At 41.0% G+C, this 72,089-nt stretch overlaps 1 protein-coding gene and 1 pseudogene across 1 annotated transcript; one reads left to right on the top strand and one right to left on the bottom strand.

Moving 5' to 3' along the window:
• Positions 1–23,303: 23,303 nt before the first annotated feature.
• On the bottom strand, positions 23,304–49,296 carry LOC110496400 (delta-type opioid receptor-like). Its single transcript, XM_021572277.2, has 5 exons — positions 48,707–49,296; positions 25,836–26,068; positions 25,445–25,567; positions 24,737–25,031; positions 23,304–24,574 (listed from the first exon to the last, which is right to left on the bottom strand). The coding sequence occupies exons 1-5, from the start codon at positions 48,949–48,951 to the stop codon at positions 24,334–24,336; spliced, it is 1,137 nt and encodes a 378-aa protein (XP_021427952.2). The 5' UTR covers positions 48,952–49,296; the 3' UTR covers positions 23,304–24,333.
• Positions 41,748–43,030, top strand: LOC110496399 (annotated as a pseudogene).
• Positions 49,297–72,089: the final 22,793 nt, after the last annotated feature.

The following is a 72,089-nucleotide window of genomic DNA, read 5'->3' as shown; positions in this document are numbered from 1 at the left end:
CAGCCAACAGGGAGAAGGTGATGTCCCTGGAAGTGAAGTGCCAGGAAAACAGCGCCTCTTCAACGTCGGGAGGCTGAAGAAATTTGGCTTGAGACTGAAAAACAGCTTCTAACATAAGAATATTCAATTATTTTAAATAGCCATCACTAGCACATTAAAGGTTGCTGCCCTATGTACTGTACATAGACTTGGAATCACTGGCTACTTTAATAATGGAACATTAGTCACTTTAATAATGTTTACATGTCTTGCATTACTCATCTCATATCTATATACTGTATTCTATCCAATTCTACTGTATCAAAGTGCCGCTCTGACATTGCCCAATATTTTTATATTCTGAATTCCATTCCTTTACTTTAGATGTGTGTGTATTATTGTGAAATTGTTAAATATCACTGTTAGATATTACTGCACTGTTAGAGCTAGAAACACAAGCATTTCCTTACACCCGCAATAACATCTGCTAAACACGTACAGTATGTGACCAATAACATTTGATTTGAGCAAATGTCAAATTGGCTTTTTATCAAATGACTGTACGACAGACTGTGTATTCACCCTGCACACCCTAATTGACAATCAAACAAACCAAAAGAAAGGCAAAGTCTTCTCATGCTTTGTTAATTTCAAAAAAGCTTTCAACTCAATTTGGCATGAGGGCCTGCTATACAAATTGATGGGAAGTGGTGTTGGTGGAAAAACACATGACATTATAAAATCCATGTACACAAACAACAAGTGTGCAGTTAAAAATGGCAAAAAATACACACATTTCTTTCCACAGGACCAGGGGTGAGACAGGGACGCAGCTTAAGCCCCACCCGCTTCAACATATATATCAACGAATTGGCAAGGGACCTAGAACAATCTGCAGCACCCGGCCTCACCCTACTAGAATCTGAAGTCAAATGTCTGCTGTTTGCTGATGATCTGGTGCTTCTGTCACCAACCAAGGAGGGCCTACAGCAGTACATAGATCTTCCGCACAGATTCTGTCAGACCTGGGCCCTGACAGTAAATCTCAGTAAAACAAAAATATTGGTTTTCCAAAAAATGTCCAGTTCCCAGGACCATGAATACACATTCCATCTAGACACTGTTGCCCTAGAGCACACAAAAAAATATACATACCTCGGCCTAAACTTCAGCGCCACAGTTGACTTCCACAAAGCTGTGAACGATCTGAGAGACAAGGCAAGAGGGGCATTCTATGCCATCAAAAGGAACATACAATTTAACATACCAGTTAGGATTTGGCTAAAAATAGTTGAACCAGTTATAGAACCGATTGACCTGCATGGGTGTGAGGTATGGGGTCCACTCACCAACCAAGAATTCACAAAATTGGATAAACACCAAATTGAGACGACACTGCATGCAGAATTCTGGAAAAATATCCTCCCACTATTTATCAAAACACAGAAAAGTGCTGCTAAATTCTGCAACCACCTAAAATGTAGCAATTCCCAAACCTTCCATAAAAAGCCTTCACCTACAGAGAAGAGCCCCCTAAGCAAGCTGGTCCTGAGGCTCTGTTCACAAACACAAATTGACCCCAAATAGCCCCAGGAAAGCAAAACAGACCCAACAAAATCATGAGAAAACAAAAAGACAATTACTTGACACATTGGAAAGAATTTACAAAACAACTAAGCAACTTAGAATGTTATTTGTCCCTAAACAGAGAGTATACAGTGGCAGAATACCTGACCACTGAAATTGATCCAAAATGAAGGAAATCTTTGACAATGTACAGACTCAGTGAGCATAGCCTTGCTATTGAGAAAGGCCGCCAAAGGCAGGCCTGGCTCTCAAGAGAAGACAGGCTATGTGCACACTGCCCAAAAAATGTGGAAACTGAGCTGCACTTCCTAACCTTCTGCCAAATGTATGACCATATTAGAGACACATATTTCCCCCAGATTACACAGACACACATTTGGATAAAATCCCATATCTACTGGGTGAAATACCACAGTGTGTCATCACAGCAGCAAGATTTGTGACCTGTTGCCGCAAAAAAAGGGCAACCAGTCAAGAACAAACACCATTATAAATTCAATTTATATCTATGTTTATTTTCCCTTTTGTACCTTAACTATTTGAACATCATTACAACACTATATATATATACATAATTACATTTTAAATGTCTTTATTATTTTGGAACTTTTGTAAGTGTAATGTTTACTGTTGATTTTGTATTGTTAATTTCACTTTTGTTTGTTATCTATTTCACAATAAAGCCCTTAAATTGAATTGAGAGAGAGAGAGAGAGAAATATCTAATAGTACTGTTATCTAAAGGGCTGCACTCTTTAGTCTGGGTCTACGGTTGAGTTCGTCTCATATAACAAAGGCCTCTTTCATGTTTCCCTAATCTTGGCCTGTGTCCCAAATGGCACCCCATCCTTTATAGTACACAAAATAGTTCACTGTAAAAGGGAATAGTGTGGAACAGATGGTTTTGTGCTAAACTGTCACTACACTGACAGCTGTCAATTAGTGAGAGTGGACACCCTCAAAGAGAGACGTGTGAAAATGAGGTGAGTAAAACACCAGACACATTTCATCATTCTGTATACATCTGGCCCTTCTTTGGACTCTGTGTTAACAACCCTCCAGACGAGCTTCCGTGGCCTCCAATTGCTCTTAATTACAAGCAAAACTAAATGCATGCTCTTCAACCGATCGCTGCCTGCACCCGCCCGCCCGTCCAACATCACTTCTCTGGACGGTTCTGACTTAGAATATGTGGACAGCTACAAATACCTAGGTGTCTGGCTAGACTGTAAACTCTCCTTCCAGACTCACATCAAACATCTCCAATCCAAAGTTAAATCTAGAATTGGCTTCCTATTTCGCAACAAAGCCTCCTTCACTCATGCTGCCAAACTTACCCATGTAAAACTGACCATCCTACCGATCCTCGACTTCGGCGACGTCATTTACAAAATAGCCTCCAATACCCTACTCAATAAATTGGATGCAGTCTATCACAGTGCAATCCGTTTTGTCACCAAAGCCCCATATTCTACCCACCACTGCGACCTGTACGCTCTCTTGGCTGGCCCTCACTTCATACTCGTCGCCAAACCCACTGGCTCCAGGTCATCTACAAGACCCTGCTAAGTAAAGTCCACCCTTATCTCAACTCGCTGGTCACCATAGCAGCACCCACCTGTAGCACGCGCTCCAGCAGGTATATCTCTCTGGTCACCCCCAAAGATTAAAGAGATTAAACAGCCATAAAAGTGATTCAGGAGAACAAATAGGGACATTTCTCTTTTATATCAGGACAAAGAGAGCTGTCTTGTTGCTGTTGTTTATTGTTTTCTACTTTGGAGTCACAATCATTCAACCTAGATAGAGTTAGTCACAATCATTCAACCAAGACAGAGATAGTCACAATCCTAAAACGGCATTCAAACACTTGAACACACACAGGGAGAAATGGATTACGTACAGTACCAGTCAAAAGTTGACACACCTACTCATTGAAGGACTTCTCTTTATTTGGACTATTTTCTACATTGTAGAAAACAAGTGAAGACATGAGTTTTACTATTTGATCATTTGTAGAATAATAGTGAAGACATCAAAACAATGAAATAACACATATGGAATCATGTAGTAACCAAAAAAGTGTTAAACAATCCAAATATATTTTATATTTCGGATTCTTCAAAGTAGCCACCCTTTACCTTGACAGCTTTGCACACGCTTGGCATTCTCTCAACCAGCTTCATGAAATAGTTACCTGGAATGCATTTCAAGGAACAGGTGTGCCTTGTTGAAAGTTAATTCATAGAATTTCTTTGCTTCTTAATGCGTTTGAGCCCATCAGTTGTGTTGTGACAAGGCAGGGGGGGTATACAGAAGATAGCCTTATTTGGTAAAATACAAAGTCCATATTATGGCAAGAACAGTTCAAATAAGCAAAGAGAAATGACAATCCATCATTACTTTGATACATTAAGGTCAGTCAATAGGAAAAATGTCAAGAACTTTCAAAGTTTCTTCAAGTGCAGTCACAAAAACCATCAAGTGCTATGATGAAACTGGCTCTCATGAGGACTGCCACAGGAATGGAAGACCCAGAGTTACCTCTGCTGCTGAAGTTCATTACAGTTACCAGCCTCCGAAATTGCAGCCAAAATAAATGTTAAAGTAACAGACACATCTACACATCAACTGTTCAGAGGAGACTGTGTGAATCAGGCCTTCATGGTCGAATTGCTGCATAGAAACTATTACGAAAGGACACCAATAAGAAGAAGAGACTTGCTTGGGCCATTAAACACAAGCAATGGACATTAGACTAGTGAAAATCTGTCCTTTGGTCTGATGAGTCCAAATGTTAGATCTTTGGTTCCAACTGGCGTGTCTTTGTGAGACGCAGAATAGGTGAACGGATGATCTCTGCATGTGTAGTTCCCACCTACAAGCATGTAGGAGGAGGTGTGGGGGTGCGTTGATGGTGACACTGTCAGTGATTCATTTAGAATTCAAGGCACACTTAACCAGCATGGCTACCGCAGCATTCTGCAGCGATACGCCATCCCATCTAGTTTGTGCTTTGTGGGACTATCATTTGTTTTTCAACAGGACAATGGCCCAACACACCTCCTGGCTGTGAAGGGGCTATTTGACCAAGAAGGAGAGTGATGGAGTGCTGCATCAGATTGCCTGACCTCCACAATCACCCAACCTCAACCCAATTGAGATGGTTTGGGATGAGTTGGACCGCAGAGTGAAGGAAAAGAAGCCAACAAGTGCTCAGCATATGTGGGAACTCCTTCAAGACTGTTGGAAAAGCAATCAAGGTGAAGCTGGTTGAGAAAGAGCCAAGAGTGTTAAAAGCTGTCATCAAGGCAAAGATTGGCTACTCTGAAGAATCTCAAATATAAAATATATTTTGATTTGTTCAACACTTTTTTGGATACTACATGATCCCATATGTGTTATTTCATAGTTTTGATACCTACACTATTATTCTACAATGTAGAAAATAGTAAAGAAAAAAAACTTGAATGAGTAGGTGTGTCCAAACATTTGACTGGTACTGTGTGATGTTGACATGACACGAACATGAACCTGACAATCTAGCTAGAGACATTTGAAACGTTTACAGTGTACCAGTATACATGTTCCCTTTCCATTTCTCTCCATTGAGAAGAAGGATTGAGATGTAGTAGAAATGAAAGGAAAGCAAGTCTTGTGTGAATTCCCAAAATCCTTTTATTGTAGCTATAATGAATCAGAACCTGCATGACTGTTTCTGTTGTATGTATTTTGAATGACCTTAAAACTGGTGGCAAAGGAGACAATAGGGAATAGCCACAGACTAAGTCCTCATCTTGAAAATCTCATTCCATGGCTCTGGTCCACAGTTAAAGACAAACAACTCTGTAAGTCCTGCCAGCTCCAGACTATTCACATTCATTGAAGGTGTGAGAAAAAGTGGAAAGATGCTGAAAATCAAATGTTGTTGTTCGTTGTATCCCCAATGCTGTGTGTGTGTGCGTGTGTATGTGCGTGTGTTTGTGCGTGTGTTTGCGGGTGTGTTTGCGCGTGTGTGAGAGTGGTGGGCGTTTGCACATAGGGATGCAGGGAGGTATTCATTGCCTTTCCATGCCTACACACACACCATCTCCCCTAGGCCTCCCTCAACTAACCACACACACGCGCGCACGCTCTCTCTCTCTCTTTCTGTCTGAGGCTGATAACAACACATCCAGTCTGCCTGAGTGAGACCCATATCTCCATCCCACATCCATCCTTCCTTTCTGGATAATTGTCAAAGTCACATAGGGTACAATCAAAATGGCACCCTAATGCCTATATACAGATGTCAGATCTTAATTTGATCATGCCTTTTTTTTGCTGAGAATTTTCCTGCAACCCAAGAAATGCAGTTGAGCTTCGTGATTCACTGAAAGCCCACACTAAGACATGATTATACTAACAGTATTGCACTTTTCATGTAGCCTACTTTTGGTCAGTAATAACCACCGATCAAGCAACATTCTGGTCTAAACGTTCAAATCGTGTTGCTGCTTTGGGTGTCACTTTAGACTCAGCCACAGCCTTATCTCTGACCTCACTGTGACTCCTCTTGCTTCAGACCGTTCCATATCATCTGGAGGATTGTTGTGAACACATCATTCGTTCCTCTCAGTCAGCTCAGCTCCAGTCTGAAGATCAGATCAATATGATCATTCATTATTGTCATTGGAGGGTTTGTGATCTGAAGCTCTTTCTCGTCCAACCATTTTGCATAAGATCATGCTACTGAAGATGTTCCTCACCAGAGCCTGAATCAGTCATGGTAATCGGGTTAGACTGGTGCTGCGGCTGCGGTTGAAATGGCATCCTATTCCCTCCTACAGTGCACTGCTTTCGACCATAGCCTAGTCAAAAGTAGTGCAGCATACATAGGGGAAAGGTTAGCATTTTGGACGCAGACAGTCTAACCCGATTACCAAGACATATTATGGTCTGGTGATGAATATCTTAAGTAGCATGATCTTATGTAAAATGGTTGGATGAGAAAGAGCAGAAGAATAATGGAGGAAGAATAATGCATCCTTTCTCAAAACTCACTGGTTTTCCAGAAAACCTGGTCGGAAGATTCAGGATATCCTGATGATTCCCTCCTGATTATAGGGTTCTTACAACTAGGATTCATGGAAAAACTGGGATTTTTTGTTTTATTACCATAGTTTTCCAACCCTAGTACCTGTTAAAAACCTGTATCCTTTCCTACCGTATCTGAAACTATATTTTCCCTAACATTATCATTCTATGAAGTCCAGAGTTAAGATAGCCTTTAGGGAAAGTTTTACGAGCTTTAAACATTTGATGATTTATTTTACGATGAATATGAGGCAAATAACCTTCAACCTTAAGATAAACTACATCCTTCTGTGGAATGGTTTTAGCATTCAGGGAGCCTACTACAGTAAAGCCTATTGTACCTGATAACAAAAGTATGCGAGAGGAACTATAACCTTGGGAGCACAGCTCTCGGAACAAAAAAATGGCTAATGGAGCATGGTTGCGTCCCAAACAGGACCCTATTCCCTATATAGTGCACTACAATGCTCTGATCGAATAAAAAAGTGAAACACAGAGGCTGGTTTGGTCTCTGCATAATTTATTTTTCCTTTAGGGCTGACATACAGTCAGCCTCTGGAATTAACCGAGGGATAAAATACATGTGCTTTTTCATTATTGAATTGAGCATGATAACACAGTGACGCTGTATGCTATAGGTCAAATGTCCAAATGGCTGCCTCTTTTGCAAGGGAAAAACAATATGGTTTTTGTGCATTCATTTACCACACAAGCCAATTAGCCAATGATGGACATTCTAGGTCTTCTTCCATCTAATCAAATATTCTCAGAATCTATAGAATGTTGATAGATTCTATAGCTGGTGGCATGTCCCCATTGGTTCTTTAGCCATGTGAAATTGTGAGCTATAAGGCTATATCCAGCCCATGGGAGTTGTTGAACCCCTTTGTATTCCTCATATGAATAATTATCTTTCTCCTTGTTTTGATCTTTCATCCTTAAAGCTACAAATGTCACTTTTGGGGGGACTGACCAAATTCACATAGAAATGTGAGTTATAAATCTTTCATTCTCATTGAAGGCAAGCCTAAGAAGTGGTAGATCTCTTCTATGTGCTCTATTTCTATGCTTCCCGTTCTTAACTTTTGTTTTTGTCATTTACTTTCAGTTTTGTACACTAGCTCTGAACATCTGAAAATGCAATATTTCTGGTTATGGAAAATATATTTCACAGTGGTTTAGATGGTACAATGATTCTCTACACAATAATATATTTCACAGTGGTTTAGATGGTACAATGATTCCCTACACGACTGCTTGTGTTGCCACATAAACTGAAATTAGGTGAACTCTAAGGGTAATCAATATGAGGCTGGTAGAAAGAAAACTCCCCTTAATTAACCATAAACACTTCAGATGCTTCAGTGAAGCGAATGCTCTGCATCTCTGAGGGCAGTGTTGTTTCTACCCTTGTCTCCATGGTAACTGCAGTGAATGATGTTGCTTGCTGGATCTGCAGAGGATGCAAACAGAGTAGGAACTTTCATTTTCTGACAGCGAATGGCTCGATGCAATGGCACTAGCACGCTAGAGCTCACTGACAGAGGCCTTCGGGCCATCTTTGTGACGCATTCATATTGAAGGCGGCTAATTGGAAATGCCTTTACGATTTGATTTTGTGATTTACTTTTATTGAAACAGACTTCGGAAGCACTTTAAAATGTATTATTTTAAAGGGGCAATGATTTCTGTGACATTGGAAATGCCAGTAGATAGTGTTGTGTGGTGGAAATGATCCAATCGTTATGTCGAAATAATTTTGAATATAATAATACATTCATCAATCTGACAATATTATGTGAATAAATGCAACAAGCCCTGTACGTCTCTGGAGGAATCTAGTCAAGGTATCAAGCCTTACATCACCTTTCAGTATGACTACAATGAACGTGTCTAACCTGCACAGCAATTAAGAGATTAGATACAAATAGCTAATCCTGGTGACCAGCGTTCTATTATTCATTTCCTAAGGCAAGCACTATACTGAGTAGTGTAATTAACAATTACCAATAGACCTACTAAATTATAAGCTTATAAGTGACTCTGTCAAATGAGGAATGCATTTACCCAATGCAACTAATATAATTGATTAGTCATGAAATAATTAACACCCAAACAATTACAGTATACATGAGATACATGATAGAACAACACAGAGTAAGTGACTATCACCAATAGGCTACCACTTAACATGGTTACACGTGTCTTCAGTTCAGAATAATCTAAGAGAAAAAACTCTGTGATACACACAGGAGCTTGGTAACAAGTTCTCAAAGTATGATCAAATTCACTGTCCTTTTAACCAAATTCAAACAGAATCCTACCCCAACCTAGTATTTCTTTGCATTTTGCTAGTAAAAAGAAAAGACTGGAAAACACACCCCGATTGTAATCAATAAAAGGATAGGAGCACACCCCTGTGTCGCTCCCCTTCGAACTATCCGCCATGAGCCGAACAAAATAACACATTATCCCTGCAACAATAAATCCATAGCACTTACAGGACAATAAAACATAAAAAATTGTTTGGCTCTTTATGAACTCTGGAAATAATCCTAACATAAAAATGTATTTCACAGAGTAACATTCATTTAGTTGATTCAAGTCTCAGTCTTCACACCTCTCCTGGCATCAGTGACCCCAGGATTCTGAAGGAACATCTCTTCCTCGACATTGCCACAGAGAAGGTGTGTTTTTATTTAACCTTTATTTAACCAGAAAGGGCCCATTGAGATTTAAAATCTCTTTTTCAAGAGCGTTATGTCCGTTGTTAGGAGACCAAGTTGCAGCGTGGTAGGCGTACATTATACTTTTATTTTAAATGACACCAAAAAACAACAAAATACAAAATGAACCTAAAGCTATATGCAGTGCAGAAAGCAACTACACACAAACAAGATCACACAACTGGAGGTGGGAAAAAGGGCTGACTAAGTATGATCCCCAATCAGAGACAACGATAGACAGCTAGCTGCCTCTGATTGGGAAATAGACTAACTAGAATGCCCACCCAAATCACACCCTGACCTAACCAAATAGAGAAATAAAAAGGCTCTCTAAGGTCAGGGCATGACACTGGCCAAGATAGGCAGCACCAAGTCATTACGAAAATTACAGACAAACAACATGAAAAACTGCAAGTAATCTAGTAAAATCCATAGAATTCACAAGAGTATAACAAAATCAAAAACAGAAAATGAAAAACATTGACAGGTCAGGGAATCAGTCTCAAGATCATTCATCAGTGATTTAAAAATACCAATCGGGACAAGTTCTTCCAGTTTAAAAGTATTTGTAAGGCGTTCCAAGACTATGGCGCAGAATACATAAAAGCCCTTTTACCAAATTCAGTTCGGACATTTGGAACAGGTAGCAGGATAAAGTCCAGCGAACGAAGAGAGTACCCACCACATTTCTGAACAATAAAAATGCCCAAATAAAAAGGTAGTAAACCCAAAATGGCTTTGTAAATTAAAGTATACCAGTGACTGAGCCTACGGGTGACTAGAGAAGGCCAGCCAACCCTGGTATACAAAGTGCAGTGGTGCGTAAGGGTTTTGCAGTTTAAAATAAATCTCAAAGTGCCATGGTAAAGGGTGCCAATTGATCTCAAACACTGAGCGGAAGCATTCATCTATAAAATATCCTCATAGTCTAGTAAAGGCATAAATGTAGCTGATACTAGCCTCCTTCTGGCTTCAAAAGAAAAACAGGCCTTATTCCTAAAATAAACTCCCAATTTCAGCTTCAATTTTTTTGTAAATTGTTGAATATGCAATTTCAAAGAGAGGCCGTCATCAATTAAAATTCCAAGATATTTAAATGAGGTTACAACCTCAATCTCCTTGCCCTGACAGGTAGTAATAGGTGAAAGGTTCAGGGGTCTATTTCTTGCTTTAGAAAACACCATTAATTTAGTTTGTGTGTTTGACCCCTGTGATAGCCCACAATGGTCTTCCATCCAAGCAATTATATATATTGTGATTGAGTTGTCACGCTGTGCTCTCACACCAGCCAATAGAGAGTATCACTTTCTCTCATTCTTCCACTACAATAGTTTCTCAGATGTTGTTTACATTTTTGAAGATGAAGAAAGCTTACATTAAGCTTGCTTGCATTAAAGCCACAACACTTTTTAATGCCATTTTGAAATCATCACTGGTATGTCTAATAAATGACTGTGTGTATTTACTTCTGGTCGTACGAGCATATTGTTCTGCCATACTGGTTGTTCCTACTTGGCTACCTACCAAACTTTTTTGCTTTTTAATCTCAACTATTTTTACGGTCTTAGTTTTGTCCTCACACAACTTTTATTATTCAACTTTTTCAACCCAGACGCTTTACCTGGACAAAGACCTGCAGAACCTCCTCCGGCCCCCCAAAAAGATAACTAAGTAACATTATGCCTTCTCAATGCAGTTGCTCTACTCTTAATATATAGGATAACTATCTCCTTACGGTGAGGATAGCCTAGTTGCAAGCTCAGCTTCTCAGACACAATCGTTAGACAAGGGAATTTTAAAAGTAGGAAAGGATGATACAGCGTCTGTGCCACCAGTAAATAAATGTAGAAGCTTTAATCGCTCTGCCCAGTCCACGCAGCCGGAACATTTTATCATGACTTCTGGAATGATATACTTTCGCTCAATCGGTGTCGCTCATTAAACCGATAGAAACTTCTAACCAGTTTTTCCCCATGAAGCAACAAGTCAGAGACAGAACTTTAGCCTTCTCTGGTCTCTCCTCCTCTGGTTACGGGGACTGAGCTGCTGAAGCCTCCCACCATTAGCTCTGACAAAATGAAAACCCTAGTCATTGGCGACTCCATTCCCCGCAATGTTAGACTTAAAAATAATCCTCCAGCGATTAAAGGCTACCGACGTAAAGGCTAATCTGAAGATGGTGCTGGCTCAGTGTCACAACTTTGGAAATGAGAAGACCAAGGCGCAGCGTGAATTGAGTTCCACATCTTTAATTACAAAGTGAAACTAGAAACAAAATAACAACACTTACAAAGACCGTGACGACGTAGTGCTCAAACACACTAACACAAACAATATCCCACAAATGCAGGTGGGGAAAAATCCTACCTAAATATGGTCCCCAATTAGAGGCAACGATTACCAGCTGCCTCTAATTGGGAACCACACAAACCACCAAACTAGAAATCTATAAACTAGATACCCCCCCAGTCACCCAGTCACGCTCTGACCTAAACACCATAGAGAACCGAGGGCTCTCGATGGTCAGGGCGAGCCGGACTGGGGAGGCGCACTGGAGGCCTAGTGCGGGGAGAAGGCACAGGACGTACCAGACTGGGGAGACGCACTGGAGGCCTGATGCGTGAATCCGGCACTGGTGGCACCAGACTGGTGACACGCACTTCAGGGCGAATGCTTGAAGCTGACACAAGACGTACCGGATTGGGAAGGCGCACTGGAGGCCAGATGCGTGAAACCGGTGCAGATGGCACCGGACTGGTGTCATGCTCTTAAGCACGCCTGTATGGCAGCATTCTCATCGTACCACCTCTCTCCGGAATCTTTCATCAAATTCCTCCTCCGACTCCCAAACAGGCTCTGACAGTCTCCGCTGTGGACCAAAGCGCAGCGTGAATTGAGTTCCACATCTTTAATTACAAAGTGTCTGAGCCGTTGAATTGCGACTCCACTTTGTCTCTATACTGACGCTTAGATTGTTTGATTGCCTTGCGGAGGGAATAGCTACCCTGTTTGTATTCGGTCATGTTTCCGGTAACCTTGCCCTGATTAAAAGCAATAGTTTGCACTTTCAGTTTTGCGCGAATGCTGCCATCAATTGGGGAATGTTTCAGCATACGCTGTGGGTACAACATCACCGATGCACTTGCTAATTTACTCGCTCACCGGGTCAGCGTATTCGTCAATTTTGTTATTGTACGTTATGCGGAACATATCCCAGTCCATGAGATCGAAGCAATCTTGAAGCCTGGAATCCAATTGGTCGGACCAGCGTTGAACAGACCTGAGCGCGAGGGCTTCCTGTTTTAGTTTCTGTCTATAGGCTGGGAGCAACAAAATGGAGTCGTGGTCAGGTTTTCCGAAGGGAGGGCAGGGGAGGGCCTTATATACATTGCGGATGTTAGAATAACAGTGATCTAGGGTTTTGCCAGCCCTGATAGCACAATAGATATGCTGATCCCCAGCTACAATAAATGCAGACTCAGGATATGTCTTTTCCAGTTTACATAGAGTCGAATGAAGATCTTTCAGGGCCGTCGATGTGTCTGCTTGGGGGGGAATATACACGACTGTGATTATGAACGAAGAGAATTCTCTTGGTAGATAATGCGGTCCGGCATTTAATTGTGAGGAATTCTAAGTCAGGTGAACAAAAGGACTTGAGTTCCTGTATGTTGTTATGATCACACCACGTCTCGTTAATCATAAGGCATACACTCCCGCCCTTCTTCTTACCATAGAGATGCTTGTTTCTGTCGGCGCGATGTGTGAAGAAACCAGGTGGCTGTACCGACTCAGATAGCGTGTCTCGAGTGAGCCATGTTTCCGTGAAACAAATGACGTTACAGTCTCTTATGTCTCTCTGGAAGGCAACTCTTGCTCAGATTTCGTCTACCTTGTTGTCAAGAGACTGGACATTGGCGAGTTGTATGCTCGGGAGCGGTGCGCGATGTGCCTGTCTATGGAGCCTGACCAGAAGACCGCTCCGTCTGCCCCTTCTACAGCGTTGTTGTTTTGGGTCACCGGCAGGGAACCGATCCATTGTCCTGGGTGGTAGGCCAAACAGAGGATCTGCTTCGGGAAAGTCGTATTCCTGGTCGTAATGTTGGTGAGTTGATGTTGCTCTTATATCCAATAGTTCCTCCCGACTGTATGTAATAAAACCTAAGATTTTCTGGGGTAGCATTGTAAGAAATAACACACAAAAAAACAAAATACTGCTAGGAATGCGAAGCGAGGCGGTGGAAGTCACATACACTACAGTTGAGGAACAATGGCAAAATAATTCTGCTTTGAAAGTTACTAATCTTGAAACTTCACTTTTGAGAAAATGGCCTTTAAAAATGTTGTGGAACACCTACTGGAGAGCACTTCTTTGTCTACACCCATTCAGCATCGTTCAGCTCTTAAGCTTTAGCCCCACCCATCTCTTTATGTGTTGATCCAAGCATTCTGTCTCATCCTGGCAGAGCTGGTTAGACTGTATGTTATCCAGAGCATTGGTGAATGCATCTGTGCTGCTGGTAACAATTTATGCTTTTTTTCCAGCGTTGACTGACACCGGCCATTTTTTTTACCTAACTAGGCAAGTCAGTTAAGAACAAATTCTTATTTTCAGTGGGTTAACTGCCTTGTTCAGGGGCAGAATGACAGATGTTTACCTTGTCAGCTCGGGGATTTGATCTTGCAACCTATCGGTTACTAGTCCAACGCTCTAACCACTAGGCTACCTGCCGCCCCAATTCAACAGGTGTTGAGAGTTATTCTGCTCTCTGGCACACTCAGACTAGAATGCTCTGAAATCAGAGTAGATAAGCCAAAGTAAATTTACCAGGTACGTCTACCAACAGCTCGCAGTGACATCATGAACATTCTATTAAAATAGATACTTGCATAGTGGAGTATTTTGTTAAACATGGAGCTAGCTAACTAAATAACGAACCATAATCCTAACTCATAACGTTACTACCCAGCATGAATCTGCAGGTAGCTAACCAACCAGGTTCAATATTAGCTAGCTAACATTAGGCTATAACTAGCAAAGCAAATGGCTCTGAGATATGAATAATACTACTACACAGATCATACACATAATTTTAGCTAGTGAACCAGCCAGGTAACGTTAGCTAGCTAGCTAACAGTACACTTTAACTTGAAATGAAAACGAGTTTATGACAAAATTAGAAATGCGTAATATCTGAAAACTTAGTTAGCTAGACTATCTTACCTGTATACATTGAATGACACTTCTCCCTCTGTCACGGATGCCATGATTGCCCTTAGTTTGAAGATGTAATCCAGAGACAGGCATTTTCTCCATCTCCTTAGCTGTCATACACTAAGCCTGGCCTGCTGAGGAGTGACAGACTCCATCCTAGCTGGATGGGTGCTCTCATCTTATCTACGAACATAGACAGGGCTCTAACTCCTCTAGCTCCACAATGAGATAGGTTGCAGGCCAGGCAGCAGACGGTTAGCCAGCCTGCCAGATTAGTGGAGTCTGCCACCAGCACAGTCAGTGTACTCAGCTCAGCTTTCCCATTGAGACCGTGTCTGTGCCTCAATCTAGGTCAGGCAAAACTAAACATGGTGGTGTTCGCCTTAACAATCTCACTGGAATAAAGCCTCATCTAATCCTGTCATTATTGACAGAGATTGTGATAATACCTCTCATCTCAAAATAGGACTACATAATGTTAGATCCCTCAATTCCACTCACTAGTCAATGATCTAATCACTGATCATAACCTTGATGTGATTGACCGCCCAAGCCTGATGAATTTACTGTGTTAAATGAGGCCTCTCCTCCTTGTTACACCATATCCCCTGCGCATCCCACAAAATTTACGACAGCAAATTTCAATGTACAAAATAAGACTGTTTTTTTGTCTTTTGAGCTTCTAGTCATGAAATCTATGCAGCTTACTCAATCACTTTTTATAGCTACTGTTTACAGGCCTCCTGGGCTGTATACAGCGTTCTTCACTGAGAACCCTGAATTCCTATCGGAAAAGTCCACAGACACTTTTGATTATGAGTTTATTTGTGCTTCTAACGGTGTTCTTTTTCCAGAGGAAAGGAATCTGAACAGGTTGGAAGAGCCAGTGCACAGTAAGGGCGCTCAACGGAGCACGCCACAAACATTTTAAACATAACGATAAAATAAATCACTTACCTTTGAAGATCTTCCTCTGTTTGCAATCCCAAGGTTCGTAACATTGCAAAAAATCTGATTTTTTTGGTCCAAAATATGCAGAAAAACAAATCCATGATTTTGTCACTTCTAGATTAAACTACTACAATATTCTACTCTCTGGCTACCCGATAAAGCACTAAATAAACTTCAGTTAGTGCTAAAATCTTGACTAGAAACAAAACATTTGATCATTTACTACTAACCTACAAAGCATTACATGGACTTGTTACTACTTATCTCTCTAGTTCTGCCATACATACCTACACGTACGCTACAGTCACAAGATGCAGGCCTCCTTCTTGACCCTAGAATTTCTTAGCAAACAGCTGGAGGCAGGGATTTCTCCTATAGAGCTCCATTTCTTTGGAATGGTCTGCCTATCCATGTGAGAGACGCAGACTTGGTCTCAACCTTTAATAAGTCTTTACTGAAGACTCATCTCTTCAGTAGGTCCTATGATTGAGTGTAGTCAGTCCCAGGGGTGTGAAGGTGAACAGCAAGGCACTGGAGTGACAAACCACCCTTGCTGTATCTCCCTGTATCTCCCCTCTCTCCATTGTGATTATCTGCCTCTGACCCTATTATGGGGCTGCCACTGACTTCCTAATATTCTTCAATGCCGTCCCTAGGAGTGGTGCGTCACGTTGCGCCAGGCTTTTTTAAGCTATACTCGACTTGAGTGGGATGAGTCACTGACGTGACCTTCTTGTATGGTTTTGCTCCCACTCATGCATTGGAGGATAACTTTGTGGGCTATACCCTGCCTTGTTTCAGGGTAGTAAGTTAGTGGTCTTTTGATATCCCTCTAGTAGTGTAGGAGTGTGCTTTGACAAAGTGGGTGGTGTTATATCCTGCCTGGTTGGCCCTGTCCAGGGATATTGTCGGACAGGGCCACAGTGTTCCCCGATCCCTCCTGTCTCAGCCTCCAGTATCTATTCTGCAATAGTCTATCTGCTGGGGGGCTAGGCTCAGTCTGTCCTATCTGGTCAAATTCTCCTGTTTTATTTGGTGTCCTGTGTGAACTTAAGTATGCTGCCTCTAATTCTCCCATCTCTCCCTCTCTCTCGAAGGACCTGAGCCCTGGGACCTTGCCTCAGGACTACCTGGCTTGATAACTTGTTGCTGACCCCAGTCCACCTGGTCGTGCTGCTGATCCAGTTTCTGCTGTTTTGCCTGCGGCTATGGAAACCTGACCTGTTCAACGGACTTGCTACCTTGTCTTGAATCTGCTGTTTTTGACCCTATCTCTCTCTCTCTCTCTTTCGCTCTCTCTCTTTCTCCCTCCCTCTCTCTCTCTCTCTACTGCACCTGCTGTCTCGACCTCTGAATGCTTGGTTACAAAAGCCAACTGGCATTTACTCCTGAGGTGTTGAGGTGCTGACCTGTTGCACCCTCTACAACCACTGTGATTAATATTTTACCTTGCTGGTCATCTCTGAACATTTGAACATCTTGAAGAACAATCTGGCCTTAATGGCCATATGCTTTTTAAATCTCCACCGGCACAGCCAGAAGAGGACTGGCCACCCCTCAGAGCCTATGTTTCTGCCTTTCTAGGGAGTTTTTCCTAGCCAACGTGCTTCTACATCTACATTGCTTGCTGTTTGGGGTTTTAGGCTGGGTTTCAGTATAAACACTTTGTGACATCTTATAAATAGATGTGATTTGATTAGATGTGTGATTTGAAATTTCAATATATTTACATACACAGCTCTGATTGGCGAACAGGATTGTCTACACTCTAGCCTACCCCTTCAAAGTGGGAAGATACATTTGCAAATAAAACTGACTGGTCAGAATAATTGTTCAGAATAATCAGATCAGGTTGTGATGTCATGCGGTGAACCACAAACTCCATCTCATCTGAACAGGGCTTAAAAAAAAAAAGCTCTTACAATAAAATTATATTTTTCATAAAGTGTTATTTCAACCTCACAGTGTGGAAATATGTATATATATATAAAGGAAAATAATTTTGACTTCACTGCCAATTTAAGTGAATTCCATAGACTTATTGGTTCATAATGAATTATGTAGGGAAGGTCTTTATTATCCATTTGCTCTGCTACCAACATACTACCAACAAATGATCTGTTGATAAGCAACTGCTTGCTAAAGTTAGGGTTATGGTTAGGTTTAGAATAAGGTTTAGGGTTAGGATTAGGGTTAAGGTTAGAAGTAAGGGTTAAGGTTAGGGTTAGGGATAGTAGATAGTTAGTTGAAATGCTCCTGATAGTTGTAGAGCATCTACAGATGGACTATCCAAATAAAGTGCTTTCGGTCTTTGTTCTTCTGTTTTCGGCTTTTGACTGTTACAGTGTACTGTGAGAACAGCAACTAACAGTTTAGCTATCCATCCACAGTTCCTCAAACTAGACATAGTACACCCCTGACCCTAACCACTTACCTAGCTAATGCTAGCCACAAACGCTAACGCAACAAGACGTATGATACTGTACTACCGACATTCCTCCACCAGACCATTCGTAACATATCATATAAAATGGAGGGACACAAGAAAAAACATAATATAATGTGAATGGGTGTGAGACACCATTGGCTCTACAAATCATCCCATGGTTTTTACAAATTGGGACACATCATTTGCTACCATGTTAATTTTTATTGATTTGTGTTGTTTTAATCAATAATCCTAGACAGGCTTCTTGTAAAACATCTTGGCTTGCTGTTCGTTCATCAATGCATTTTTACAATAGATGCTCATCTATCTTAAACTATAAACTATAATGATTACTGCATGACCACTGCAAGGTTAACCATGATGGACCACAAATACCTTACAGTCTCTGGCAATACATTGAATACAAGCAAACATACATCTTTTTTAAAATTAATGTTACAGAAATGTTCCAATATTTTATCGTTTGTAAAGGAGTTCCATATCAATTTATATTAATTCATGAAAAAATGATCTAACTGCAATATCCAAAGCACGGCAGAAGAGTGATAGAAAGAATATAGGAAACACTTTGTTTGGATGAGATAGTCAATCTGTAGGCTAAAGACAAGCTGTTGAAATGCTGCTGATTGCCTATTGATAGTTTGTTGAGCATCTGTAGATGAACTCTTATATAAAGTGTTACCAAAATATAAGTATAAAAAACAGGAACGACAGATTGTGAACAAAGAAGATAGGAGATTCAACACAAAGAGTGATTCACATAAAGAGAGTACGGAAAGGTACAATGCTGCAGCTATTGACAGCGGGTTTCGAGAAAAATTATGCAGGAGTTAGCCTTAATCTAAATAACATCCATTATTCTATAGCAGACACTCAGAGGCAAGAAGGCTATTAGCAACTGTTCCTGTTGATGTGGCCATTTTCTAATTTGTGACATTAGCACTTTTTTTCCAGTGTGATGTACTGTTACCTTCATGGTCCCACTGTGTATTAAAGGGTGTTAAAACCATACTTAGATGGCCATTATATTGCCATGTACAGTTCATTTACGGAAGGTGTGAACATTGTTACAGGGTAGAAAAGTACTTAAATATCTCTACCCGGTAGATTTGTGCTTGTTTGCAAAGCTAATGCATGTCATTATGTCAATATCATATCTGTAATACATAAGGATGTGTAGGCTGTTCACATTTTAATACACTATCTTCCTTTGTTGCTACCACGTAAATACATGACTTTAGAAATCACATATAAGGTGGGTCTCAGGAATACTGACAAAAGCGATGAGAACATAAACCAGAAATTGATTCAGCTGTAAATAATTCAGTAGTCTGTGTTCTTAGTGCAGAAGCATTTTTACTCACTGCCATGAAATATACTGCAAATAAGACTAGGTATAAAATAGTCTCAGTCTATAATTACATTTTTACAATTTAAGTCGGACTGAATCAGTTCCTTTCTTATTTTTTTTTTTAGCATTTAGGGCTAGCCTCAGCAGTAGACTATGTGATCAATTATCACTATGAAAATATCATAAAGTTATCATAAAGAAAGCATACAGAATCACATACACCAGTTGTTTCACCTATAACTGAAAAAGTCAGCGAACTTTGACCTCAGAACAGCCTCAATTTGTCTCTACAAGGTGTCAAAAGTGTTCCACTGGGATGCTGGCACAATTTGACTCCAATGCTTCCCACAGTTGTCACGTTGGCTGGATGTCCTTTGAGTGGTGGAACATTCTTGATGCACACGGGAAACTGTTGAGCGTGAAAAACTCAGCAGCGTTGCAGTACTTGACATACTCAAACCGGTGCGCCTGGCACCTACCATACCTTGTTCAAAGGCACTTAAATCTTTTGTCTTGCCCATTCACTTTCTGAATGGCACACATACACAATCCATGTCTCAATTGTCTCAAGGCTTAAAATCCTTCTTTAACCTGTCTCCTCCCCTTCATTTACACTGATTGAAGTGGATTTAACAAGTGACAACAATAAGGGATCATAGCATTCACCTGGGCAGTCTATGTCATGGAAAGAGCAGGCGTTCTTAATGTTTTGTATACTACAAAGTCATGTTAAGTGATTTTAGTTTTGAACTGACTTTTGTTTTGGCAGCTGTTGTATCCTTCTGACTTCAGTATGTCCACAGACATACAGATACACATCATTAGAAATATCTAACCATAGTAGTTACATGTAATCTACAGATGGAGGATCTTAATTTGAGCCAGTTGGCTACAACAGGAAAATAATCATGCAGCAATAGGAAAGGGAAATGATTATGTGGCTTATAATTTATGGTAATTCTTGTAAGAGGTGATACATTTTTCTTAAGTTAAGTTTGACATTTCAAATAGGAAATTACAAACTTCGGGAAGCCTTTTTCAAAACTCAAATACTGTACAAGTTTCCATTTCCTACTGTGCAGGAAAATTCACAGCAGCAATTAAGATCCTACACCTGTAAGAATGAAGTCGACATAATCAGTAATTATATTATATTTGATTTCTTAGTCTGTGCTACCTAGTATCATTTGGCTAAATGATTCACAAAACTTTCGTCATCATTTTGGAGTTTGTCACAGTGGTTTGTGACATAGCATCATGTCCAAGGTCATTCAAAACTATAACTGCGTCTGAAATGGTACCCTAATCCCTGCATAGTGCACCACTTGGTCAAATCTAGTGCACTATATAGGGAATAAGGTGCCATGTGGGGTGCAATCTATGGCAGGATTTACAGGCTGGATATTTCATCAGCATTGATTTTTTGCAAGGTTACCGGGAGAATGTATACCCTATAATAAACTCAAATTATAGCCTATGAAATACGAAGGTTGATTTTCAACTTAATGGCTATCATCGATTGATGCCCTCAAAGTATAATTGAGCGCTACGATAATCTATTTTAGGAATCTTATCATGACTTAATGCCATAGTTAAGTCTCTCTAATCTGCCATAGATTTATTTAGACAGATGACACAATGTTTCTCTCCAACTGCACAGTTTCATAGAGCCTGCGTGCCACATTTCTCCCTATTCCCTATAGTGCACTACATTCTTATAAAAAAAAGGTTCCAAAAGGGTTCTTTGGCTGTCCAAAAAACGTAGAACCCTTTTGGGTTCCATATGTAGAACCCTCTATGGAAAGGGTTCGACGTGGTACCGAAAATGGTTATTTAAAGGGTTCTACTTTGGGGACAGCCAAAGAACCCTTCGTAGGTTTTAGATATCACCTTTTTTTCCTAAGAGTGTACTTTTGACCAGAGCAGAATGGACCTACTGTGTGTTCAAAAGTAGTGCACTATATAGAGAATAGGATGCCTTTTCAATGCATCCTTATTTAAACATAGTTTAATCTGCTATAGATTTTATTTGACAGATGACACAATGTTTTTCTCCAATTACACAGTGACACAGATAGTGAGTCCTATTCAAATCTCACTTGGTTCAGCTATATAAATGCTCAGTGATTCTCAAGAGGTTTGTGGTTTCGGTTTCACAAGCCGCCATACTCTTCCAGTTTAAAGTTGTTGTGCTGTACACAGTGAGTGTTCTGCAGTTGTTGTTCAATTTTCACATTCATCAGAGTAGTAATGCATTCACAAAGAGTGTAGATCATGATTGGACTATGCAGCCCCAGCGTCTTCCGTCTGCTCCTCCAACCTCAATCAGTGGTCTATAACTATTTAGTTATTCCTCTCAGTGGTCCCTTCCATCTCTCTGCTCCTCTCTGCTCCAACCGATAAAACCTACCCGTGAAAGTAGGATTGGAGCCGACAGCCAAGGTGTCGTTGGAAAGGAAATGCAATGGTACAGTAGATTGAACCCTCCTGGATTCTCAGCTACAGGGCACAAGCAGGTACAGAGCTCTGTGGTAGATTTTAATGTAGAAATGTTCCATGTTGCAAATGTCAAAAATATAAAATATTCAATTCATATCAGGAGTGTTGTAATATTATCTCACTTTGACAACAACGGCGGTGTCGGAGCGTATTGTCAATCAGTAGGGAATTCTCTACGCAATGTTATTATTTACAGTATATAGTATAAAAAAATTATGTTGGCTACAGAATCACATAGCTATCAGCCCCATTTTCCCATTTTGATTCTGTGTCTCGTGCCCAGTGCTTTGCACTAAAGTATGCTTTCATCCATCATCCAACCTGTCAAAAATAATCTGTAGTTTCTTCTTCTACATGTGAAATGTCACTGTTTTTCCTTTTGTTTTGAAGTAGATGAGAAAGTGGAAAATAATGTTCTGTTTTTCCCATGAGATCTTAATTTGACTCCATGGAAGTAGAGTTAAGTGTGATGCTTAGAATATGCCTCAGCAATCTTTAAAGTTCCTCATCAATGTAAGTTTACAGGTGCTTGCTTCCCAGGGAATAGAAAGAAGATCAACCAAGGCAATGCATTCGGAAAGTATTCAGACCCCTTGACTTTTCCACATTTTGTTAAAGCCTTTTTCTAAAATGTGTAAAAATATTTTTTTGGTCCTCATCAATCTACACACAATACCCTATAATGACAAAGTGAAAACAGGTTTTTTGATATTTTTGCAAATGTATTAAAATTAAAAAACAGAAAAACATTATTTACTTAAGTATTCAGACCCTTTGTACTCAGACCCTTTCCAGTGATCATCATTGAGATGTTTTTACAACTTTATTGGAGTCCACTTGTGGTAAATTCAGTTGATTGGACATGATTTGGAAAGGAACACACCTGTCTGTAAGGTGACACAGTTGACAGTGCATGTCAGAGAGTCCAAGCCATGAGGTCAAAGGAATTGTCCGTAGAGCTCCGAGACAGGATTGTGTTGAGGCAAAGATCTGGGGAAGGGTACCAACATTTTTTTGCAGCATTGGAGGTCCCCAAGAACAGAGTGACCTCCATCATTCTTAAATGGAATATGTTTGGAATAATCAAGACTATTCTTAGAGCTGGCTGGCCGCCCGGCCGAACTGAACAATTGGGGGAGAAGGGCCTTGGTCAGGGAGGTCAACAAGAACCCGATGGTCACTCTGGCAGAGGTCCAGACATCCTCAGTGGAGATGGGAGAACCTTCCAGAAGGACAACCATCTCTGTAGCACTCCACCAATCAGGCCTTTATGGTAGAGTGGCCAGACGGAAGCCACTCCTGAGTAAAAGGCACATGACAGCCAGCTTTGAGTTTTCAAAAGACACCTAAAGAACTCTCAGACCGTGAGAAACAAGATTCTCTGGTCTGATGAAACCAAAATTGAACTCTTTGGCCTGAATGCCAAGCGTCACGTCTCGAGGAAACCTGGCAACATCCCTACGGTGAAATATGGTGGTGGCAGCATCATGCTGTCGGGATGTTTTTCAGCAGCAGGGACTGGGAGACTAGTCAGGATCAAGGGAAAGATCAACAGAGCAAAGTATAGAGATATCCTTGATGAAATCCTGCTCAAGAGGGCTCAGAACCTGACTGCGGTGAAGATTCACCTTCCATCAGGACGACTCTAACCACAGAGCCAAGACAACGCAGGACTGGTTTTGGGACAAGTCTCTGTATGTCCTTGAGTGGCCCAGCCAGAGTCCAGACTTAAACCCGATCAAACATCTCTGGAGAGACTTGAAAATAACTGTGCAGTGACGCTCCCCATCCAACCTAACAGAGCTTGAGAGGATCTGCAGAGAAGAAGGGGAGAAACACCCCAAATGCAGATGTGCCAAGCTTGTAGCGTAATACCCAAGAAGACTTGAGGCTGTAATTGAATACATTTTGGAATAAGGCAGTAACGTAACAAAATGTAGAAAAGGGTCTGAATAGTTGTAGAATGCACTGTGTCTACTCATTTGGTGGTTTCCCTTACCCTGTTGCCTATATTTAAAAACATCCCCAGTCCCATATTTTTGCAGCTTGTCATCAGTCACAAACAAGGATGACTAAATGATGAAACCAAGTGGCATTCTTTGGACCACTGTCCTTGACAACATCCTGTGTATTCTCTCTGCAGCCAGACATCCATTTGTCACAAACCAGAAATGCGCTACTCAAAAGCTCTGGCACCGTCACAGATTGTCTCTGGATAGCGGAAAACGATTTATGGTGAAACATTGAATCTGTCTTCTTCTGAGCAACAATAAAGAAGATTCCTAAATCTCACTGGGAGGAATATCAATTATGTGGTCAAAAAAATAAAAAAAATGGTGTGGTTTGGACCCCTCTTTACTGACAACTCTGTGAGTCTCACTAAATCAATGCTTATCCTGTCAGAACTCTGTTGTGGAGATCTGGGTGACCTCAGACTGCAAGTCTTGCTGGGCCCTCCTGGATTGAGAACCAGAACCACAAGGGATCTGGTCCATGCCTAGTCATACAGGCTTCCTTTCCTTCCCAGCTACAGTCGGAGTGCAGACTGACACGGGCTCCCTGTTGGCGTTCCGACCCCTGTTGAGGGAGTTGCGTTCCACGCGGGTCCGGCAGGGCAGGCAGAAGTCCCGGAAGCACCTCTTGAAGTTCTCGTCCAGGAAAGCGTAGAGAACAGGGTTGAGACTACTGTTCATGTAGCCCAGCGCAATGCAGAGGTGCCAACTGGCTTTCACGTAGGGGTTCCTGTTAATAATAAGCAATGATAAATGATGCATAATTCATTTTATTTTATGCCCTTTTTCCAAGTAATTTGACCTAATAAAATAAGCAAGATTAATTAAAAAGCAATACAAGCACACAGTAAAATTAACAAGAAAATAAATACCACAAAACATAAATTCTTACGTAGAGTTGATCTCCACCAGGGTCTTGATGATGATGAAGATGTGGATGGGTGTCCAGCAGATGATGAAGGCTGCGACGATCACGAGGACCATGCGGGTGATGCGGCGCATGTTGCGATCCTTCTCCTTAGAGCCGGAGAGCAGGCGGACGCTGCGCAGACGCAGTATCATCAGACCATAGCAGATGGTGATGACCATGACAGGGACGATGAAGGCAAAGATGAACACGCAGATCTTAGTGACCGTGTCCCAGTACCAGTCAGGGTCGGGGAACTTCAGCATGCACATAGTCTGACCTAGGAAGAGAGGGGTGAAGGGGTGGAGAGAGGGGTGAAGAGGCGGAGAGAGTGGTGAAAGGCGGAGAGAGGGGTTTTGACCAAAGATTTAACATACTGTAAATTTGCAGGATGAGGGACTTAATCCCCTTATTTAATGGGATTAAAAAACAGACAGTTCTAGAGAGGAGACTGTAGTAGGTTTATGTTTTAGAGATAATTTATATTTTGACCAAATATTTAATATACTGTACATTTTTGCAGTAAGAGGGATTTATCCCCTTATGGGATTAAAAAACAAAGAATTTAACAGACAAATTCCCAAAAACATGTTGAGTTTCAAATGATGAAAACTCCAACATGGGTGAGGCTATACAAGAAATCCTTTTGAAAGAAGTGTAAAAAAACGTGCAAGTTTAACAATGCTGTCTCACCACTGTCTGTCGTTTTGGTCACAGCCATGACCATGATGGGCACTCCGATGGCAGAGGACAGAACCCAGATCAGAACGTTGATGATCTTACCCTTGGCAGGCGTCCTGAACTCCAGGGCTCTCACTGGGTGACACAGGAAATTACGGTTCAATTGCAATATATATTACAGTGACTGCTGGCCTTTTTTAAATTTTATGTGGTGGATTATTGGTTCTAAGCACCCTTTCATTTATTTACGCGAGAGGATAGGAGTTGATCAGGATGAATTCCAAATGGCACCCTATTCTCTATTAAGTGCACTACTTTTAACCAGAGCCTCCCTAGGCTCTGGTTAAAAGTAGTGCACTATAAAGGGAATAGGGTCCCATGTGGAATGCTTCTCTCCCTTTACCTGGGTGGCACACAGCGATGTAGCGGTCCACAGACATCATGGTCAGGGTGAAGATGCTGGTGAACATGTTGTAGTAGTCAATGGCGATGACCACCTTACAGAGGACCTCTCCGAACGCCCAGGTCCCCATCAGGTACTTGGCGCTCTGGAAGGGCAGTGTGCTAGTGGCTAGGGCATCCGCTAGAGCCAGGTTAAAGATGTAGATGTTGGTGGATGTCTTCATCTTGGTGTATCTGTGGACAGAGGCAGATGAGTAAAGATAATTGATCTTTTGCTGTGTGTTGAACATGGGTGGAACAGCAAAACATGCTATTCTAATTGTTTTCAGGAAACATTTCTATTTCTATCTGAATGAGTGATTAGAGATTAAAGCATTAGTGAGCTACAAATTGCTCTAACCACATAATTCAGTGTATGGTTTTGGTAAAGCATTGACATGATCAGATCATGATCACTGTTTTAAGATGAACATTTTCTTGATAACATTTCCCACTATGGGTCTGTATTAGATCATAACTACTTCTGATTTTCTTTGGTTTATTCCTCTAAAATAAGCCAATTTAGAATTTCTGAAACTCCCTCAAAGATAAGTTTTCTTTAGTGTTTATTAATTAGACCTTCTCAAGAGCATGTGATCCTAACTGACCTAAAACAGTGATTGTTTACGAGGATTAAATGTCAGGAATTGTGAAAAACTGATTTTAAATGTATTTGGTTAAGGTGTATGTAAACTTCAGACTTCAACTGTATATTCTATCTTAACTGACTTTGTCTTCAAAACAGTATTCTGTTAGTCATTGCCCGTGGGTCTGTATGTAAAAGGCTGTAGAGGTACAGACTACATTAGTGTTGTCATTTGTTTGCCTAAAAGAGTACAGTGCTTGTCGAGTAGATATTTGCACTCCGCTGAACGGCTTTGTGGATAAATTAAGTCCATTTAGTCAATGGTCCAGATGTGTGTGTTCACCATAAAAGCTATTGCCTTTCAAAAGCCAAAATGACAACAAAATTAAACCAAACAACACTCAGAATGAAGTAAACAACATTTACTGGAATATGGAAATCAGGTCTGGGCGCTGGTCAGTAGTTGACAGTGACTGTAAGCTCCAAACCTAACTGTTCCCTGTTGCTCAGTAATAAATACATTGTAGCCTGTTAATTTTCCTCTCCTTGGTCGATAACATGTATAAACAGACACTTACAGCTCGTACTATATAAACACTACCAGCTAATTCCCTCTGGGGACTGGGGCTATAATGGAAGTCAGCAAAGAGACCTAGAGCCAGAATTGTGATGACCATCCCATGTTTAGGCATCCCATTTGCGTATTATACTAATGGTGGGTTAGGGGTGAGAAGGGGCAGGGCTGTCGAGTGCCTGCTGCTGAGAGCTGCTGGTCATTTGCTGTTTACTCTTCTGCTCCTATGGCTCCCACAGAAGTGTTAAACCTTACTGACTCTGCACTTGACCTGCTATTCCTTTTGGTCAAAATACATCTCATCAAGACACACAGACAAGCATGCCAATGTACACATAGACACACACATCGAATTACCAGACGACTGGAGGCTCTAGTCCTCGATCTCGATCAGGGGAGGGTTGCGATTTAATCACAATTGGTTTTGGAGTTGGAATTAGATAAATGTCCTCCTTTCTGTACTGAATTCTCCCTGTAGTTAAGGAACTAATCAATATGTAGTATGATAAGACACAGAGCTCTGAGCTCTCAGCTGGGGTGGATTTATCTTTCCTTGTGCTTCTCTTGCTCACAAAAGTCTCTTCGCTGTCCTTATTCTGCCTAATGTCATGGAGAGATGAACTGAGACGATCAAAATGGCCTATTGCATACATATCATCTCAGTTCCCCGAGACATAATAACATATTTCTATTGATCAGGTGGAGGGCGATCGATTGTATACGCATGACAGATGGCTGAAAGACGTGTCAATCATGGGATAAATCTGAATTATTATTAGCCAATGCCCGTCACGTGTTTGGGTCCTTCTCACAGGCATCTCAGCTCCAAAGTAGGCTACAAGTGAAGACAGACACACCGGGGACGCAACTGCATGTGTCCTTCTTACTGAATTCCGAGGTGCATATCTTAGAACTGTCTAAATGTACTTTTCGCCAGCCAACAAGATGAGTATGTCTGACGAACAGCAAAAACACTAGCCTACAGGTATGTCAATCTAAAATGCCCCATAGTACATTCAGTTTACCTAACCTATTGGTCAACTTGTCCTTCTGTGTGAGAAAAACATATTCCATACGTACTCCGGGACAGTTGTGGGATGCGATAGATCCCAAATTAATATAAACACCCGCATCAAAAAAACTTTTAGGCTAATGCAACAGAGAGGCTATTTCTTCACATTATAAGAGCATCAATACGCAAACAGCAGTAGGCTATACATCCGAGTCAGAGCCAGATTAAAACTGTTGCCTGGAGTTTCTGGTGCTCAGATGTGTTCTGAGGCACAATATAGCAGGATACAGACATTTTTATTGTTCTTGATGGGAGGTTTCTTTCTCCGTCTGTTAGAACCCTTTGATTCAGCATAACTTAATCTATGAATCTGTCTGTGCTCCCTAGCTCCACTGTCAGCAGTGTCTCATATTTATCATATTTATAAAACAACAGTGAATCAGAGGCCGTTGTTATACCCCTTGGATGGGTTTGCTATCTGCATATGTAGAATCATCATCGCCAGCCCTAAGCTGGCGTGATCGGGATTACACTCCTACACTACTCCCTCCACACACACACACGCACACATACACACACACCTCCCCTTCACCACCAAGTCCCTTCTGGTGTTAACTGTCTAAACCATGGCCTACTTCCATCTGCCTTGAGCCAATGTTACAGGAGCCAGGGCTTACACATGATGCACACACACATTCTTGCACACACGCACACTGAGACGGAGATGTGACGAGAGACACATCGAGTGGGTGGCCTCTGGGCTCTGTGGGTGGATGTTGATAAAGTGGCTAGAGAAGGAGAGAAGACGTGGGTGGGTGGTGGGGGAAGAGCCATGATGTCATATGCACGGTGTCACACAAACCGGAGCTGAAACACACCAGTACTGGCAGGATGGTAAAAGGATACGGTGTTCTGTACAGCACTGTACGGTACAGTCGGTTCAGGGAACTGGCTTGGATATTTTTACGGGGGTTGCAGCTGCCAACCCGAAGCATTTTCTCAGCAGGTTACAGCATCAAGGCAGGATTCATCACAACGTGCTATGTTGATGACAGCTGTGCATTAATCACAGAAAAGGAGGGAGAAGATGAGCTTTGATATTTGCCCACAGTGCCTACTCTGTTAATGCTATCCTTTTAACTGGTTCTGGACCTGTAGTAGTTAGCTAATGTCACAAGTTTATAGGGGTGTTTTTGTATGTCCATCCTCCCTGTTGGAAGCTTGAAAAAAAACTGTGGGATATTTGTTCCAACGTCGTATTACAGTTTTTCCCAACTGCTTTTACACGTTTTCAAAACTGTCTCCTTTTTTCAAAACTCTACACACAATTCCTAAAACTGCACACACAAAATGCAAAATGCCTCACATCTCCTTCAAAATGTAACACTGCATTCAAAATGCCATAAACACACGTCAGAAAGAATGGCAAACACTGCTTTCAAATGGCAAACACTGCTTTCATAATAGCACATTTTTGGATATACCATGTAAACACTGTTGTTCTAAATCTAAAGCTCTTTGGTCCTTCATAGGCTTATATCTACATTTCAATACAATGTTCCACGGTGAAAGTAATCTGCTGAGAGGGGTAACAAGTACACTGTAAACGCCAATTCAATGTAGAAACAGAAAATATTTATTAGGCCAAACATTACTGTTGTATACAATAGCATACAACAAAACCTTAAACATATGTAAACCAAAAGTATATTATTTAGAATACAGTAAAGAACACAATTGTGTGTGTGGGGTCCCGGGGGGGCAGTCACCAGTGCTAAGCTACGCTTCATCTCTTCTCCGGCCTCTTCTCCGGCCTGGGTCTGGCCACAATACTTTGTCCACATCACAAGATACGTTTTCTCTTGCCAAACATCGAGGGAAGTATCTCCTAGAATGGCGTATCCAACCTTGGACAGAGGCAACCTCTATGTCCCCACACGCGCGCGCGTGTGTTAGATTCACTGTTGCAGGGAACAGAGGGTCATTTAAAAAATGCCAGTCAGTGGCCTTGGTTCCAGGAGAAACGGGATGGAGATGGAACGTTTCCTTCTCTTGACGCTGGTGAATATTGATTACTGCCTTATTGATCACAGCTTCATCGGACCACAGGCATCATTTGTATGTTAGGCATGTACACCCAGAGTCATTGATCACACTCTGTCACCACTAGCTAATCACTCATCCCAATATTGACCTTGTTCGCTGGGCTCCAGTCCACAGTGTGTAACTTTCAGACAGTTTAAAAGGCAGCAAAACATGAAAATATATCTTACTGCTGTAACGGAAGTGGTATAGTGACACATTCTTGCTTGATAACTAACCAGATGAGTTGAGGAAGAGTTGTGTTTGCTTCATGACTTATTACTGAGGGTTTAGCTCAGAAGGCTAACAGAGTCGTGTGGTTCTATGGAGACGCAGACTCGAACCCGAGTTAGTCACACTGCTTGTAGACATCCACTGTGAGTACACACTCTGTTGTGAGGGTGTTTCAATCAGCCAGTTTACTACGAATTGGAGACATTAGCATTTAGACCTGGGGATTGTTGGGCCAAAATATGATCTGGTTGGTAGCCAAACAAATATACATTATGTATTTAGAAATATAGAAGGTAAACAATAGCTTTTTAGTAAGCAATCAAAAGAACACACTTCAAAAAATCAAATTGTAGCCATATAACACATAACACATTCTGGTTACCAGTAAAGACGTATTTAAAAGATTGAACAGTTGTGGCACAGAAACTGCAACCATCTTTCTATGTTCATGAGGCTAATAACTTGAATATGTTTCAAATAACTTGAATATAGGAAAGGTGTAACAATTTGTCTTTGCAGCAGGAAGTCTGATCTGTCATAATCTCTCCCCCACTGTTTTCTCCATACTCTGTGGCAGTGCCCTCTACCCCTCATCGCTTCCCACCGCCTCCCTGACCAAACACACACTACTCATCCCAGAGCTCTCGCTGTGTTCTTCAAGCTGACGGGACAGAAGTAGAACACACGCACTCTACCGAGTAAGAGAGGAGACATGCAGCAAGACACGGGAGCTGGTGTTAACTCACACCCATCCTAAAAAACACCCCAATAAAGTTTCCACTCCACTGGGTACAATATTTCAGGCTGGAATTGATCATCTTTGTGTGTTTGAGTAAACACTTCTCCAAAGAAAGGATTTCAACCTAATCAGAGCCATACGATGGCAGTTTATGGTGTATACCAGAGTTTGAAGGTAATCTTACTCAAACTTATGGGATGATTCTCCACAGTTTTGGAGTGAGCTTTCCCCCTGAGACAGCTCTACTAATTCCCTACGTAATGATAAACCAAGCACACCACCTACTGTAGTACCCCAGCTACACGACTCAAGCAAGACATTTTATCAACTGCACCCCCACACATTCGTAACATTAGCCATTACAGTTTTTAACAATTGCTAACAAGCGTTTACCTATACTTAAGATACTTTTTCTAAACTCTTAACACAGCAACACACCTACATCACACAATTAGCAAAATAGTTCATTTCTGCTCAAAACCACATTTTGTTCATTGAAGACCAACTCTACATTTCAAAATGCAAAAAAACATTCTATCAAAACACGCCAAACCCGACTCAATATCTAATCAATTCATGTTTTCTATCCAAGAGGAACATATAGTCAATTATAGCACAACGGCTTTCAAAATACTAACAGTTGATTACATTGCAAAAACTGCATTACTTTCATGTTTCAGTTCTGCCTGCATACAATAGACAATATGAAATCCATAGTTTTTCATAATTCAGTTTCTTTTTACTGTAAACCACTCCACATTTTTTGGTTGAGTGTCGAATGTTTGCATTTTTGGCAACATACTATCTAAAAGTGAATGAGTCATCTTTACTTTATAGAATGTACAGTAGAAAAAATAGTACGTGACAGATTTGCTGCAGTAAAAGCTTTATTAGCAACATGAAATTACTGCCAGTGATCAACAACACATCCAACATACATGACCTTTGGTTCAACAACACATCCAACATACATGACCTTTGGTTCAACAACACATCTAACATACATGACCTTTGGTTCAACAACACATCCAACAAACATGACCTTTGGTTCAACAACACATCCAACATACATGACCTTTGGTTCAACAACACATCCAACACACATGACCTTTGGTTCAACAACACATCCAACATACATGGCCTTTGGTTCAACAACACATCCAACATACATGTCCTTTGGTTCAACAACACATCCAACATACATGACCTTTGGTTCAACAACACATCCAACATACATGACCTTTGGTTCAACAACACATCCAGCATACATGACCTTTGGTTCAACAACACATCTAACATACATGACCTTTGGTTCAACAACACATCCAACATACATGGCCTTTGGTTCAACAACACATCCAACATACATGGCCTTTGGTTCAACAACACATCCAACATACATGACCTTTGGTTCAACAACACATCCAGCATACATGACCTTTGGTTCAACAACACATCCAACATACATGGCCTTTGGTTCAACAACACATCTAACATACATGACCTTTGGATCAACAACACATCCAACATACATGACCTTTGGATCAACAACACAACCAACATACATGACCTTTGGATCAACAACACATCCAACATACATGACCTTTGGTTCCAGAAGGGAAAAAACTCTAAAATGCCCCATCGTGTTCTAATCTATACCATCTTCAGCATTTGGCCACATGTTCTCATCCACATCACATCTTATGTTGTCTCTCGCTATGCACCTTGGATAGAAACGCTTGGCCTGCCTTTTCCACCCCTGGCAGTCTTCAGCTGAGATGTGTCAGCAGCCGGCATCCATATCCAGGAGGGACATTTGGTCATGTGACCGATGATCATACACTTTCCACCTCCAGGTAGAAAAAAATCCTCAATGGGTTTGAGGAAAGGTGAGTAGGGGGGGAGGAAAAGGGAAACCATTCTTAGATGGGCTACAAACCTGTTTGTGATTGCATGTGTATGGTGGAATGCTACATTGTCCCATACATTCACAAATGTCCTCATGTTCCCTGCCCACCTTTTCCCTTTCTGCTTCTGGCACCAGTTGTTGGTGGAGGTCATCTATGAACAAAAGCTTGTTGTAGGTTTCAATCTGACATTTCTGCAGGAACAAACCAGCACTCAAGATTGCAGCACACATTGTGATATTTGCTCCTCTCTGACCTGGCATATCAACGGGGACCCTTTTCCCGATGACATTTCTTCCCCGCCGACGTGCTTTTGCCAGGTTAGGGCTAGACGTTCCTCTACCGGGACAACTTCCGGTGAACTGGAGGGCGTGCAATTCAAATAATCATACAAATTATGGATATTAAACATTTAGGTAAATATAAGTGTCTTATATCGGTTGAAAGCTTAAATTCTTGTTCATTTAACTGCACTGTCCGATTTACAGTAGCCATTACAGCGAAAGCATGGCATGCGATTGTTTGAGGACGCCGCCCCACATCAAAATATTTTTCCACCCTCACAGTTTTTAAAATTCACAAATAGCTATTAAATATTCACTTACTTTTTGAAAATCTTCCTCTGATTTGTCATCCAAAGGATCCCAGCTATAACATGTAGTGTCATTTTGTTAGATAAAATCCTTCTTTATATCCCAAGAAGTCTGGTTAGTTGGCACCATTGATTTGAGTAATCCACTCGTTCAACAGGCAGAGAAAGGAATCCGAAAATCTACCCCTAAACTTTGTTTCAACAAGTCAAAATATGTTTCAAATATTCCTCAGATACCCTAAAATGTAATCAAACTATATAATTTCTTACGGAAAGAAGTATGTTCAATAGGAAACCGATTTTATCAGGTGCGTTCTTTCTTCATCGCTCGCACATACACACATTTCCAAGACTGTGTCCCTGTACTAAAACTGATATTTCTTATTCATTTTGGAAGTTACAAGCCTGAAACCTTGAACATAGACTGCTGACACCTGTGGGAGCCATAGGAAATGCATCCTGGGAGCTAGAATTCAGTATGCCCCTATACTTTCCATTGTAAGAGCATCAGCTGTCAAAAAAACTATTTGCGGTTGGTTTTTATTTGGATTTTCTCCTACCATATCTATTCTGTTATTGTTGTCTTTCCAATGGTACCAATTACATGCATATCCTGGTATCTGGGCCTGAGTAACAGGCAGTTTACTTTGGGCACGTCATTCAGACAGGAAGTGGAGAAAAAAGGGGCCTAGCCCTAAGAAGTTTTTAATTAAACCCTGCCTCGTCTACATAAATGATTTCATGTGAGTTTTGATTAGCCTCCAACTCCTTGACTCTCTGAAACGAATCAAACACAGTATGTGTAAATGCTTTTCAGTATGTCCTACTGTATGTACTGTAACCCATGTTTACATGTAGAGTAGCATAGTGTAAATCTCACTATAGAACAAGACATATTGGATAGACACCATACCTGGTACGTATTGGTGCCGGAGTTACTTGACCCACTCACTGTTCCTTTCAAAAGGAACTGTGTACAACTGTTTCATTCGAACTCTGTATTTGGTCAGAGTCCGAGCAATGGTAGTCAGGATGATGCTTTCACATTGTTGAATACCAGGTTGTCCTTTACAATTCTGGTCTGAATTTCTCTCAGTTTTACTGCATTGTCAGCAATGACCAATCCTACAATGGCATGCTCTTGGTCTTCACTGAGGAGCTTTCCTCTTCCTACGAGGGAGGAAGACGTTGCGTCCTTTAGAGGAACAAAAAACAACATATGTATTTGCATTGGGTCTGGTGGCCTACAGTTATAGTGGGAACATAGCAACAGTAATGATAGGAGAAGTCCTTGTGAAATGCATTACATACCTGTTGGTTTGTTGAAAATTATGGATAATGGAAGCCACGGTTGACCGTATGAGATTAGGCTGGACTCTTTCACCAGCATCTCTCAGCGATAGATCGTGGTTTATCACATGGTCCGTGGTGGTGGCTCTTACGTCATCAGTGACAACAGCTCTTACTCTCCTTTAAACACCACCACGCATTCTTACTCCTCTCCCCCTACCTCTCCTTCTCCCTTGTCCTGGTCCAACTACTCCTCTGCCTAGTCCAGCTACTCCTCTGCCTGGTCCAACTACTCCTCTCCCTGGTCCAGCTACTCCTCTCCCTGGTCCAACCACTCCTCTCCCTGGTCCAGCTACTCCTCTGCCTGGTCCAGCTACTCCTCTCCCTGGTCCAACTACTCCTCTCCCTGGTCCAGCTACTCCTCTGCCTGGTCCAGCTACTCCTCTCCCTGGTCCAACCACTCCTCTCCCTGGTCCAGCTACTCCTCTGCCTGGTCCAGCTACTCCTCTCCCTGGTCCAACTACTCCTCTCCCTGGTTCAGCTACTCCTCTGCCTGGTCCAGCTACTCCTCTCCCTGGTCCAACTACTCCTCTCCCTGGTTCAGCTACTCCTCTCCCTGGTCCAGCTACTCCTCTCCCTGGTCCAACTACTCCTCTCCCTGGTTCAGCTACTCCTCTGCCTGGTCCAGCTACTCCTCTCCCTGGTCCAACTACTCCTCTCCCTGGTTCAGCTACTCCTCTCCCTGGTCCAGCTACTCCTCTCCCTGGTCCAACTACTCCTCTCCCTGGTTCAGCTACTCCTCTCCCTGGTCCAGCTACTCCTCTCCCTGGTCCAACTACCCCTCTCCCTGGTCCAACTACTCCTCTTCCTGGTCCAACTACTCCTGTAATAATGACAATTACAACAATACCTAATGAACACTTTTATTTTAACTTAATATAATACATCAATAAAATCAATTTAGTCTCAAATAAATAATGAAACATGTTCAATTTGGTTTAAATAATGCAAAAACAAAGTGTTGGAGAAAAAAGTAAAAGTGCAATATTTGTCATGTAAAAAAGCTAATGTTTCAGTTCCTTGCTCAGAACATGAGAACATATGGAAGCTGGTGGTTCCTTTTAACATGAGTCTTCAATATTCCCAGGTAAGAAGTTTTAGGTTGCAGTTATTATAGTATTTATAGGACTATTTCTCTCTATACCATTTGTATTTCATATACCTTTGACTATTGGATGTTCTTATAGGCACTATAGTATTGCCAGCCTAATCTCTGGAGTTGACAGACTTGAAGTCATGAACAGCGCAATGCTTGAAGCACAGCGAAGAGCTGCTGGCAAATGCAGGAATGCTGAGTGAAATGCAGGAGTGCTGTTTGAATGAATGCTTACGAGCCTGCTGCTGCCTACCACCGCTCAGTCAGACTGCTCTGTCAAATATCAAATCATAGACTTAATTATAATATAATAACACACAGAAATACGAGCCTTAGGTCATTAATATGGTAAAAACTACAATTTCAAAAACAAAATGTTTATTCTTTCAGTGAAATAAGGAAATGTTCCGTATTTTATATAACGGGTGGCATCCCTAAGTCTAAATATTGCTGTTACATTGCACAACCTTCAATGTTATGTCATAATTATGTACAATTACGGTCTTTGTTAGGAAGAAATGGTCTTCACACAGTTCGCAACGAGCTAGGCGGCCCAAACTGCTGCATATACCCTGACTCTGCTTGCACTGAATGCAAGAGAATCGACACAATTTCCTTAGTTAAAAGAAAGTCATGTTAGCAGGCAATATTAACTAAATATGCAGGTTTAAAATATATACTTGTGTATTGATTTTAAGAAAGGCATTGATGTTTATGGTTAGGTACACATTGGTGCGACGGCAGTGCTTTTTTCGTGAATGTGCTTGTTAAATCATCACCCGGTTGGCGAAGTAAGCTGTGATTCGATGATAAATTAACAGGCACCGCATCGATTATATGCAACGCAGGACAAGCTAGATAAACGAGTAATATCCTCAATCATGTGTAGTTAACTAGTGATTATGTTAAGATTGATTGTTTTAATAAGATAAGATAAGATAAGATAAGTTTAATGCTAGCTAGCAACTTACCTTGGCTCCTTGCTGCACTCGGGTAACAGGTAGTCAGCCTGCCACACAGTCTCCTCGTGGAGTGCAATGTAATCGGCGTCCAAAAATGCTGATTACCGATTGTTATGAAAACTTGAAATCGGCCCTAATTAATTGGCCATTTCGATTAATCGGTCGACCTCTACTTTATACTATATTTACAGTTTTTTTCGATTGCTAAACGACAGTGGACACAACTGGAGTCACATGTGCAAAACTCTAACTACAGTCTGCACAGCAGCAGTTCATGTGGACCAAACACTAGTTCGTTTTTCATTGCTTGAACACAGTTTTCAAAACTCTACACACTTATCCCATGACTTTAACCACAACCTGCACAACACTGTGGATTTACAGCACTTTGTTCAAATGCTAACACACTGCTGTCAAAACTGTGAACCACACATTCAAAACGGAATAGATTTCAGCCTTGTACCTTTCAAACACTGCTGATTGCAATTTCAGCTGAAAGGCTAAGCAGGTGTCTTGTTTTAGACTTGTTAGTGAACACACACACATATTACAGTATATATAGGTAGAGCTCAGAAAGACTCATTTTGGAAATGGAACAAGGAAGATGGGTTTGTGGAGGGAGAAGGGTGGCAGGGAGAGGGCGGATGCGTGGAGGAAGACAAAGAAGACAAAGAGCTGTTATTTCAGATGAAATAAGGGCTACACTTATAGACCATGTCGTGAACCATGGTCTCTCATTGAGAGAGACAGGGTTGAGGGTGCAACCCAATCTGCAAAGATCCACAGTGGCATCTGTAATGCGAATTTTCCATCATGCAAACAGGTGAGAGTTACATCCTTACAGTAAATGAAAACATTACAGGAATCTATTTTGTATTGCAATTATAGAATATTTACACAGATATATATTACAGTAAGTTTGACTGTAAAATATATTTTTACAACAGGACCCAAAGGCTGCCCCCAACAGGGGGAAGAGGGAAAATATTTTCAGATGGGCAGGAAAATGCTATTGTTGACATGGTTGTTGTCAACAATGCAATAAAACTGCGGGAGATTCAAGATAGAGTGCTGGCTGATAATGATATATTTGAAAATGTTAATTCTGTCAGGACAACAACTATTGCTCGAGTCCTAAAGAAACACCAAGTTACAATGAAACAGTTATACACTGTACCGTTCGAGAGAAACAGTGAACGGGTAAAAGAGCAAAGATACCAATATGTCCAGGTAAGACGTCTGAGGTTACGTACACAGCTATACAAAATATTTACAGTAAAAAAAAACACTAGCATTTCTACAGTAAAACTGTGCACTTACTGTTTTTCAGAGAGTAATGGAGGTGGAAGCACTGGAAAGACCACATTCATTTGTATTTATCGATGAAGCTGAATTTAACCTTGCCAAAACACGGCGCAGAGGAAGGAATGTTATAGGTCAAAGGGCCACTGTGGAGGTTCCAGGCCAAAGGGGGGGAAATATCACCATGTGTGCTGCAATGGCCAATGATGGTTTGCTTCTTAACACACCACTCATTGGCCCATACAACACAGAAAGGCTTATAGCTTTCCTAGAACAGCTCTATGATCAGCTAGAGCCAGCAGAACAGGGGGAGCCAGTAAGAAACCCCCCCAAAAGGTTTTTGTCATAGTTTGCGATAACGTTGCTTTTCACCACTCTGCAGCTGTCACAGATTGGTTTGCAGCACATCACAGATTTATGGTTTTGTACCTTCCTGCATATTCACCCTTCCTCAACCCAATAGAGGAGTTTTTCTCTGCCTGGAGGTGGAAAGTGTTTGGTCACCACCCACATGACCAAATGTCTCTTTTGGAAGCCATGCGTGCCGGATGTGAGGACACGAGTCCAGAGGACTGACAGGGATGGATAAGGCACTCCAGAAGGTTCTTCCCCAGGTGCATGGCAAGAGAAAACATTAGATGTGATGTTGAAGAAAACCTGTGGTCTGATGCTAGAGAGAGGCAGGATTAGCCCCTCAATTATTTGTTCGAATTACAGTATGTACTTTTAGTTTCAACCTTTTTTTTCTCATTACTGTAATTCCGTAAATTACTACAGACTATTGAAGCAAACTGCTAATTTTCATTTACCTTAAAGAATTGTTATGTTCTAAAAATTGTAATAAATCATGTGAAAGAATGTCACTCTTTTCTTTGAAGAAAATATTACTTTGTATGAAGTCACTGAAATTGTTCAAACTGTAAAGATGAAAAGTTTGTATTTTCTGTATTGGTGTTTGATGCTAGTGTTTTTACTCTCAGTGTGTTCTGAGTGACAGTGTGTGTTATCTCAGTGAGGGTTGTGCATAGTGTTTGGCTGCACTGAGCGTGTTTTGAGCCATGTGTTAAGAGTTGTGTTGCTTGGAATGAGTTTTGCAGGTGATGTGAACTGTTTAGCTCAGGTGACTGTTGGTAGTGCAGACTGTAGTTAGAGTTTTGCACATGTGACTCCAGTTGTGCCCACTGTCGTTTAGCAATCGAAAAAAACTGTAAGGTTTTGAATATTAGGTCTTCATTTCAGGCATGCTGTGTGCAAGCATTTGTAAATAACAAAATAAACATCCATAACTTAGGTATTGGGTAAGCTTGTATGTAAAGAAAATGTAAGCATTTTAGAAATGTGTTAATTGATTGCATATTCCCCTTAATTTTTAAAATAAAAAAATAAATAGAATTGACAGCATATTCTGTGAAAACACCATGAATTGTGTTAATGGTATGGTCCACAACAGACGGCTAATTGTGTTTAGCGTTTAGAAAATGTGACTACAGATTGGACAAAAGGATGTTAGTGATTGTAAAAAGTTGTAAGATGTAAGTCATAGCATTGTACATTGGGTACAATCATCTCTACACTCATACTGCTTCTGTGTGTGTGTGTGTGTGTGTGTGTGTGTGTGTGTGTGTGTGTGTGTGTGTGTGAGTGAGTGTGTGTGTGTGTGTGTGTGTGTGTGTGTGTGTGTGTGTGTGTGTGTGTGTGTGTGTGTGTGTGTGTGTGTGTGTGTGTGTGTGTGTGTGTGTGTGTGTGTGACTTGGATGGCTGACTGTCAGGTAAGGAGGAGTGCTGCAGACCTGGGCTGTGTTACAGTTGAATGATCCACAGCAGTGGTGGTGTCAGCTCCAGCTCTCAGCTCTCCCGTCAGTCCCCTTAGTCAGTAATCACAGAGGACTTCTTCAGCTCTGTTCCAATATCAACACTAGAATACCTCTCAGAATGAGGTAATGTATTGGGCATGCATTATAAGTGATGCTAGCGTGGATACTAGAAAATAACATTCACAGCCACACCAGTTAGCTCTCAATCTGGAGCAGGCTACACCTGGGTTCAAATAGTATTGGTTTTCTTTCAAATACTTTGAGTGTGTGATTTAGCCTACCTGGAAAGCCAGATGGATACAGTCAACAGCTCTCTAGAACGGAGGGAGGGGATATACTGTACACTCATAAAAAGCTGAATTACTCACTATGCTGTGCTTTTAAAACTGATATTCAATGTCAATCACGATTCACAGTGAATGAACATTAGCAACTCACTGTGGTGGCTAACGCACTCGTTTTACTCCACTAGTCAATGTTTTTTTTCCTGTGTTCCAGACAATTAGAACGCATCGAACCCAACTCGACGTCACAGCTTTCTCCACACTCCTCCTATCCATTTTAAATGTGTGTAGTTCAGTCCTTGATCTGTTCTTGTCAAATGATGTTATGTATTATGTCATGTTTATATTTTTGTGTGGACCCCAAGAAGAGTAGCTGCTGCTTCAGTAACAGCTGATGGGGATCCTAATAAAAGACTAAATTTGTCTGTTTCTCTCTCTCTCTCTCTCTCTCTCTCCCACTTTCTCTCTCTCTCTCTCTCTCTCTCTCTCTCTCTCTCTCTCTGTCTCTCACTGTTTATCTCGCCGTCTGTCTGTCTCTGTTTTTTGCTATCTTCCTCGTTCTATCTCTCCCTTTAATCTTTCTCTCTCTTTTTTTCTCTGTCTCCTTAAATTTTGGGGTGGTTGTCATGGTAACGTAGTCCATGTGCAAAAAGAAGAAGAAGAAGAATGCAGAATGCAGAAGGCATTAAAGTGGTTGTGGCTAGATGGTATGTTGTGCTTGTTTATAGCGGGTTATTTCATAGGGAACTGTTGGAGGCAGTATCATATTGTTACATTGCCAACACTTTGAGAATAAAGACGGAATGTATTGGGCATGCATTATAAACATGGCGTCCGTTCTAAAACCTGGCCGAACTCTCTTAAAAATAAATGGCTCTGGGAGAAACCAACAAATGTCCTTTGTCATGAAAACCCCTTTTATTATCTCACAGTAGACAGCAGAAGAGGCCAATAGATGTATATTTTTCCTGACAACCAGAGAGAAAGGTTCGTACTGTTGGTAGCCTACTGGCTCTTACCGTCAAGCTCCATTGAACTATAATATATTACAGAATTGGGGTCAATTCTGCAGATTGCTCTTTATTTCCAATTCAATTCATGAATTTGAATTGAATTTGAGTTGGATACACTCAACAGGCCGCAGAATTTTAATAGAATTTGAATGAAAGGAAGTGGAATTGAATTCAAAGAAATTCATTGAAATTCAAATGGCTTACTTATTCTGCACATCACCATAAAACATTTAAAAAATCATATTGTGAATTGTATCACCGTTTTTTGGCTCTCCTGCTGTTGTTATCATCAATTGAACATTGAAAATCATTCCAGGATCAGGATCAATGGCCTTCTGGAAGGCCTTGAAAGGGACAGCTATCATGCGGACCGGGACGGCCGCTGCTCTTCTGGGCCTAACACAAACTGTCAGAATACAGAAAGCCACAGAATAAATGGGCACAGGCTGGTGTATGTAGCAGCGGAAGGGGGAATTACAGCAGCCATTTAAAGATGAGCTCCCAACCAGAAAGGTTCAGCTCTCCACCCTGCAAGACACTGAAGAGTTTGATGTCCTCGTCATAAGGGGACAGGCCGCGAGCTCCGGATGTGTTGTCACACGTAACCTTAAGACTGCCCTGGTGGAGAGGAATGGTTTCTCATCGGGGACCAGCAGCCGGAGCACCAAGCTCAGCCACGGAAGAGTATACTACCTCCAAAAGGCCATTATTACATTAGATTATGCAATACATGATGGTGAAAGATGCTCTCCATGAGCGCTCCAACCTGCTAGACATCGCCGCTCATCGCCCCACTACCCATTATGTTCCATGTTTACAAATGGTGGCAGCTGCCATACTACTGAGCTAGTATAAAGATGTAAGACCTGGTGACTGGAGGCCAGTGTCTGAAGAGTAGCTCTGTCCTCAGTAAGAACAAGGCCCTGGAACTCTTCCCCGTGCTGAAGAAAGACAAGCTGGTGGGAGCCATCGTCTACTATGATGGACAGCATAACAATGCAGATTGCCCTGACAACAGCCAGACACACTGCTGCAATCGCTAACTACAGTACACAGAGGTGGTCCACCTGCTGAAGAAGACAAGTGCTGAGATGGGCAAGGAGAAGATCTGTGGGGCACGCTGCAGGGACGTTATCACAGGAAATGTATTTGACGTCAGAGCCAAATGTGTCATCAACTCCACGGGACTGTTCACTGACTCTCGAAGGAAAATGGATGACGGGAAGAACGCTAAAATCTGTCAGCCCAGTGCTGGGGTTCACATAGTCATCCCTGGTTATTACAGTCCTGACATGATGGGTCTCCTGGACCCGGCAACCAGCGATGGCCGTGTCATGTTCTTCCTGCCCTGGGAGATGATGACCATCACGGACGACGGGCCCTCTGACGTCACTGCCTACACCATCCCCAGAGAGGAAGACATCAGCTTAATTCTGAACGAAGTCTGCAACTATTGTACCTCAGCCCTGATATAGAAAGGAGATGAGAGGAGAGGAAACGTCCTGGCAGTGTAGGTTGGTATCCATCCTCTGGTCACTGAGCCCAACTCTAAAGACACTCAGTCCATCTGCAGGATCCACAGTGGCCTGGTCACCATTGCAGGAGGGTAGGGCTGCCGTCTTATTGGCCCTCAATCAATCATGCAATTTTTTTTTGCGTTGTTCGTAACTTGTTTTGTACATAATGTTGCTGCTACCATCTCCTGTGACGAAAATAACTCCTAAACATCAGAACAGGGATTGCTCACCTCAAACTGAACAAGAGTTTTTCCTCAATGAGTCGGACGCGAGAGATATACTTTTGACATCCGACCAGGCCCTGGTCCACGTGACTCGCTGGAGAAGGAAACGGCGATTCTGAGGCAAAAGATCAGGGTGCCTTGTGAGGACCAGGCGACGAGTGGCTAACCTGCCCTTGCCCTCCGTTCTGCTAGCTAACGTTCAATCGCTAGAAAATAAATGGGACGAACTGAAAGCAGGTATATCCTACCAACGGGACATTAAAAACTGTTTTTATGCTTCACGAGTCGTGAATGAACGACAACATTAAGAACATAGAGTTGGCGGGTTATACACTCTATCAGCAAGACAGAACAGCAGCCTCTGGTAAGACACGGGGCGGGGGCCATTGCATTTATGTAAACAACAGTTGGTGCACGATATTTAAGGAAGTCTCAAAGATTTGCTTGCCTGAGGTGAAGTATCTTATGATAAGCTGCAGACCTCACTATTTACTCAAATAGTTTTCATCTGTTTTTTCCCGTAGCTGTCTATATACCACCACAGAGCGAGGATGGAGCTAAAACCGCAATAAATGAGCTGTATTCCGCCATAAGCAAACAGGAAAATGCTCATCCAGAGACGGCGCTCCTAGTGGCCGGTGACTTTAATGCAGGGAAAATGAAATCAGGTTTACCGAATTTCTTTCAATATGTTAAACGTGCAACCAGAGGTAAAATAATTCTAGACCACCTTTACTCCACACACAGAGATGCATACAAAGCTCTCCCTCGCCCTCCATTTGGCAAATCTGACCATAAATCTGACCATGTCCTCCTGATTCGTGGTACAAGCAAAAATTAAAGCAGGAAGCACCAGTGACTAGGTCTATAAAAAGTGTTCAGATGAAACAGATGCTAAACTATAGGACTGTTTTGCTAGCACAGACTGGAACATGTTCCAGGATTCTTCCGATGAGATTCAGGAGTACACCACATCTGGCTTTATCAATAAGTGCATCGATGACGTCGTCCCCACAGTGACTGTACGTACATACCCCAAACAGAAGCCATGTATTACAGGCAACATTCACACTGAGCTAAAGGCTAGAGCTGCTAAATAAAGTTAGAAATCTATATTATTCAATTATTGCACCCTCACTGCTTGCGCGCGCCAACGAGCGTCTGCATTGCCAAGGGCTAAAACAGAAGTCAGTTCTATTTTTTATGTAGATTGTGCGGCAAGTCTTGCCTCTCCCATCTCCTCATTGGTTTAAAGAAGCAGGTACCCACGTGCCATCTCTTTATTGGTTATACCCACGTGGGTGACTGAAAGACGAACGAGCTCAGTGGCGGTAATGCACCTAATTTATGAAAGTTGCCAATCGCAATATAAAGTCAAGAGAAGAAAAAGCCTAGAGAAGAGAGATGACTAGAAACTATTTGGTTGACCGTTTTATGTGTGGATTAATTGTCGGAGTAGAGGACCTTGTAAATTTCAGATAAAAAACAACTCAATGTTTATATCCCAGGACAAATTAGCTAGCAACACCTAGCTAGCTAAATTGCCATAAATGTTTAATGCTTTTCGACCTGTCCCCAAATTAATGTAATTGGTTCAGAGTTTTGATATTTTAACCTGCGTGTTGTGATCGCGTTTGGTATGGGGAGACAAAATACATTTATGCACGATGGCGCACAATGGCGCACGATGGAGCACGATGGCGCACGATTGCACACGCACGCAGCCGGTTTGGTTTCTGTGTAAATTTTAAATGGAAAATCATGTAAGATTACAATACCATTTAGCATAAGGTGTCCCATCTGCTCTTACAATGCCCTCTACTGCTAATTCTGTGTCTCCTTGACCTGCTGCCACAGTACTCTCTCTCAGTGTGTGTGTGTGATTGTACGGGCGGAGACAGGTGTGCTGGAGTCAGAGCAGATCCCCACCAGCTGTAACCTGTTCCATAATCAAGACCTCGACAAATACTCAGCCCTGCCACTTCCACGCTGCCAGATCGTAATCTCTGCTCAGTCAGTCTATGCTTCTATTCATTTGTTACTGTTAGAGCCTGTTGTGCCTGTTTTCTTTGCCTGGCGCTGTTTTCCTCTCCACTACAGTTCCGCCCGCTCTGACTGTGGTCCCTCTCCACAGTTCCACGTCTCGTCATCCTCTCCTGGATTCCCCACTCTACTACTCCCTTGGATTCCCCTCCGGACCTGCTTACCCTGTCTAAACCCCTCTCGCTACAGCCTCAGCCTCCGCATATGGTTCCTTGCAACCCACCCGAGCTTCCCCTGGCCTGCACTCCATCTTCCCCCTGTGTTTCAATAAATACCTTGGTTACTTCATCTCAGTTTCCTAATCTGAGTCTGCTCTTGGGTTCCCCTGTTTCACTCCGCATAACATAAGGTTGAACATTTTCATTTTCAAAACTCATTCTCGTAAAATAATTGTAAATAATTATAGTGGTCTGGAAATATTCTACAATTGTGTTGTGGGTTGTCTATAATTATCCATTATTCCCTTAATGTTCAAAATGTTAGAAAGAAAGAAAAATGCCAGAATGCATTAGGTTAAACACTGCAGTATGGAAGGGAAGAATCTAACATCTCACGGCAAAGAAAAATACTGCTTGACATCGTTGAGTTATCATCTAATTAATATTTGAAATGGTATGTCTATTCTTTGCTTTAATAAGTGGCATAACCTTTTGATAAAATCTTTTTTAAATGAACGAGACTCATGTTTCACATCTTAGTTGAATTTGTTTTAATTGGTTTTAATCCAATTATACTTCCTTCAATTCAAATTCTGCTTCCTGTGGGATTTAGCCAATTCAATTCAAATTCTGCTTCCTGTGGGATTTAGCCAATTCAATTCAAATTCATTGTTGGAATTAAATGAAATAAAACAAATCCGAATTGACCACAACCCTAAAGCTATTAGTGGATTCAGAGCTACTAGACTGGTCACTGTTCTATAATGTCTGACTGCAGTGGGCAATAAAGAGGAAGTCCAGTTTACTAGACTTGACACTCACTGTCTTATAATGCCAGACAGTTTAGTAGACTAATAGGGTTCAGTTTAGTACACTGTGAGGGTTTAGTCCCCAAAGTTTGGCCATAGCCTGCCATGTCGTTAAACATGTCAGAGGGAGTCGCCTGTGGTGCAGTGGTTCAAGCAGTTTAGTTATGTGGGCATAATTATTCTCCTTAAACCCTGTCTACGATACTGGTTCCCAATTGGGAATCAACCCTCCCACGTGCAGCTGGAACGGTGGCGCATGGAACGCAAAAATATTCTTAAAAATATTTAACCTCCACACATTAACAAGTCCAATAGCTCAAATGAAAGATAAACATCTTGTTCATTTAGCCAGCAAGTCAGATTTCTAAAATGTTTTACGGCGAAAACATAGCACATATATATGTAAAACCACCACCAGACACAGCTCATTTCAATAGCCAAAACATGCAATCAACAAACGCAGGATTAAAAAATAAATCGCTCACTAACCTTTTGAAAATCTTCATCAGATGACAGTAATATGACATATTACACAGTACATATTTTTTTTTTTCAATAATATGCCATTTATATCCATAAATGTCCATTTACAGTGAGTTCACCTTCAGAAATTACTCAAAAACGCCCGCAGGAAATCTATGTAGCGCGGCAAGATAACGTAAAATAGACATCATAAACTTTGACTAAATATACATGTTCTACATATAGTTAGAAAGATACACTGCTTCTTTATGCAACCGCTGTGTTAGATTTATTTTTAACGTTACAGAAATCGCACACTATTCCATATTGTGAGACAGCGCTCAGTTCCAAGCTACATTTCCACGTAATGTTGGAGTCAACAGAAACACAGATTTAAGCATAAATATTCCCTTACCTTCGATGGTCTTCGTTCAGAATGTTCTGGAAGGCTTCATACTTACCCAATACATCGTTTGGTTTCAAGTCTTGCGTCTTTGTATTAGCTACTGCTAATAACATCAGCTGAAATGCACCCAAAACGTCCTCTGGTCCGGATAAGTTGCGCATCAAAACTTCAAAATTACACATTATATGTCGACTAAACAGGTCAAACTAAGTGCAGAAGCAAGCTTTATGATGTTTTAGACGTGCAAAACAAACTTCAATTCAATCGCCCATCGTCTGCCCTTCTCTTCAGTGCTGGAAACAAAGGAATGACTGTGACCAATTCGCGCCCATACGCACAGCCTATTCTCTCGTGGCACGCACTAATTTCACTCCCATAGGGTCAATTCTCGCGCGATTTGAACGGTTTGAAGCTCTAATGAAAGAGGACATCTAGCGGAAGAGATAGAAAGTGTCCCCAGAATCATAGCTGGTTGGGAGGGGTGGGGGCATGACGTCAAAGTTGCTCCAACTTTCATGGCCACAGAAACTAGTTTGGAAGAATGCCTGCCCTGTGAGTTCTGCTATACTTACAGACATAATTCCAACGGTTTTAGAATCTTTAGAGTGTTTTCTATCCAATAATAATTTTTATTTGCATATATTAACAATTTTTGAAAGATTTTTTTTCCAGTTTACTAGGGGTACCCAATCTCTCCAAAGGGGGCGTATATCTGCCATATCCTCAACAGGTTAAGGGTACACTCAGCATGGTAAGGTCATCGTAAACAGTAACCACATCACTGACATCAATGCTATTTAAATTAAGGGAGGGTGCAGATCGGGAATAGCCAATAATAATGGCAGTAATTGCAATTTGAATCATGTTGATCTTAATGTCTGTAAAGTTGGAGCATTTAAAATAAAATATGTTTTAAAGCTAGCCCAATTTGAGGAGTATTTTAAGTATAATCCTTTCACTTCAAACTAAATCAAACGAAAGAAAGCCGTCATATTTACCAGCTAGAGATGGAGGTAAAAGAGACTCCCTGCTTGACCTGGCCCAGCTCTCCAGCCATATGCTGTGTGTGTGTGTGTGTGTGTGTGTGTGTGTGCGCGCCCCTGCGCGCGCGTGCACTTTGGAATCGGCCTGAACTGAGGACGACTGCATGTGAAATATAAAAGCGAGTCCGAAGCATGCACGTAGGCTAGTAGACGCGCACACACACACAAAAGCACACACACTCCACCAGACTCCATATCTTTCCTCTGGTTCTCAAGCGCGAGTAAACATTGATTCACTGTTTAACCAGCAGAAATGTATCATCGTTGAACGAAAGCAAAGTATATATTTTTTTGCCAAACAATGTATAATACAGTGTAGCAACGTCAAGTCACCGAAGATTGATTTTCTGTGCTTACATTTGACAAATCATCGTTATGCTTAGCTAACATGGTGAGGCACACATAAAATATTGTACTATAAAAAAAACAGAATTTCCATACGAAATAAACGATTCATTTATATCCTAAAAGTTTTTGGGAGAAAAGTACTTTTTCTATCACGCATTTCCCCAAAAGGATATGCATTCACACATTTTCATACGGACAATAATAGGCATACAATATCAAAAGTAAGTTGTCACCAATGATAATAGGCTAAGTAGAGTTCCAGTAGAAAGCCCTTACCTCACCACACCGTACATCACAAGGACATTCCCGAGCAATCCCACAACGCAGATAACGGAGTAGAGCGCCGTGATGGAGGTCGCTACTATAATATTGGAGGCGATCTGAACCGGGAGCTGATGGGTGTAGTTTCCTCCGTTGGGCTCGAACCCCATCTCGTTGTCCGGGTAGGTGACATTGGATGGAATCACCGAGTACAACTCGAAATCAGCCGGTTCAGCACCGGGGGCAGTGGATGGCTCCATGGTTATACTATTGTCGCCCGCGTCTGTGACTGTCTCTGTTCTCTGGTTCGTGGTGCTGAAAACTTCACCAAGCACTACTGGTCGGCTAGGAGGGCACGACTTGCGCTTTTGTTTCGCCTACTCGGCGTTTTATTGGTTGGAAGGTGTGTACTTATCCTTACGCGCCAAAGGGCGAGTTTGTCGGTTAGTCTGTCTCACCAATCGGTCGATCCTGATTAACAGAATGATGACAGACTTTACCACCCAAAAAATAAGAAAGCAAAAGTGTTTTCACTACTGCTTAGATTTCACAGAAAATGATGATCCAATAACTGTTCCTTCATGTGTCCAGTTGAAAGAGAGGAGTCCTGTTCTCAGGATGATCGGTCTGTGTGGTGTTGACGGTAGCCATTAGTGGAAAAGGTGCACATGGTGATTTGTCTCGCTCTCCAAACGCCTTATGTTACCCCCCATCCGGTCCTGCATGTCATTTCTTATAACCAACCTTATATGTCGAAATCAAAGTTGTGCATTGTTGGCTGATAATTGTTTTATCCTATTCAGCTGAACTGAAGAAGCCAATTAATATCTACACTTATCGTAGACTATGTGACAGAACACATGATAAACATATTGTTCACAGACAATAACATGATGCAAGTTTATTTGAATAAATAACCAAATGCAGTACTTTGAATGAAATAATACTGGGCCTAGGCCTATTAATGATAGAATTAGCCTTTGTCTAGATGTGTAGTTCTAGGCTTGGTGCTTGGCAAGCACATGGAGAAAATAACCTAAATAGGAATTGAATGGTGCCTCAGCTGGTTTTGATGTGGCAATTTTAATCTTAATGGAAAATACTTGTGGAAAAACTGCCCCCCCCCATTAGATAGCCTACATTTGCTAATGTTCTTTATAATCATTGATATTTCTCAGATGAATATCACCTGTGGAATACTACCCCATCACCCTACCATTGGGACAACAGGGTTAACCCTCTTGGTGGGAATTGTAACATGGCTCATACAGTGATTTCGGAAAGTTTCAGACCTCTTGATATTTTCCACATTTTGTTACATTACAGGGTTCTGAATACTTTCCGAAGGCACTGTATATGTACTACCTGTGTTTCAAAGCTTGAGATTGATAGAGCTAGCAGAGCTACGAGACTTGATATGCTACGGTACCAGTATTTGGACACTAGATTGATGCAAATGACTCAGAGCGTAATATTTTATATCAGAGAGAGGTACAGATTTTCTTGTCTTTCTTTTTGTTTCTGTGTCGCTAGTTTTTTCTCTATTTCTCTCACTCGCTTCTTACCTCTCCCCCTCTCTCTCTCCCACTCACTTTCTTCATTTCATAATTTAATTGATTCCTCTCCTACTGTGTTGATTACTTTTCTCTGAGTCCTTCTCCTCATTACTTTCCACTTTACCAGGCTCCATAATGGCCCTTCATTTCTTGCTATGTAAAGTGGCTATACAAGCTCTTGTTCACACACAGCTAAACCCTTCAGGAAATATACAACACTCTTCTGCCCGCAGGGCTTAGAGGTCCAGTTCATTATTAGTAATATAAGCTTCATGGACCTTTGGAGTTCACACAGGTTGAATCATACATGGCAATCAATACCCTATATAGGGCCCTACTTTGACCAGAACCGTATGGGTAGTGCACAAAAGTAGTGCACTATATAGGTGATAGGCTGGCATTTTTGGATGCAAGCACAGTAATGATGTGCCTACGTTGATGATGCGCCTAGATATCCCCTTAATCATCTCTGATCCTAAGTGTCACAACCACATTGGTTGATGGGGCAGAGATAAATCCCAATCGTAAAACATTACATCAAAACAACCCGAACACATGTCGTGGAAATTCTTATACAGGGCCACCCAAAGTCAATCTTAAATGAATCATTGTTTTATTGTCACTGTGCTGGAGAGGTTTCAACCAACTCAATGCACCATTGTACGCATGTGAATCAGGAGCTCTGCCTGGGCAGTCCCAGCAGTTGTCTTATATACGGCTATACAGACACGTTATATTTGCATGATTTAGCATAATTATTTCATCATTACCGTTTTGTTTCATTCATGTGACCAACCAATACTGGTTCATAACATGCGACAGACCAACACCTCACGAGGCTTCTTCTCTCTAAGCTGAGACCTTGAAATTGAGATATCTTTAGTTCGTTCTCAAAATAAGGTCATGGGCGTACTGCCAAATTGCAGCTACTGATAGTAAGGATTCATTCAGTCAGCCACTTGCATGAACACAGAAATTGGCTTGTAGAACAACATATGAATAGAACACAGATATTAGTTATAAGAAAAGCACAAACATTAAAATTCCCATTACATTCCATCCTCTTATCACTTGCGTGATAATAATCTGTATATTTTAATGTAAGAATTAAGATTTTAGCTTCTATATCAAAATATCCTATACTCCTGTTAAAGTAAGGGAAATCGACACACAAAAAAAACATACACTTCATAATTTCAGACCCTTCATTCTGGGTTGTACAATCCAATTAGTATGGTAATTCTATAATCATAATAAAGGTTATACTTCTATTAATGGGAGTGAATATCAAAAATACACACATACACAAGGGTTCTGTAGATTCAGAGGTGAATAAATATCTCAACGTTAACCGTTGTTTCCATATCTATTTTACCACAATTGGGTTGCATTGACCGATGTTTTTCACTAACTGTCCCTGGGACATCAACTTAGTCAAAATACATAACCCTGTTGTTTAACCTGTTGAGTGTAGGGGGCAGAATTTTGATGTTTGGATGAAAAATGTACTCAAATGAAACTGCCTATTTCCCAGGCCCAGAATCTAGAATATGCATATAATTGTCAGATTAGGATAGAAAACACTCTAAAGTTTCCAAAACGGTCAAAATATTGTCTGTGAGTATAACAGAACTGATATTGCAGGCAAAAATCCAACCCGGAAGTGCTGTTTTTCCTGAAAGCTCTGTTCCATTGCCTGCCTTCACTCCATTTAAAGGGATATCAACCAGATTCCTTTTCCTATGGCTACCACATGTTGTGAACAGTCTTTAGACATAGTTTCAGGCTTTTATTTTGAAAAATGAGCGACAAAGATCACATCGCATCATTGGATGGCTGGGTGCCAGCAGCATTTTGCATGCGCAACCGCTTGGAGCAGACGTTTTCTCTCTCTCTCCTATTGAAGAAGGTACAGTCCGGTTGAAATATTATCGATTATATATTGTAAAAACAACCTGAGGTTTGATTTTTAAATAAACCTTTGACATGTTTCTACGAACTTTACGGATACTATTTGGAAATTTCGTCTGCCCGGTTGTGACCGCTCGAGCCTGTGGATTTCTGAACATAACACGCCAACCAAATGGAGGTATTTTGGACATAAAAATAATCTTTATGGATCAAAAGGAAAATGTATTGTGTAATTGGGAGTCTCGTGAGTGCAAACATCCGAAGATCATCAAAGGTAAGCAATTCATTTTATTGCTTTTCTGACTTTCGTGACCAATCTACTTGGCTGCTAGCTGTTTGTAATGTTTGGTTTGCTGAGAGAGATGTCCTTACATAAACGCTTGGTATGCTTTCAACGAAAAGCTTTATTGAAATCTGACACGCCAGGTGGATTAACAACAAGCTAAGATGTGTTTCGCTATATTGCACTTGTGATTTCATGAAAATTAAATATTTTGAGTAATTTAATTTGAATTTGGCACTCTGCAATTCAGCGGATGTTGACGAAAATCCCGCTAATGGGATGGGTGCATCAAGAAGTTAACAATTATGCCAAGACATTCAAAGGGTTGGTGCTTGCTCATCAGCTCAGTGTTCCACATAATGTAAAAGGGTTAAGGGTTTAGATGACCATTTTTGCCATTTTCAGCTGCTTAGAGGTGGTGTTGAGGTTCACACTGTGCTTGACCGAATTATCTTCCATGCATCTGATACCATCTGTGGTCACCTTCGCCAAAACCTTGAGAGAGGACAGACCAGAACAACAGTTTAGTTTAGGGCATTTGTAATTCAGGAAATCCAGATTTCTAAAAAATTAACAACACACAGTTGAATACACCCCCCCCCCCTCCCAAATTTGGCTTATTACTCCCCTATCATCTTAGTGACTTCATTGCATAGTTACTGGTCAGGGAGTTAGAGGGCTAATCCTTAGGGAGAAATACAGAATATCCAGCAGACCCAATCTGGTGAGATTTGTTATTGAAGCAAGACAAAAACAAGAAAAGAAAACAACAACAGCAATGCACATATATCACTTGATGTTAATCCCTTACCATTGATGATCTTCATATGGTGTTAATCAGAAGACATTAATTTACTCAATAAATGTTCCTTTTGTTCGATGAAGTCTCTTTATATCCAAAAACCTCCATTTTGTTAGCGGGTTTTCTTCAGTAATCCACAGGCTCAAACTCAGTCAAAATAATCAGACAGAAAATCGTAATTGTATCCGTAAAGTTCATAGAAACATGTCGAACGATGTTTATATTCAATCCTCAGGTTGTTTTTTAGCCTAAATTATCTATAATATTTCAACTGGACAATGACGTCGTCAATATAAAAGGTAAACAAGAAATGCACATGCACCTGAAAAAACTCTGCGTCACTTTAGGGTCCACTCGTTCAGACTGGTCTTACTCTCTCATTTATAAGAATACAAGCCTGAAACGATTTCTAAAGACTATTGGCATCTAGTGGAAGGCATAGGAACTGAAAATGGAGTCCTATGTCAATGGATATTGTAATGGCATTGAATAGAAAACAACAAAACCAAAAAAATAACTACTTCCTGAATGGATTTTTCTCAGGTTTTCACCTGCTAAATCAGTTTTGTTATACTCACAGACACTATTTTAACAGTTTTAGAAACTTTAGAGTGTTTTCTATCCAGTTATATGCATATCATATCTTCTGGGCGCGAGTAGCAGGCCGTTCAATTTGGGCGTGCTTTTCATCCCAAATTCCGAATGCTGCCCCCTACCCTAGAGAGGTTAAGAAGTTTTTGTTTTCCTGTACTTCAGACATTATTTCAAGATATTTCAAACATTTCAAACATTTTGTGTATTGGGTTTACATTGGGTTTTTCAGTACATTTCTTCTAATCAAGAGAATTTGTGCAACCAAAACTCTGACAATAGAAACTTTCATTGGTGTACAGCATCCTTTCTAACTTGTGATAAACCCACTAAAACCAAATAAAAAGACCCCTCACTTCTAAATCAAACGTAGTATTAACCACCAACAAATATTCATTAACAGGTGGGTTCTGTGTGGGTGCTGGCATGTGTGTAGCAAAAATCGTAGGGCAAACACAAACAAAATGACCAGGCCTTGCTTAATTTGGGAGGTCCCAACCGCTTAAGGATCGGACCCTTTTTTTCCCCCCAATTCTTGCCTAAAATGACATACCCAAATCTAACTCCCTGTAGCTCAGGACCTGAAGCCTGAATATACATATTCTTGAAACCATTTGAAAGGAAACACTTTGAAGTATGTGGAAATGTAAAATTAATGTAGGAGAACAACACATTAGATCTGGTAAAAGATAATACAAAGATTTTTTTTTTTCATCATCTTTGAAATGCAAGAGAAAGTTCACAATGTATTATTTCAGGTTAGGCACAATTTCGATTTTGGCCACTAGATGGCAGCAGTGTATGTGCAAAGTTTTAGACTGATCCAATGAATCAGTGCACTTCTGTTCAAAATGTATCAAGTCTGCCCAAATGTGCCTAACTGGTTTAGTGATACATTTTCAAGTTAATACATATTGATCCCTTCAAAGCATTACATATGAATCTTAAAATAATAGAAATGTATTAAATATTGAATAAGAAATGAATATCCAACAGTGATTGGTAATAAAAATATAGAGTAACTTTTCGAAGGTATACTAAAATGAAAACAATGGCAACATAAATGTATCATGTTTGTTTTGTTTTGTTTAAAAAATTTGCAGTGGGGGGAAAAGTGGAATGTTGTTTGAGAGTGATCCGTTTGTATAAGTAATAGATTGAGAAGGTCTTCCTGTTGGGAAGAAAGGAGTACTAGTGGAAGGAAACAGATTATGGAAATTAGTGAAAGTAACAAAGTGAATGGTAATTGGCTTTCAGATGGCAATCCAATAATGCAATATTTTAGTAATTTGAAGGAATAAAACAGAGGGATTGAGCATTGGGGCTGATATTAAATTAGAGGCTGCTCACTTTTCAAGGCCTGTTCCACTGCTCTCGTGATAAAGTCATCTGTTGTCGTGCTGCTGCTCTAGTTTCAACTGTTCTGCCTGCGTCTATGGAACCCTGACCTGTTCACCGGACGTGCTACCTGTCCCAGACCTGCTGTTTTCAACTCTCTAGAGACAGCAGGAGCGGTAGAGTTACTCTTAATGATCGGCTATGAAAAGCCAACTGACATTTACTCCTGAGGTGCAGACTTGCTGCACCCTCGACAACTACTGTGATTATTATTATTTGACCATGCTGGTCATTTATGAACATTTGAACATCTTGGCCATGTTCTGTTATAATCTCCACCCGGCACAGCCAGAAGAGGACTGGCCACCCCTCATAGCCTGGTTCCTCTCTAGGTTTCTTCCTAGGTTTTGGCCTTTCTAGGGAGTTTTTCCTAGCCACTGTGCTTCTACACCTGCATTGCTTGCTGTTTGGGGTTTTAGGCTGGGTTTCTGTACAGCACTTTGAGATATCAGCTGATGTAAGAAGGGCTACATAAATACATTTGATTTGATTTTGTTTGGGTTAGAGATAGCCTTCCTGTGGAACAATATAATGTACTGCCAGTACATACTGAGCTCAAACAGGCTGTGAGAGACAGTGGGGAAATGAGGGATAGTTTGTACATAATTGTATATCAATGCCGCAGGTAAAAGAGATTATGATTACAAGAGCGTTGTTTACTTTAAAAGGTGCCCACTTCAGTTTCACGGGACACCATATCATCTGATGTGTCTGACGTATAAATAATTCTGTATACGCATTGGTTTATTGAGACTTCCTGCCCATGATGCAGTAAACTTGATTAACAATTTTTAGGACTGATTCAAATGTAGCATAGCGAAAACTAAGTACATGTTTATTGTCTTTCTTCAAGGACTGATGGAATGTCTGCTATGTCTGCTGTCTTTTTTTCCTCATGTTTATCAATGATTCTGTATCTCTCCCTTTGAAAGGCTTCCTGAAGCAGGTGTCTTAGGAGTGCAGTTAAAAGTGCCCAGATCCAGCTGTTAAAACCTCTACTGGATCGGTGTCCCACCCCGCGGGACGATTGAGCTAACATAGGCTAATGTGATTAGCATGAGGTTATAAGTAACAATAACATTTCCCAGGACATAGACATAACTGATATGGGCAGAAAGCTTAAATTGTTGTTAATCTAACTGCACTGTCCAATTTAGAGTAGCTATTACAGTGAAAGAATACCATGCTATTGTTTGAGGAGAGTGCACAGTTATTAACCTTACCATTTTCAAGTGATCCATAAAGGGACCACTCTGAACATTCCTCAGAATACTGGATGATGATCTGAAAAATAATAATAATATACAGCCTGCACACTCACACATATATGTGCAGGCTGTATATTATTATTATTTTTCAGATCATCATAATAATCCATTACACAAATATTATGTTACTTTAGCTCTAGTAACCCATTATACATTTGTGCTACATCACAAATAGCTTTACACAAGTGTTCTATTCATACAGGGGTTTGAATATTCACTCTAATGTTCTATTTAACAGTATCCTCAGAAATAGTACTTTCTCCTTTCAAATCTCTATACAGAGTCCCTTTACAAACATTATAAATATTAAGGTTTTCACCTCCACAACGCAGCAACAATCACAGCGCAGCAGCCTGAGTGGTACACATATCTTTCAATGGCTTCTCCTGTCCTGCTGTCCTCCTGCTCACTACCTGTAGATCGATGGGCGGTGGTGGACAGAACCCCTAGATAACGTTATCGATCTTAAAAACTCAGCTCAGAATGGTTGGGGTATCAATTCTTTCACGCACTCAGTAATCCTCTTTCACACAGCTCTCATTCACTCTGTACAGTCAGCTTAATATCCACATTTCAATCTCTTATCATCCAAATGTCAATCAATCATTTTATTATCCAAATTCCAATGAGTTTAACACCCACATGTTTATCAATCAGCTTATTATCCAAATTTTAATCAGCTTAACAGGTCTTTTCTAACAACCATACACAACTTTTACATACACATTCACTTAGTACTATTCCCAAACACACTCAGTAATCTCCCTTATTACCCATGTGCATCTTCAACAATTCTATGTCGTTACCTCCTATTCTATGTACATCATATGAAAAAGTATTCATCCCCCTTGGCATTTTTCCTATTTTTTTTGCATTACAACCAATAATTTAAATAGATTTTAATTTGGATTTCATGTAATGGACATACACAAAATAGTCCAAATTGGTGAAGTGAAATGAACATAATTACTTGTTTCAAAAAATCTAAAAATAAAAAAAACAGAAAGTGGTGCATGCATATGTACAGTATTCACCCCCTTTGCTAGGAAATCCCCTAAACAAGATCTGGTGCAAACAATTACCTTCAGAAGTCACTTAATTAGTTCAATGAAGTCCCCCTGTGTGCAATCTAAGTGTCACATGATCTGTCTGATCTAACTATATATATATATACACCTGTTCTGAAAGGCACCAGAGTCTGCAACACCACTAAGCAAGAGGCAACACAAAGCAAGCAGCACCATGAAGTCCAAGGAGCTCTCCAAACAAGTCAGGGACAAAGTTGTGGAGAAGTACAGATCAGGTTTGGGTTAAAAAAAATAAACTTTGAACATCCCACGGAGCACCATGAAATTCATTATCAAAAAATGGAAGGATTATGGCACCACAACAAACCTGCCAAGAGAGGGCTGCCCACCAAAACTCACAGACCAGGCGAGGAGGGCATTAATCAGAGATTCAACAAAGAGACCAAAGATAACCCTGAAGGAGCTGCAAAGCTCCACAGCAGAGATTGGAGTATCTGTCCATAGGACCACTTTAAGCCGTGCACTCCACAGAGCTGGGCTTTACGGAAGAGTGGCCAGAAAAAAGCCATTGCTTAAAGAAAAAGAAGGAAGAAGGTACTCTGGTCAGATGAGACTAAAATTGAGCTATTTGGCCATCAAGGAAAACGCTATGTCTGGCTCAAAACCCAACACTTCACCATCCCCACAGTGAAGCATGGAGGTGGCAGCATCATGCCGTGGAGATGTTTTTCAATGCCCAGACCTCAATCCAATTGAGAATCTGTTGTATGAATTAAAGATTGCTGTACACAAGCGGAACCCATCCAACTTGAAGGAGCTGGAGCTGTTTTGCCTTGAAAAATGGGAAAGAAATCCCAGTGTCTAGATGCGCCAAGCTTATAGAGACATACACCAAGAGACTTGCAACTGTAGTTGCTGCAAAATGTGGCTCTGCAAAGTATTGACTTTAGTGGGATGAATAGTTATGCATGCTCAAGTTTTCTGTCTTTCTGTCTTATTTCTTGTCTTTCTCAAAAAATATATATTTTGCATCTTCAAAGTGGTAGGCATGTTGTGTAAATCAAATGATACAAACCCCCCAAAAATGCATTTTTATTCCAGGCAACAAAATATGAAAAATGCCAAGGGGGTGAATACTTTCGCAAGCCACTGTATCTTCACCCTACATATAAAATAGCACAGAGTGCACCTTATGCTATTCTCTACCAGTGGCTGCAGGCTATGTAGACATTTCTGTTGTAGCTCTAGCCTTCTTCCACGTTATATGTATCTTCTGCAGTTCCTCTATAGTCTCTACAGTATCCATGGTCCCTGAGCATCTGTAGTCCCTGAGCATCAATAGTCCTAATAGCATCCATAGTCCCAATAGTTACAGCATCTATGGCCCCTACAGCATCTATAGTCCCTCAGCATTTACAGTCCCTCAGCATCCATTGTATCAATAGTTTATAGTCATAAATGCTATGGTCTCTATAGTCTATATTGTCTTGCCGCTTCCCATACATGTAAATAACACCCCGTATTCACAATTTAAATCTCATATCTCTTCCCTATCTCTCTGTGTCTGTCTGACAACCACCTCCACATCCACATATCCAAATAGAAATGTATTCTCATTAAAACACAGAGCAGAACAAATTATGTTAGGAAGGTTTGTTCCTCCACATCTCATGGTGACAGAGAGACAGACAAAAAACACATCTTGCTGAACTTCGGAGGCCTGTGGATGGGATGGGCTACTTCAGAGCAGCTTTCATCTGGGCCTGGCTGAGAGGAGGGGAAAGGCTTCCCTGTTAAAGAGAAAGGGAGACAGGCCCACCACAGGTAGAGGAGCCACAACTAGGCAGGCCAATCGTTGAGTGAGGTATTGACAGACAGTAAACCACAGTAAGCCCAGCAGCAGTTCTCGTTGTAAACTGGTTCTAATGACATCCTTCTACCAATTAGAGCGAGAGAGTTGGAGATGCAGGCCACAATCAGAGAAGTAAGCTTCATCCTCACCATAATACAGCATGACAGCGTAGATCCCTTTTGTCACACCCTTTATTTTTCATCCTTTCAATAAATGTTAATTTTAAAGGATCCTAATTACAGTGTAATTACATATGTAATTACTGACCATCTCATTGATACATCTGTGCAATAAAGGGCTATGGAGTCTGCCCAGGCCCAATGGGTTTACAAACGGATCACATAAAAAATGACTTAACTATCAATTAAACATTTAGATATTAGACACATTAATAAACAGTTATGGTTCAAATTGTGAGATCGTCATTCGTGCTTGCCAAATTGTAAGCCTATTAAGCTTGGTTGAATAATGGTTTATAAATGTACTTAAATGGTCGTACGGCAGACTCTTAATTTCATCATGTAACCTTGCAAGAGTTTCACTGTTGAGGAACATTCTTACTTTTGGAAGGGATGCATTGGTGCAATTATTTCTTTATCCCAGGAATTAAGACATCATGTCAAGATCTGCCCATCTGTGTGCCACACGACGACCTTGAACGTGCCCACATGTGTTGACACTGACTTCATGTGACAGTGAGCAAAGAACGATGTCGAGAAGAAGGTCGCTATGCAAAATTGAGATTGCAAAATTAAAAAACACTGTTGTGAACTCGACAAAAACGTCAACACAGGAGAGAGAAAATTAGTTTTACATGCAATTTGTTTAGCTTTTTTGGATACATGAATTCTGCTAGACAATTTAGCATAGATAGTTAACTAGCCAGCGTTTTCCAGCTAGCTAGCCTTGTGTTGGCTAGCTAGCTAACATTAGCTAGCTAGCTAGCAAACCTTTCAATGATTTTTCTAATCTTGACTAGCTAGCTACCGGCTAAATCTGGATAATAGTTTATGCCATGGTCACTACTCGCTGGCTAAATTCATAGCTAACATTAGCTGGGCTCGATGGTCTTATTAATTATTTGTGGTCTTATCTTCCCTGAACCTGAATCTCAGTGTGTCCGTAACCCCAAAGGTATTACGCGAGACACACCCAGCATGTTATCATTAGCTAGCTAGCTAATGTAAACTCATGTAAACTCGTACATCGCCTTGGTCCGTACAATTGCCCATATTTTAGCGCCCCAAAAACGTAATACTTCCAGATCAACTGTAATGTCAATACCATTGTAAAGCACAATTTCTCCCCTTTCCAACAGAATCAATTACATGACCTAAACGCTGCCCGTTTCTGCATAATTCAAGCAGGCAATGAGCCCCTTCGGGTCTTTTTAAAAATGGCCGGTGGGTAAGCGAAACTAATGCGTGATAGTGAGAAGGAGAGATGTTGTGTGGGAAAATTGCTTTTTTTCACTCGATCTGTCCAACTTATCACCTTATCGCCTCTAAAATGTAAATAAAACAATATAAAGAGTTTAAATAATGTGTCATTACATATCTATTTGAACGTTTGTGTCGAATTTTAATCGGGTTTTTAGGGCGGTGCTAAAGTGATCTTAGAAGGTAACAGCGGCTTTGAGAATGATGATCGCATGCAAAAAAATGACTAGGTATCCCCCCCTTACCCCCATCACTGTCCATTTCTTGTTTTTAACGAATGATAGAAGTGCTACACCTGGTGGAGAGAGATTGTAAGACAGAAATAGTTGCTTTATGCGTGCTGTACGTTACGACATGACACGTCAAGATGTAACGGAGGGTCCGTTTTTTCAACTTTTCTGCAATGCTATAGAGCCATTACCATGTCGATCAACGCTTGAATAGAAACCCAGTTCACACCCCCGATTTTGAAGTCAACACAGTCGCTACAGTCCCATTAGCTTTCTTGTAGCCTTGTTTGAATGTTGCAGTTGCGCACATTTGTACGGAATGGGGTGAGTTTACGTTACTTGTGTCAACACACTATGACGAATAATGTTAGCTAGTTCCTTTTCAATGTAGCTAAATGTAGCTTATTAGTGTTAGCAAACACTATTGATGCTATCTGGATAACACAACTACTAGCAAGACCTAGCCTAAACTATAGAAATGATGATTATGATGATAACTAATATAGGGTAATGTACAGTGTCTATGATACATTGTCATACATTCTTCTTGTCTTCCACAGGCTTCAGACTCCAGGATGTGAAAATGCCAGGAGCTAGGATATGCATTGGTAAATTTGGATAGAAAACACTCAACAGTTTCTAAAACTGTTAAAATATTGTCTGTGAGTATAACAGAACTGAAATGGCAGGCGAAAATCCATCCATGAAGTGATTTAATTTTGAAATGCCTGTTTTTCTATTGAAAGCCTATCCACCATACAAAGACTTATGACGCAGGTCACGATCTCGATGGCTTCCTCTACATTTGTCATGTTTCTATGAACTTTTATGGTACTTGTTAGATTTTTCGTCTGTCTGTTGTGACCGCGCTTTGTTCCAATGTATTACTGATCAAAATGCACCAACAAAGCTGAGATTTTTGAATATAAAGAGGGACTTTATCAAACAAAACGACATAGAGTCTTGGGAGTGCAACCATACGAAAATCATCAAAGGTAAGTGATATATTTTAACGCTAATTTTGACTTTTGTTACTCCTCTTCTTAGCTGCTAACTGTTTGTAATGATTTGTCTGCTGGGCGCTGTTCTCAGATTATCGCATGTTTTGCTTTCGCCGTAAAGCCTTTTTGAAATCTGACACAGTGGTTGGATTAACAAGAAGTTTATCTTTAAGCTGGTGTTTAACATTTGTATCTTTTATGAATGTTTATTTTGAGAATTTCTGTTTTGTTGAGTTTCACGCTCTACAATTTCACCGGATGTTGTTTGAGACCGTGTTTTACTGAACAAAATACGCTAACAAAACTGAGGTTTTTGGATATAAAGAGGGACTTGATCGAACAAAACAAATATTTATTGGGTAACTGGGAGTTTTGTGAGTGTAACCATATGAAGATCATCAAAGGTAAGTGATACATTTTATCGCTATTTCTGACTTTTGTTACTCATCTACTTGGCTGGTTACTGTTTGTAATGATTTGTCTGCTGGGCGCTGTTCTCAGATAATTGCATGGTATGCTTTTGCTGTAAAGTATTTTTGAAATCTGACACTGTGGTTGGATTAACAAGAAGTTCATCTTTAAACCGATGTTCAACACTTGTATGTTTCATGAATTTTTATAATGAGTATTTCTGTTTTTGAATTTGGCGCTCTGCAATTTCACTGGATTTTGGCCAGGTGGGACGGTAGCATCCCACACCTCTAGTGAGGTTTTAAGAGTTTATTTGGAATACAGCAGCTCTATAAACACTCTTCCGTGGTGCCCCAGTTTATTAACAAGTTAATTGTTGCATGCTTTAATGCAATCACGCAATCAAATGTTAGGTAATCGAGTTGATAAAATAGCCTGTCATATAATTTAATCAGTCAGAGACACGACACTACGCCTCTTGAGGTGCGCAAGCACTTTGGATGAAATGATTGAATAACATGTACAGTACCAGTCAAATGTTTGAATGAGTAGGTGTGTCCAAACTTTTGACTGGTACTGTATGTGTATATTTATTTTGCAATGCTTATATCGGGGTGGCAGGGTAGCCTAGTGGTTAGAGCGTTGGACTAGTAACCGAAAGGTTGCAAGTTCAAACCCCCTGAGCTGACAAGGTACAAATCTGTCGTTCTGCCCTTGAACAGGCAGTTAACCCACTGTTCCTAGGCCATCATTGAAAATAAGAATTTGTTCTTAACTGACTTGCCTAGTTAAATAAAGGTAAAAAAAAAAAAATTCAGAGAAAGATAAGATCTCATGATCAAAATACCAGTGTCTGATTAGAGCAAAACATTAAGTGAAACATTCTAGTCATTCATCTTGAAATGTTTTATCGTTTTAAAATGGATGAGAAAATATTTGGGTCATATGCCCAAGCTCGAAAGATCAATCAACATTGCTTGATTAAAACAGTTATTTTAAATGAAATCTTGAAATTTTTTATCATCTTCCTTTGTAATCTCAAAAATGTTTATCGTCTTTGTTTGTTTGACTGAGGAGATGTGTGTGTCATGTTCTGTAGCAGCAGAGAAGCCATTTCAGGCCACATTCACATTGGACTGGAACAAAATATATATTTCACTTTGGTATTATTCTGACTAACTGTCATCACTTTACTGTTGCAGACATGTACAGCGAGAAATGAATTTAGAATTTATCACCAACTTTCTAGATTGATGTAACTGTAGGCCTGTGTGTTCTGCAGTGTTTGCTTGTGTAGGGGCTCTATTCAAACCATGTCACGGGAGTTCAGCGTTACAACGTGACCGCTTTTAAATGTCAATGTTCCCGCGTATGCGGAGAATACATTCACAGTAAAAGCTGTATATATCGGCTCAATGGTAAATTACCTTAACATTTTTATTGCGCATTCTGCAACACTTCAGCTATACAGATTGAATAGATGTTTGTCTTTATTTTGATAATCTCAGAGCCCAATCTGTCATGAGAGATACCTTTATGTTGATGGTGGCACTTTTAGGAGACACATGGCAGTGGTTGGTGTTTGGCACATATAAGTGTTCCTTTGGTTCATATTGTTCCTGTTGTCACGGACGTCATCGTGGAAATGACCGGACCAAGGTGCAGTGAGCGTACATTTTCCTTTATTTATGTAAATGTCGCCAACAAAACAAGAAACAAAGAAACGATTGTGATGCTTACAGGGGCTATACAGGCCACTAACAAAGACAACTACCCACAACTAAGGTGGAAAAACAGGCTGCCTAAGTATTATTTTCAATCAGAGACAACGGTAGACACCTGTCTCTGATTGAGAACCATACCCGGCCAAAACATAGAAAAAGAAAACATAGAAATAAAGAAACTAGAATGCCCCCTAGTCACACCCTGGCCTACCCAAAATAGAGAATAAAAACCTCTCTATGGCCAGGGCGTGACACCTGTGCCAATGGCTTACCCCCTTCAACCAATTCATAACAGTTGCTTTCTTCTTTGCTCATTTGGTAACCGGGGATGTGCCAATCGTTTTCCCCGTTTGCCCAGTTGGTAGAACGCGACTATGCCAATGGCTTCCCCCCTTCGCCCAGTTGGTAACAGGCGACTGGCAAGCGACTCATTTGAAGTCTATTAAATCTCCCTCTGAAGCAGCCAAATGGGACGGTTTGAACCATACAGCCTCTTCAACAGGGCAAGAGCAGATGGAGCACATTATCTAGACCCCTGAGTCCTCACACTCTCCTGGATACAGCTACTAAAGGAGAACAAGATAGGTTTTTGACAAAATAGAAAAATATTCTTCTAACCATATGGTTGCCCTTGGCTTGGTTTGGTATCTTCCCTGCTTGAAAACAACAGGAGATATGCTGCTTTTGACAACATAACAAAGTTTCTCTTTCTTTTATTTTTTTGTCTTTGAATATTTCTTTCTTCCTCCGTTTCCTCTTGGTTAGATGCTAGAAATAAACATGTTTCTTCATGAGGTCATTATTTCTACATTTCACAGCATGGTCCAGTGAAAATGCAGAACATGTTCAGTTTTACATCAGAAGATGTTCTACAGCACCAGGCTCAGGCTGACTGGCAGAAAACAGCAGCATCTACAGAAGCTGTTATTTCACCTTTCCCCCGCTTGTATGATCACACCTGTTCCCCTCCAGTGATGCTCAATAGAATCAGTCATACCTCCATTTCTGCCTTTCTTTCTTTTCTACCTTGCCGTTGTAACTTAACATTGTACCTTTTCTCCCTCCCTCACGTAACCTCCTCATTCTTCTCTTCTGCCCGTTGTAATGTAACATTGTATCTTTTCTGTTGAATCAGTGATACACCTCTCACCTCTCTTTCTCTTCTCTACTTGGCCGTCATTCTACTATGACTGTGGCTGACAAGCATGACATCCATTCTTTGATGTAAGGGACTCAACAGGATTTAATGACTGTTAGAGTTATGGTGGGTGTGATATGAACAGCAGTGAAGACTGTAACAATCGTGTGTGTCTATGTGTGTGAACACGGAGTGATTGCTTTGCATGCTCATTAAGGAACATCCAACAAATGGTAGTAACTGTGGCAACCTCGGGATAATGGCAAGCTCTGTCAAACACACACAGACTTCAGTGTGAAAAAATAACACATTTGTTGTGGCTTGATTCAGAGGGGTTGGGTTAAATGCGGAAGACGCATTTCAGTTGAATGCATTCAGTTGCACAACTGACTAGGTATCCCCCTTTCCTTCATAACAGCTTTGCACTATACTGTACATCACCCTACAGATGCTCACAAATAACAGCTGGCTGTTGATATGAGAAAGAGGTCAAGTAGGGAGGAATGGTTTTGACCTTAGATAATTGCAGTAAACAAGGGATAGCCTTTAGAATTACATATAAAAGGGAGTAGTTCTGCCAAACCAGGTTGAAAAATCCGGTGAGGGACCAATTTTTTGGGGAAGGGGGTGAAAGAAGCACGAAGTTCACAGGAATGTGATGTATTTGTTGTTATGGACGGAGACAGTGTTATGAGGCAGGATGGGCTACAGTGTGTGTGTGTGCCTGCATCCATGTGCGTCGGTGTTTGTGTGTGTCCGTGTGCCTGTGTGTGCGCTCATGTGTGTTTAAGTCATGAGAACTGACAGGAGGTGAACAGAAGGGAGGCGAGAACTGAAAGAAAAAACAAACATATTGTTCCACCTCATCTCATTACTAGCCAAGTGTCCCTCTTCTCTCCTTCTCCCTCCATGCTGCTCTCCTGATGCCTGGCAGAGGAAGGGGGAGAAGGAAGAAGGGAGAGAGGGAGGATGAGAGAAGGGGAGGGAGACAGTGAGGGAGTAAGTGAGGGAGAGAAAGATGAAGGGAAGATGTAGGCTGTCTAACAGGAAAGAACCAAGAACAAAGCATGAATATACAAGGTTAGCCTATAGCCTGATCCGAAATCTGTTTGTGCTTTCTTGCCAACTCCTGTGGTCACTGGCATGACATTAATAATCATAGGAGTTGGCAATACGGTGCAAACTGGGACCAGGCTAACACAATAACGGGTTGCTGAACAGAATTATATAGTATAGAAGTTCTCACATCATATGACATACCACTTTATTGGGGGAAAAAGGACAAGACTACTCTGAATGTAATAACACTATTACTGTACACCCTTATGACTGTTTGTCCAGACTTGTGCTTCTACTCAAGCCATGGTCAGTTTCCTATTTTGCTATTGATGATGACGAACATAGCTGCGATGATATGGGAGTTATTTATATCCTTGGCCCATTCTGTATCACTCTGTCTGGCAGTCCAATCAGCAGCATTGACATCACCTTGACTTTGAAGGCTGTTGCCCACCTTCTATGGAAACTTGACATACCTTATATTGTCCAGAGGAATATCAAGTCAGAACTAGATAGAGGGAGATCGAATGCTGCCTGTCAGCCGAACAATTTGAAAAACCACAAAGTGTGATGTGGAAATTGAAGCGATGACTCTCTGAGGTTCTTTCCATTCCAAAGATGGGATTGATCTTTTGAAAGGGATAGGTGTGTGTGTGTGGGTGGGTGTGGGTGTCACGTTCTGACCTTTATTTCCTTTGTTTTGTCTTTTTTTAGTATGGTCAGGGCGTGAGTTGGGGTGGGCAGTCTATGTGTGTTTTTTCTATGTTGGGGTTTTGAGTTCAGCCTAGTATGGTTCTCAATCAGAGGCAGGTGTCGTTAGTTTTCTCTGATTGAGAATCATACTTAGGTAGCCTGGGTTTCACTTTTGAGTTGTGGGTGTTGTTTTCCGCGTGTGTGTTTGTTGCCACACGGTACTGTTTCGGTTTCATTCGTTTCACGTTTATTGTTTTGTAGTGTTCAGTTTATGTCTTTTAATAAACGTTATGGACACTTACCACGCTTACCACCATTGGTCCTCCGATCCTTCTCGCTTCTCCTCCTCCTCAGAGGAGGAGGAATGCCGTTACAGTGGGTGCATGTGTTAACCTGAAGTCTTTGAAGCTGACCCCATAACTACTCATAACAACCGACCCCATAACTACTCATAACAACCGACCCCATAACTACTCATAACAACCGACCCCATAACTACTCATAACAACCGACCCCATAACTACTCATAACAAACGACCCCATAACTACTCATAACAACCGACCCCATAACTACTCATAACAACCGACCCCATAACTACTCATAACAACCGACCCCATAACTACCCATAACAACCGACCCCATAACTACTCATAACAACCGACCCCATGACTGCTCATTCTATCTAACCACAATAGATAGAAAATTATATATAACAAAACTCAAATGGAAGGAGTTAGCATTTTGGCACAGTCCAGGCAGTGCTAAGGGGGAACCTGGTTAACCCCTTATGTAACAAATATCAGAAATTCCCTTTTGTGTCCTAAATAGTGTCCTATTCTATATTTAGAGCACTGCTTTTGACCAAAGCGCTAGCAGTATACTGAATAAGGAATAGTCTGCCATTTGGGACTAAGACAATGCTTTGGCTTTCATTTCCCAACAGGCCCAATCTGTCAGCAGCTCCACTGGGCAGTTTGAGGTACTCAACGTGTAATTGTGGGTAATGGAGGTGGCCTCAGGCAGAGTTAGAATGTGTTTGTGTGTGTATATATGTGACATTTCTGTCTCTCTTTCTCTCTTTCTTTCTTTTTTAAAAATGTCCCGCCTGTCTGTCTGTCTGGCGGTCTGCCTGCCTGTCTGTTTGACGCACCTCAAGGCAACAGTGAGCTAAGGTTTGTTTCTGTCACGCTCCCGCTCGCCCTCCCTGGCGCTCGAAGGCACCAGGCTCCCCAGCATTACGCACTCCTGCCACCATCAGTAAGCACACCTGCCTTCCTTCGTCACGCGCATCAGTGTATTATTGGACTAACCTGGACTCAATCACTGGTTAATTACCTCCCCTATATTTCTCAGTTCCCCACTGCTGCATTAATGTTAGTATGTCGTTGTTACCCGTGTGTTGACGCTGTTCCTGTCTTATTACCTGTCTGTTCCGCATTAAACTCCCTGTACCTGCTGCCGATCTCCAGCGTCGGTCCTTTCAGTTTCTTTCTTGAGGGAGGTTTCTCACCAGCACTGTAGATGTCCATGTACCACAATAGGTTGAGAGTAAGTATTGCATGCAGTACAGATATGAAGTACAGAAATATAAACGTTTGATATCATTTGATAGAAATCACAGTTTCGAATGGACAGGGATGGATAGTCATATCAATACTAACCTGTTTGCATTGATAGAAATCTGCAGAGAACCACGTCTCATTCTCAAACACTTCCTGATATTTTGTTATAGCAAATGTACAAACTTTTTAAAACTATACACTGCAACCCTCTGACAGAGCTGTTATTGGTGCTACAGTAATTTATTATTTCTTCGTCAATGTGTCTTTGGTTCTGGTAACAAAACTCTCACCAGTTGTCTGTAAAAAAAAAAAAGCCTATCCTAACCCTGAGCACGTCAGCCCCAAAGACTCGGCAGGTCTGGCAGCAGTCTGTTGGTCTCTCTCTCTCTCTCTCTTTCAGTATCGCTGTACGGAGACCCTCCATGAATTCAAACACTGCAGGTGGCATGAATTTAACCAAAAGGAAATCTCCTGGCTTGTCAAGCTGCTTTCTGGACAGGACACTGTTTGTTACTACTGGCCACCTGGCTGTCTGCTTCAGTTCTGGCCCCGGAGGGTTTAGCAGAAGAGTTAACACATAGAGGTGTTAACCAGGTTCAGCTAAAGATTAAAGGGGTACCAAAACATAATGTAGCCACAGGCTGGTTTAGTTCAACAGAATAACGAAGATATGCATTATAGCTATGTAATGTGCATATGACAAACTACACCTAAGAGCCTTGCAGAAAAAGTATACTTTTTGAGAAGCTTGTCTTGTCGTTGTGGTGACATTAATCAATGTTTTGTCTGTGGAACAAGTTGCCGAGGCAGAGTCATCAATCAATAGCTGTTGTTTATTTCTGAAACTTTGCAAAGTGAAGCAAGACCATCCTTATCAAGCACATCATCATCTGATAGCCAACTCTTAGGCTTATATGATAACTTGAGAGAGAGAATTCGCTACCACATTTCACTTCCCGCCTGGTTTCTGACTCACCCAGTCTAGACTGGTTCCTGATAAAAATGTATGTATTATTTATTAAACACACAGATATTGATCTTCAAATTACCACATAGACGTCTCCACTATGTCTCAACAACACACTCACACTAACTACGCAAATAAAACTGTTCCACCCGCATCATTACCTGGTTTAATTGGATGGGTTGACGCTATAAATATGTTATCTTTCAAATTAGAGAACACAGATCTGGCATAATGATGAAATTAAATGTCACAATGAAATGTAACAACAGCTCCTTGCAGACAGACTACATAATTTCCGACCTCCAGGGGTTCCCCCAGATAGCATGTGAACATGATTTAAGCAATACAAAAATGCAATACAGAAATGTATTGAGTTAAAAACGCCTCCTACTAACATGGTCTCCTTTTTGCTTTCTTGAGTAAGGCAGCTCCAAAATATAAAATTAAAAAATGCAGGTGTTTCGGTTACACCCTGATCTGTTTCACCTGTCTTTGTACTTTACCTTCTACGCAGAGCTGTAAAGAAAAAGCCATATCTCAGATTGGCCAATAAAAAGAAAAGAACACAGCCACTGGACAGAGGAACTCTGCCTAGAAGGCCAGCATCCCGGAGTTGCGTCTTCACTGTTGACGTTGAGACTGGTATTTTAGCGGGTACTATTTAATGAAGCTGCCAGTTGAGGACTTATGTTTCTCAAACTAGACACTCTAATGTACTTGTCCTCTTGCTCAGTTGTGTACCACGGCCTCCCACTCCTCTTTCTATTCTGGTTAGAGACAGTTTGCTCTGTTCTGTGAAGGAGGTGCACAGCGTGTTCCTTAAGGTGTACTTGTCTGTTTTTTAAACCTGATTCATCCGATCATGTTTTTAGTCTGATCATTCAGAATTATGCTGCCTGCTACTATGATACATCACATGGCGAGGACATTCGCTATCAAGCTATCAATGTGCATAATATCTAACAAGTAAGGCAAGGGTAGAGAAAAAATATGAAATGCTAATGCACATTCTGACTGAGTGACAGCAAACTTGGCTTCCCACTGCAAGTTGAGGACTCAGACACACACACAGACAAACCCCTCAGCACGCTGCTCCTTTTTTTGCAATGATAACATGCAGGGAGATATTTTGACTAAATCTATTTAGGCATTGTAAAACACTTCAATTTTTTCCGATCACGACTATCATCCAATCTGACCATCAACTGTCAATTTACAGATACAAATACGAATATGAGTATGGCCATGTCTGCATACTCCTACCAGACACACTTGTCTAAATTGATGGGTCATGAGTCTTTTGTTTAGACATGTAGCTAGCTAGCTAGCTAAACAATTAACCATAATCCTAACCTATACTACTAGCAATACAAATGGATTGTCATAGCTAGCCACCATGCATGAAATGCTGTAGTATGAATCTGCAGGTAGCTAAAGCTAATAAATTAGTTTCAATGTTAGCTAGCTAGCTAATATTAGGCTTTAACTAGATTTCTGAGATACACATAATATTACAACACAGATCATACACGTAACATAAGCTTGCGAGCAAGCAAGCTAACGTTGGCTCTCTAGTATTCAGACCCCTTGACTTTTTCCACATTTTGTTATGAAATCAAAACATGTGTAGAATTGCAGGAAATTAGCTTTAAAACTTCAACATTTTCTGTCAGACTCATGACAAACTGTGTAGAATAGCATTATAAAACTGCACATTCTTCTCTCTCCTATGGCAAAATGTTTTGAAATGCAGGAAGTAAACTGTTCCCCCCCCATGATAAAAATCCCCCACCTCTCCTTCCACTGATACAGTTTTCAAAATACCCGTCCATATATCCCTCAAAATACCCCTCAAGAGAGGCATAATAAGTAATGTCAAACTGTGTAGAGTTGCAGATAATGCTTGTAAATGTCGCAAAACTAAGACTGTCAACGAAACAAAGACGGTTCTGCCGAGTTGTTCTGCAGAATTATTCAAGGAAGGAAAGAGAGGAAGGCTCCACACCACTTTCTCACTATTTTACCTAGTTATTTACAGATGATCAAATATTGCTCTTTGTAGCTTTGTCAACTATGTGTGTGTTTTCTATACCTGTTCACACCTCTCCCTGTAGACTTTACAGACGCTCTACACCCCCTTGGCTGTACCCTTTTAATTTAGTGTACACAACCCATGTGGAATTCCTGGTCTCTGGCAGAATCTGGAACTGCCGATCTGCGGTCAAGAACACAGAGTTCATCTGCATCTGATCGTCACGGTGGTGGCACAGGTCTACTCATTTCTCTGGTGGCACAAAACTACTAATTTCTCGTGTCTTTGGCATCATTAAAGGTGAAGACTTATTTTATCAAATCAATTCTCTGTAATTATTACGTTATTAAACTAATCATGTAAATGTAGATAACTAGGAAGTCGGGACACCACGGAAAATCTTCAGATTGCAAAGTTATAATTTTCCGAATATAACTCTTCAGATCTTTTTT

The sequence above is a fragment of the Oncorhynchus mykiss genome, chromosome 18, assembly GCF_013265735.2.
Source record: "Oncorhynchus mykiss isolate Arlee chromosome 18, USDA_OmykA_1.1, whole genome shotgun sequence".
Taxonomy (NCBI): domain Eukaryota; kingdom Metazoa; phylum Chordata; class Actinopteri; order Salmoniformes; family Salmonidae; genus Oncorhynchus; species Oncorhynchus mykiss.
Note: the sequence above shows the minus strand (reverse complement) of the source record. Positions and strands in the feature narration are given on the sequence as shown.

Coding starts and splice junctions, on each gene's coding strand:
- LOC110496400 (XM_021572277.2), bottom strand. CDS start 48,951: ATGGAGCCATCCACTGCCCCCGGTGCTGAACCGGCTGATTTCGAGTTG. Junction 26,069..48,706: donor GTGATGTACGGTGTGGTGAG/GTAAGGGCTTTC, acceptor CTCTGTCCACAG/ATACACCAAGATGAAGACAT. Junction 25,032..25,444: donor GACCAAAACGACAGACAGTG/GTGAGACAGCAT, acceptor CTCTCTTCCTAG/GTCAGACTATGTGCATGCTG.